The sequence below is a fragment of the Balaenoptera borealis genome (genome assembly GCF_965194805.1).
Source record: "Balaenoptera borealis genome assembly, chromosome: 13".
NCBI classification, from domain to species: Eukaryota; Metazoa; Chordata; class Mammalia; order Artiodactyla; family Balaenopteridae; genus Balaenoptera; species Balaenoptera borealis.
Window position 1 is genome coordinate 75,301,670 of NC_138870.1, and position 72,089 is coordinate 75,373,758.

The 72,089-nt window shown below is 38.0% G+C and overlaps 1 long non-coding RNA gene across 1 annotated transcript; it reads right to left on the bottom strand.

Moving 5' to 3' along the window:
- Positions 1-20,027: 20,027 nt before the first annotated feature.
- Positions 20,028-53,555, bottom strand: LOC309609854. The gene is made up of 2 exons (XR_014233624.1): positions 28,084-53,555; positions 20,028-27,217 (listed from the first exon to the last, which is right to left on the bottom strand). It is a non-coding gene; the product is annotated as an uncharacterized lncRNA (long non-coding RNA).
- Positions 53,556-72,089: the final 18,534 nt, after the last annotated feature.

The window sequence follows — 72,089 nt, forward strand, 5'->3', positions numbered from 1 at the left end:
TACCTTTAAACAACAGCTCCCTAATTCTCCACCCACCCCCACTCCCCCAGGCCTCTGGTAACCACCACTACACCCTTAAAAAAAAAAAAAAAAGAGTGGAACATAGCCTTAACCCTAAAGTATCCAGTTTAGGTAGGAAGATAAACATGTAGATAAATAATGTAATGCGTACATTAATATTATTCTTAGTTGCACTCTATTTCTTTTTGTCCTTCAAATGTGGCAACCTTGATCCCACAAAATGTCTTTTGTGCTTATCGGTCCTTCTGTTTGAAGTGTTCTCCACAATTAACTTTACGTAGCTGGCTACTTCCTACTATCCAAGTCTCATCTCCAACCCACCTCACTGAAGCAGCGCCCCCAATCCCACTCTACACGCACCCATTTTATCTTATCCGAAAGTCCATGTTCAATGTCAGAAATTATCTTAATTTTTTATTTTCCCACAGGTTCAAAATCTATCATCCTGTACTAGGACGTAAGCTCCTTGAGGAAGGAAACTCAATGGTAAGTCACTGATGAACTCATAAATATTTTTTGACTATTTGACTCACAGATTGACATATTATAAAAGATAAGCATATTATCAAAGAGATAAGCATAGGATTCTGTGGTGCCAGAAGATGCAAAAAACTCCATTATGAGAACATTAAGGAAGGCTTCTCAGACGGGGTGATTTTGTTGTCGTTGTTGAATATGTATGCTTGAATACGTGTGCAAAAAGTGGGCAAGGGTAGCAGAGCATTCCAAGCCAAGAGCGCATGTGATGAGTCATAAAAGAGCCCTACTCCTTCTGGGAACTGCCTTTCACTTAGTGTGTCTAGAGTACATACAGATGGTGCTGGAAGAATGTGAAAGCCAAGATGGAGTACAGTCGTCCCTCAATGTCCATGGGGGAATTAGTTCCAGAACCACTGCACAGATGGTCAAGTCTTCTATAAAAAATGGCCTTGTACAGTTGGCCCTCGGTATCCGCAGGTTCTACGCAAATTCCGTTAGCAGTTGGTTGAATCCATGAATGTCTATTAACAGGATTTAACTGTAGTTAAAAGTACAAGGTTTGAAGCTAGACTTTCTGTAAGGACAGGAATACCTCATTTTATTGTGTTTCACTTTATTATGCTATGCAAATATTGCTTTTTTTTTTACAAATTGATGATTTGTGGCAACCGTGCATTGAGCAAGTCTATCGGCACCATTTTTCCAGCAGCATTATTTTTTAAGGTATGTGCATTGTTTTTGGAGACAACATGCTATTGCACACTTAATAGCCTACAGGACAGTGTAAACATAACTTTTATATGCACTGGGTAACCAAAAGATTTGTGTGCCTCATTTTATTGTGATACTCACTTTATTGCAGTCATCTGGATCTGAACCTGCAGTATCTCCAAGGGATGCCTGTAAATCCTGGTTTTTCTACTTGTAATTAGGGGATGTTAGGCAAGTTATCAGTCTTCTCTGTTCTTCAGTTGCCTTATCTGTAAAATGGGAATTTATTTGATTTATGTCATGTCTACCTCAAGGGATTCCTGGGAGAATTAAGTCAGTTAATATATGTAAAATATTTAGAAGAGGGTAAGTGCTTGAAAATGTTATTACTGGCAGGGGGTGATGAGAAAAAGTAATTATGACTATTGACAGTCTTATTTTATTCTAAGCACTTTATGCAGGTTAACTAATTTAATCTATATACACTTATAAAGAAGATACTATTATCGCCATCTTACACATAAGGAAACTTGAGAGACAGAGAGGTTCAGTAATTTGTCCAAAGTCACACAGCAGTTAATAGCAGGGCTGAGGTCTAAATCTAGCGGGTCAGGTTTTTGAATCTTGCCTTTCACTATTATACTGTGCCACCTCTTTGGAAGCTTAGTTCGTAGGGATCCTGTGAGGAAAAATGAAATAAAGTATATAAGTGGCTCATCATAGGGCCTGGCGTATATTAAGCATTCAATGTGATATGTATTTTTTAAAAATGCTGACAGGACAATAGAGCTATAATTAGGATAAGTCAATATTCAGAAAATATAGTTATCTGTGGATTTATTGGGAGACTCAACAGAACCTGGAGAAGACAATTAGGGAGCATCTCAGCAATAACCTACTGGTTGGATTACTGCTGAACAGGCGGTTGAAAGGTCGAAGAGCCATAATCACTTGCTTGACCTTGATTTCTGATGGGAGTACCAAAGCCTTCTTGTGTATCAATCTTTGCCCAGCTGTACTTCTTCACTAATTAATTTTAAAAAGATCTAAGTCAATTAATTATAAAGTAATGGGTTGTCACTTCCAGCTGCCAAATTATCTACATTGCAGCTATATCTAATTAGCTTATTCTGTTTCTTGGAAACATTTTATGTTAATTTATGTACATAAGTTCTGTGAATAACAAGTTGTACATTATTCTGTAATAAATTGTGAAACTAGTCCTTTTGTGGACATTCACAATAAAATAAAATAAAATAATATAAAATAGTATAAAAACACCAGAATGACAAAGGGAAAGCACCTTTAACATACCTAATTAAAGTTAATAAGTAATCAAGCAAGCAAATTAAACAAGAATTTCATAATGGAACATAATAAATGCCTCTAAAATGCTAAATGCTTTAAAATGTGTAAAGCTAGCCAAAAAATCTGGTGATTTGGTGTTGTCAACAGACTCTTGACGTTGAAGAGGATGGAACAAAGGCAGAATTAAAGGTGTAGTTTCATTTATTACACATAGAGTTGGGCAGCCGTAACATAAATGTGAAGAGATATATTTTCTTTTACAAAGAACCTATAGATGCCCTTTATCTATTCTTCCTTTCTTTCCTTCTGTCTTAGAAGAAAAGGTGTCCCTCTTATCCAAGGCTGAAACCTCCATCAAAGCTCTAAGTCTCATTCCCTCCCACCTCTCCTGAGACTCTGCTGCATAAACAACTCCCTGTTTTCCTTTGCATTATCAATTGCTGCCTCTCTTTGCCCCTTCTCAGCCCACAAACAGGCGTATATCCTTCTGCTACTGAAAGCAGCTTCCCAAGGCCGAGCACTGCACCACCGCTGTAAACTATGTCCCTCACCTTATTTCACTCCCAGGGGAGTCTCAGCTCTTGTGTTTACTTCTGTATCTGTGTAAAGCCTTTCTAAGAAGCTAAGCTGCTATGCTCTGCACAGATTTAGCACTTTGCTCATAATCCACATAAAGCCCTTTGCATAGTAAGTACCCAACAAGATTTAGCTTTTGTGGTGTTGTCACTATCATTTTGAGCAATGGCATATCATACTTGCTTCAGAGAGCAGGTTCCAAAATCAGACATTGCAGCTCAAATCCTGGTTCCACTTCCTTGTAACTGTATGACCTAAGGCAGATTACTTAATTTTTGAAACTTTGACTTCTTAAATATAAAATGTAGATAGTAGTTGTAACCACCCCATAGAGTTTATGGTAGAAACAGATTAAATGAGGTGAAGCATTAAGTGCTTAGCTGTAGATCCAGAACATACTAAATACTCACATATGCCTTTTTAAAACACCCAGTGTAATACTGTAAGTGTATTTTTTTATTCATCCCTCTCTCTTCTGTTAAGTACTATGAATTTCCTTTGGCGAATAACTTTCCTCAATGCTCAGTCCAAGAGGTTGGTCTCTATCCCTGACTTCAGAGGTGAAACATGTGGCTCAGGTCTGGTGAATCCAAACACTGAATTCCCTTCCTGGGAGTGTTACCCAGGCCTGATTAACCAATACTGAATTCACCTTCTGGGCAAATATCTTAGGCTTGGCCAATCAGACCAATTAATCCTCTTTCTGGTCATATGACCCAGGTCTGACCAATCAGAGCACTGAATTCCCTTCCTAGGTCATGTGACCCAACTTCACCAGTCCACATAATCCTACTACTTTGGTCTCCTTGTTCAGTTTACAAAAGACACTTGGCGGAGATGTTTCCATCAGAAGGAACTCTCAGATTTTTGTAGAAATTATTAATAAGAGATATTATCTCTTTCCCACCCAAGAGGAAATGATATGGAGAACTTCTGGAACCATCTTGCCATCATATCAGTTGGGGAAGGAAGTCAACCCACAGAGGGGAGCAGAGCTAATCCAACAGACCTGACGTTGTTTGAGCCCCTAAATCCAGCCATGATTGATGCCAGCCCTGCCCATGTGCTTTTCATTCATTTATCAAAACAGTTATTTCTGATGTAAGCTACTTTGCACTTTTCTGCTACTTGCAACGGAAACCAATATAAATGCTTAACATGTTTTAGCATAGCCAGTTGTTGAAGGTAAGGACTCCTTCTGCATATTATTCTGGAGCCTTAGAACAATTCAGTCAATGTTCAGTAAATAGCTGTTGCACAGACGTGAAAATACTCTGATGGTGGTGATGGAGGGGTACATTCTGCACCCAGGCCTCATTATTTAGTTCACCCTTTAGGCAAAGCATGGATTACATGACTGCACAGATTATATATTTCAAGGCCAGCCTAAAATGGTAGTGGTCACAAAAGTCATGAGAAAAAATATTCCTTCATAAGTCCATAACTTCCCTGGGGCCTAGAAAATTGTTTGCATTTGAAATGCTATCTCTTCCAGCTGCTATAGAAGGAAACAAATAGTCGGTTTAGGGAAGTACTTAATTGAGCAGACTAGATGAATATGTCAATAAGAATTTCCAAACAAGATAGAGTCCTCCCTTGGTATCCATGGAGAATTGGTTCCAAGACCCTGTCCCCCTCCCAACACCCTTGGAAACCAAAATCCACGGAGGCTCAAGTCTCTTACATAAAATTGCAGAGTATTTGCATATACCCTATGCACATCCTATCACATATTTGAAATCATCTCTGATTACTTACAATACCCAATACAATGTAAATGCTATGTAAATAGTTGCTGGCATGCAGCAAATTCATGTTTTGTTTTTTGAAACTTTCTGAAATTTTTTTTTCCTGAATATTGTCAGAACCCACGGATATGAAGGGCCAACTGTAATACCGGCCCTAACAACGGAGAATTGCACGTTTCTGATTTTTAAATTACTTATTGTGTGACTTTTTAAAACTATCTTTCAGGACTGATTATCTTCTCCAAAAGCAACATTTTCCCAAGTTTATAATGGGTAAAGGGAATAAAAAAAAAATTCCCTTTCATCCAACCTTTCAAATTTCATAGTTCTGGAAATTATCTAGCTTAACTGTGCCTAAAAATAATTTAACAATTCAATAGTTTCGCAAAAATATTTCTATTCCCTCTGCTGGACATAAGGATGAGGAAGGAAGGAATCAGGCACATGGGTAAGTCAAAAGAACACAGGATTCAAAGAGAAGATATATTTAGTTGAGAAACATGGGCAGCAAGGGAGAGGTGAAAAAAAGACATTAAATAATTTATGCAAATTGTTTATGTGAATTGAAGGCACTCTAATTGAATGTAAAAAAAAAATGTTACTTTGATACAGATGGCAACAGAAATACACTCTGAGAAAAAAAATTCTGTGCATGACATCAAAAGCCCCAGGCATAGTCCCTTCCTTCTGTTGCTTTGCAGCATGGAAACACAACAAAGAAAACTGGAACCAGTCAGAAAATCCTGGTAACCATTATAACTGCCTTGGAAGGGCCCTTCCTATCTTTGGCACACTTTACGGCCTAAAGGGGTTTTCATTTGTGAAAGGGCTGCTGTCAAACAATAAGCCCGCTCCTCAAGGGTGAGGAAGGTTGTTGTCTTTTCAAAGTGGCATCTGCAGCTGCTGGTCCTTCAGGTCTTTGCTAGTCAGCGCCCCTCCTCTTTCTTGTAAAAGCTGGCTCCCTTTCAATTATTTTTGTAAATGTTGCCCTCCATTAGCTCCACCAGTGCTGGGATGTAAATGAAAAAAATCTCCAATTTGAGGATTCATTAAGCAGCTGTTGTTACCTATGTGGTGCAACAGATGCCTGAAATTTGCTGGTTTGCTGCACTGGGATAAGAAACTATAATATCCTAGCCAGACTGGTTTGTATTTGTTTCGCTCTGAGGTCATGACACTAGGGAGCACAGACATCCAGCTTGAAAATACGTCAATATTTGTTTCTCTTCTTAGAAGGGTGTTCATTCATTCAACTAATATTATTGATCATCTACTTCCCCCACCCCCTTATTGAAGGGCAAGAGAATTCTGCAGCCAAAACCATCATCAAAAAATCTTTACTGTTCTACCCTTGCTCAATCTCTCCAAGTCAAGAAAGTGTTGAGAAGTAGTCTCTCTGGTCAGTTTTTTAATGGATAAATGTAAGATTTTGTTAAAAAGAAATAAAGCTCCTTTCTGATTTTTAAATATATAAAAAGAGTCTTCATACTGTATTTGACCTCTAAATGTCAGCTTTCTAAAATAATACAAGTTAGATTCATTTATGAAGAAAAAAAAAAATGGCATTAGGGAGCTCCCGGGGGAAGACTGAACACCACCCAGGGCAAAACATTTTCTCCAAACATCAAGTGGTCATCCCCACAAAAGTTGCTGAAATGAGGACTCAACCAGAGAGTTAGAATTATCTCCAACTGGAGAGAAATTGGCACGAACTACAAGCTGAAAAAAGAATCCTTCTATACAGTTTCTGTCCCCAAAGGTCATTTCTGGCCACATTTTGTCTCTGAAGATAGAGAACTGAAATATTATTTGTTCTCGTGAATTATTTTTTGTTCCTTTATGAAATTCAATAGAATAAAAATAACCACTGCCCATTATCCCTTGCCTGTTGGCTCTACCTGGGCTGAGGTGATGGGAAAGGACAGGAAATGCTGTTACAGATGTTTAATAGAAGAAAGCCCTTTTTGGAATGTGTTTGCATGACTCATAAAGAACAGTTATTCTTAGCTTTCCTGTCACAAGAGATAAAGCTCTTTGTCCTATAATACAGACTTCTATTTAAAAGGAAAGCCCAAGGTCCGTTCAAAGCTAGAGCCGAATAATAAGCTCTCTTTACAGTACCTGCCCTAAACCCCTAGAGTTATATTATATCACTCTTTGCAAGCCTAGAATATGATGCAAAATTTTATTCTGTTTGGCTTTTTCATTTGTCAGGGTTGTGTTATCTGGAATGCTAAGAACTACTTAATGTAGTAGCAATGACTTTAATTCAGTTATAGGAATCATTAATTTAGCAGCACAATTTAATACAATTAAATATGCTATGCTAAAAAAAAAATATGCTATGCTATATAGAAAATTCATCACCTTTTGGGGTCACCTCTGAAGTTTCAGATCTCATAATCAAACTTTAATCTAATATTGATTATATTTTAGATAAGCCTGTCGATTCCCAGAACCTATAAACCAATAATATTTTGAAGCAATTTACTAAAGGATAGCAACACTCTTTGATGGATTATATGGCACAAAGTCAGTAGAGACTGAAAGGACTTTGTTGGAATTAAAACATATCTTCTCTCTAACTTGCTTCTGAACTGGTTTCTTACACATTCATAGATTTCTTTCCTTTGGGATATATTCAGCTCACCAATCACCTTTTCCCCTTTATCATTCTATCCTGTTTTTTATTCTTTCAACATTCGTCAAACATTTTTAACACTTCTTTGTACCAAACTCTATGTTGGTCTTTATGGATAAAGTGATGGAAGTCCTCAAGGAGTTCTTAGTCTGGAAGGGAGGACAAATAAGGAACATGTTATAAGACATAATGATAAGAACTATGAGGCCGGGAAGCTCTCAGGGCTGTGTGAGACTAGAGAATAGGTGCCCATAGCTCTCTTGGGCCAGAATATGCCTTTGGTAAAGGGTTGCCATTTCAGTTCATAGAGAAGTAGGTTACCACAGATATCTATCAATTATTCCCAGGGTTAGTGGAATAATTATATGTGCTCCTTCTTCTGACTGGAAAACTTCCTTTACTGAATCTTCCTCATCTCTTAGGTCTCACTTTGTCAACTCTCTCAGGAAGCCTTCTCTGACCCAAGTCTGGTTTGGGGACAGTTTCCTAATGTGCTACAATGTCACCTTGAGTTTATCCCTGTCGTACGTCTCATGGAGTTGAAACTGATTGAAAATGACTTAGACGTCCCCATAGTTTTATTTTATATTACTGACCTCTGGTGTCCCTATTCTCATTGATGATGGTCAGAGGAGAGGAAATTTGTCAACTGAATAAAATTCAACCTCTTTCAGATTAAACAATTTTCTTTGTGAAAACTGCTTTGTCAATTCAAAGCTCAAATTCTTTATTAGGGCTGTCTCTGCCTTTTTAAAAAGAGGAGTCTTGCTTGATGCCTTCTTCTCCCAGATGGCATCTAAAGGAAGGGGAAGCCTATTCTTTTCATAGTGTCAGGGCAGAGCTCTTGCCCACATGTTGTCCTCTGCATCTTCATTAGTCTAAAAGAGATGACTTTCACCCCATCAGGTCATGCGTGTGGGTGATCCCAGAGGTATGATTGTTCCTTCTGTGTCTTGCATTCATCATTATTGTTTTATAATGGAAAATTAAGTAGATATGAAATATTTACATATACATAAATATAAAAAAGTATACAGCCTCTATTTACCCACCACCTGGTTTAACAAAAAGAACTTTTTCTTAGCTTTGCCATTATCCCATGCACCTTTCATTTTACCCAATGCTCTCGTTGTTCAGGGGAAGCATGACACTGCATTTTGTTTTTATCACTCCCCTGTTTTCCTTTACAGTTTTACCACATATGTTTGCATTTTTTAATTTTTTTTTTTCACTGAACATCATGTTCTTGAATTCATCCAGATTGTTGGGGTACAAATCTTTTATTAATTTTTCTCAAATACATAGTATTTTTTACATAAAATTAATAGGATTTGTTTATCAGTTTTACTGATAATGGGCATTTAGTTTCTAGATTTGTGGGTTTTGTTTGTTTGGTTGGTTTTTGGTATTTATACATAGTATCTCCTAGAGAATATGTGCAAGAATTTTTCTAGAATATCCAACAAAGACTGAAATTGCTATATCATATGTTATGAAAGTATTCAATTTCTTCCAAAGTTGTTATACCCATTAAAACTCCCACTGTCAGTACATAAGTGTTCTGGTTGTTCCACAGCTCCACCAATACTTGAAGTCAGACTAGTTAGTAGACATGAAATGATATCTCATTATGGATTTAATTTGCATTCCCCTGGTTGCTAATGGGACTGAACAATATTTAAGTTAATGGTCATTCATGATTCGTCTCCTACAAAGTCTTTTCTTTGGATTGTTTTTTTAGGATGGGGGGTAAGTAGGAGTTCTTTGTATTTTTTGTGTACATCTATTTTGCATTTTATGTTTTGCAACTACATTTTCAAATCTGTGGTTTTCCAGTCCCCTTATGGTATGTTTTAATGAATATAACTTCTAATTATAACATAGTCAACTTTGCAGACAGTCTAGTAGGGACAATTTTAACGCCATTTAATATATATTTTTTGACAGAGTATGTTTTACGATTTTCTCAATGTTTTATCATTTTGACTTTTACATTTAAGTTCTTAATTCACCTAGAATCAAGTGAATTCACCTAATTCACTTAATACCTATTTGGGGGGAAATAATGTTTTGGAAGCTGTGGGATAAGGAGCCCAATTAATTTTTTTCTATAGAAAAAAACAATTGTCCAGCTCTACTTAATTTTAAAAAAATCCTTTCTCCTCAGATCTCAGTTCTATCCCTGTTATAAATCAATTTTCCATACTGTCAGGAGTATATTTCTGGACACCTTTTTCTGTTCCAATGGCCCATTTGTCTGCATCTACACCAATATCACACCATTTTAATTATTAAATGGTTTTCAGTCTTTAGATCTGATAATGGAGGTTCGATCATTGATCTTTTTCTCCAGGAGTGTTCTACCTACTTTCAGGCTTTTCTTTTCACTATAAGATTTAAAATTAACTTGACAAGTTTTACAAAATTACCTGTTGGGATTTTGAAATTCATATATTTCTAATATTGAGGAATTGTATTCACAAAAGTGATGTATCTCTTTATGCAAGTCTCTTTAATATCTTTTAATAAAATTGTCATGTTTTTTTCTATTATGATCTTACACATCCTATGTTACAACTATTCTTAGGTACTTAATATTTCTTGGGGATATTATAATTGACATATTACTATTATTATTACATTTTCTTCTTCCTTGTTGCTTGTGCTTAGAAAAGTAATTGATTTTTTTTTTTTTAACTTTGGGTTTATTTATTTATTTATTTATTTATGGCTGTGTTGTGTCTTCGTTTCTGTGCGAGGGCTTTCTCCAGTTGCGGCAAGTGGGGGCCACTCTTCATCGCGGTGCACGGGCCTCTCACTATCGCGGCCTCTCTTGTTGCGGAGCACGGGCTCCAGACGCGCAGGCTCAGTAATTGTGGCTCACGGGCCTAGTTGCTCTGTGGCATGTGAGATCCTCCCAGACCAGGGCTCGAACCTATGTCCCCTGCATTGGCAGGCAGATTCTCAACCACTGCACCACCAGGGAAGCCCCAGTAATTGATTTTTATATTTGACTTTGTATCTAGAATCATCACTAAACTTTATGTTGTAAATAATAATTTTTTTCTTTCTTTGTAATCCTTATGCTTCTCACTTCTTTTTCTTGCCTTATTGCGTTAGATACAAAACTGAGGTGCTAGAATGCATCCTTATCTTTATGATCTGAAAGGTCTGAAGATTTTTAATATTCCATTATTAAAATATTTCCTGAGTATTTTTCTGGATCCTGTTTATTAGTTAAGGAGTTCTTTTTTTTTTTTTTTTAATCAATTTTTTTTTTTTTTAAATTACACTATACTAGGTGTGCTTTATTTATTTATGGCTGTGTTGGATCTTCATTTCTGTGAGAGGGCCTTCTCTAGCTGCGGCAAGCGGGGGCCACCCTTCATCATGATGCGCGGGCCTCTCACCACCGCGGCCTCTCCCACTGCGGAGCACAGGCTCCAGACGCGCAGGCTCAGCAATTGTGGCTCACGGGCCCATTTGCTCCGCGGCATGTGGGATCCTCCCAGACCAGGGCTCAAACCCGCGTCCCCTGCATTGGCAGGCAGACTCTCAACCACTGCGCCACCAGGGAAGCCCCAAGGAGTTCTTTTTTGTTCTTAACTTACTAGGTGTTTTTATTAGCCAGTATTGAATTTCATCAAAAGCTTTTTATGATTCTACTGAGATAGTAACCTAATTTTTCTCATTTAAACTTTGTTTTTATTAAAGTATAGTTGATTTACAATGTTGTGTTAGTTTCAGGTGTACAGCAAAGTGATTCAAGTATATAGATATATATATTTCAGATTATTTTCCATTGTAGGTTATTATAAGATATTGAATGTAGTTCCCTGTGCTATACAATAAGTCCTAGTTGCTTATCTATTTTATGTATAATAGTTTGTATCTGTTAATCCCAATCATTTAAACTTTTTATATCAAAAATTACAATAACTGACTTTCTAAGGTTAAACAAAACTTGCATTACTGGAATAAACCCAAATTGTTTAAGATATATTAACCTTTTAATATATTCCTGGTATTGTTTGCTAATATTATATATAAAACTTTTGCATTCATGTTCATGGTTAGGATGGTTCTATAAATTTTCTTTCTCTTCCTGTTCTTGTCAGGTTTTGCTACCAAGGTTAACTTTGCCTTCTAGAATTATTTAGTGGGAGATAGTTTCTCCTTTTTATTTTGTATTCTCTACAATATTTTGTGTAAGGTCAAAACATTTGTTCCTTCAATGTTTGATAAAACTTGCCACTAAGACAATCTGGATCTGGTGTTTTAACTTAGGGGAGATTTTGAATCACTGATTCAATTTCTTTATGGTGTTGTTCAGGTATTTACTGATACGTTCTGTATGAAGAGTTGTGTTAGTGACAGAGTTCTACAAGTTTGTCTGTGTTATCCAACTTTTCCAAATTGTTCATATGATTCTCTTATTTCTTTGTAATCTTTGCTACATCTCTGGTTATAGCACCCTTTTCATATTTTGGCCTCTTTCATTTGACCAAGCTTGTTAGAGGTTTCTCAGTTTTGTTAGGTTTTTTTTTTTTAGGAATTTGGTTTAGTTAATAACTTTTTTAATGTTTTCTATTAATTTTTTCTTTTTTTTCTGTTTCTTTCCATTTTTATGGGGATAGTTTATTCTGTGCTCTCTTTCAAGTCATTTAAGATGAGATCATGGTTATATTTGGTTAATATTTGCATCATTCATGTCCTCCTCCTCTATACTTCTTTGTATTTCTGTATATATTTCTGTATTTCTTTGCCCACTGATTGGGGTCTAAACTCTGTAATTTGCTTTGGAAAATGGAATGTGAGAAGTAGAGACAGGATGCCAGTTCTTTTACTTCCAATTCTGAGTGGAAGCATTGAGGCATTGTGAATTGCTGCCACAGAAGCTGGACTTTCAGTCACAGAATGGGAGGACAGCAGAGCAGAGCCCATCCTATTTAAAGCATCTAGCTGAATGGCAACTGACCCAGGACTCTGTATAACATGAGCAAGAAATTAATTTTTGTTGTTAGCACTAAGCTTTTGAGCTCATTTGTTATTATAGCAAGTTGACTGAAACAGATATTGGTATCTTAAAGTGAAGTGCTCCTATAACAAAAAGTTGAAAATCTGTATATTGACCTTGGGTCCAAGAGACAACTTATAAATAGTTATTAGAGTCTGGAAAAATGGTGACCCACAGTATGCAGTGGCAAAACATTTAAGCAAACTGTCACCTGCAACAACTTAGAAAGCAGATAATCTACTTAATGAATGAGTGGCTTTGGAGAAAGAGGTTTCAAAACAGAATGTTACTAGTATGCCTTGGTTATTTTTTCCCCAGAATTATCAGGCAAACTCAGAAAAGAATTGGACTGATTTGTAAGCAGGGAAGAAAGAGAAACGAGAGCAACCAGGAATTATAGGGATTGTAGAGTTGGAAAACGGAACTGTTTCCAATTAGTAAAAGATAAATGGAAGTGCTTTGAGCAAAGAGGCACAATTAAGATTCAGATGAAAATACATGCCCAAATAAAGGGCATTGCCATTTGTAGCCTTTGTTTAAAACTCTGGTTTAAGGTAACCCCTAGAAAATCAGGTTAATTGGATAAAATGCCTTAGCAAAAAAGAGATGCCCAAAGTCTCCTTGAAGCTGATAGCCCAAGTTTTCTGTAAATCTAGAGAGAAAGGCACATCTCAAAAGAACAGGAGTGTGTCTATCTGCACCAGTTGCTGATTGAAATCAAATAGCTTTTTTTTTTTTTTTTTAAATCTGGTTACTCTTTTTTTTTTTTTTTTAATTTATTTATTTATTTATTTATGGCTGTGTTGGGTCTTCGCTTCTGTGCGAGGGCTTTCTCTAGTTGCGGCAAGTGGGGGCCACTCTTCATCACGGTGCGCGGGCCTCTCATTATCGCGGCCTCTCTTGTTGCGGAGCACAGGCTCCAGACGCGCAGGCTCAGTAATTGTGGCTCACGGGCCTAGTTGCTCCGCGGCATGTGGGATCTTCCCAGACCAGGGCTCGAACCCGTGTCCCCTGCATTGGCAGGCAGATTCTCAACCACTGCGCCACCAGGGAATCCCCAAATAGCTTTTTAAAACCCACATTTTTGAGAGATTTTCTGCAAAAGTTTCAATAACCAGGATTAAAAGAGACTATTGATATTAAGGCATGAAACAACTTTGGGGCCCCCAGTGTTCTACAAGGAGGGAGCAGGCTTAGCAAGCTGATCTGCCCCCAAAGATGCATGTTGTCCAATGATCTTATGAGATGTGGTGAGGTGTATAACAGAAATGAACGTTCTTCCAGAGAGATGATTCTACCACCCAGAAAAACAATGGATTGGAAAAAATAGAGGCTAATCAAGTAATATTTCTTATCTTCTTTCCATTGAGTGTTTGTTGCAATTATTATTCACTGTCCCACGATTGTATTTTGAGGGAAGTGCACCTTTATTTGATAGATCTTCAGATCTTCACACTACGAAAGGACTATCGTGAGACCCTAAACTTTGCACTTTGTGCCCGGATTGGATGAGATATTCAGGATTTCTTCCTTAGAGGTGGGGGGGAATATATTTTGATTGCAGAAGGAAGGAAACAATGTATTTGATCAAGACAGCAGACAGTAGTTATTTCATTGTAATACACATCAACCCATTGTCTTTGGGCTTAGGCATGACTCGCTTTGACAGTGTTTCAGTTCTGAGTAGAAGCTTTGAGGTAAAAATGAGTTTCCACCAGCTCTATGATTCTTCACCTCAGCTGTAAAAATAAGAGCAGACTGATCCCCACAGAGGGTCCTTCTGTCTGCATCTTAGAAGCAGAAGACACATGGAGCAGAGGCACATGCAAGAGAAGCACTGGGGTTGAGCAGTAGCTGACTCCTAGTTATAAGGAAAATACATGTGACAAGGAAATACATTTTTATCATTAGAAAACTCTAAGATTCATGGTTGTGTGTTACCATAGAAACACTAACTGAAAGAGATGCTTAGTTCATTATTTTTTCATACTTTCTTTACTTGTCCTAATAAAAGAAATTCAGGTTATAATATTTTTTCTAAGTACTACTTTGACTGTATTCTGTAAGTTTGGGCATGTAATAGGTTTATAATCATTCAGTTTTAAATATTTTCTAGTTTCCATTTTAATTTTTTTCACATGTGTAATTTATAGTGAGTTTCCCAATGTTCAAGTTTTTGGAAGAGTTCTAATTATTTTTTATTGATTTCTAATTTAATTGCCTTTTGTAAGACAAGGTGGCCCATAGTATATCAATCCTTTGAAATTTCTTGAAGCTTTCATCAGGGCCCAGTCAGAGTCAATTTTAATAAATGTCAAAAGTGCAATAGGAAAGAATGTATGCTAGAACAGAGGTCAAAACCAAACAAGCATACAAAACAACAACAACAACCAGAAAAACCATTTGCATCCTCAAAGTGATTGATAAATGTGCTTCATTTAGTTACATTTACACAGGTGCACCTAGGAAAGTTTCATCTGGAACCAGTATCTAGAAAACCCTCTGCCAGGAGAGGAGTTTAGTGATACATTTTTTTGAAACATTCACTTACTTAAATAAGGGGTAGGGTGGACTGCTCTCGGTGAGAGCAACCACTGGCCTGGGTAAAGGCCATGGGCATACTGGAACAGAATAGGTATCTGGAGACGGTCCCATAACCTCACCGTCATCCACCACACCTCTCACCCCTCCCCCGCCCACCAACTGAAGTGCTGCCAGTCAGAGGCAGGAAGGACTTGTGCTTTTCTTCCCACCCCTCCTTCCTTTCTTCTCTTTCTTTCTCAAGAAAGAAAGAGAAGTACCAGGCACTATGGTGGATATGAAGACGAATGACTCATAACCTCTGTCTTCAAACTGGTACACACTCATAAAGACGCCAGTAACACTAACCAAAGGTACACTAATGAAAGGCACGATGTGTTAGGGCAATGATCCCCATACGTTTTGGCACCAGGGACCGGTTTCGTGGAAGACGATTTTTCCACGGAAGGGCGAGGAGGGTGGTTCAGGCAGTAAAGCAAGCGATGGTTCAGGCGGTAACGCGAGCGACAGGGAGCGATGGGCAGCGGCAGATGAAGCTTCAGCTCACTCGCCCGCCGCTCACCTCCTGCTGTGCGGCCCAGTTCCCAACAGGCCACGGGCTGGCACCAGTCCATGGCCCTGGCGTTAGGGACCCCTGTGTTAGTGAATAAATGAGAAACCGGCCAGAAGGCCCAGTTGAAGGAAGGATGGTAAGTACCCCCAAGTCTGGGATAAGAATTTGTCTGGGCCCTTAAGAAAATGATCGCTCTGGCTTCCCTGACTGGAATGTGTATAACATCAGGAATGCAACTAAGATGACCATGGGTGCATCTGTCTCCTGAGAGAAAGAAAGGATAGGCGAATACTTACAGTGTTTTACACCTGCCAATGATGTAAGGTTTCCTCTACATGATTACACAAGTTTTTCTCTTTTGTTCGTTGACTCCCTACACCAGATATGGTATATCATTAATAATGATCTAAATTGTTTATAGAAGTCCTTTCCAATAGAAATATGTGAGCCACGTATATTTAACTTAAATGTTCTAGAGGTAATATGTAAAGAAATAAAAAGAAACAAACTAAATTTAATGATGTATGTTATTTAACTCAACATATATCACAAATATTATCATTTAAATATATAATTAATATAAAAAGATTAATGAGTTATTTTATGGGTTTATCTTTTTCTTCTACATCTAAAATTCAGTATGTATTATACACTTACAGTACATATCAATTTGTACTAGCCACATTTCAAGTATTCAGTAGACACATTAGCTAATGGCTAGCATATTGCATAATTCAGATCAAAACATAGATGAATTGTTAAATATTTATATTGTTTATAACACAGGTAGGAAGAAAGAAAATATAGCGATCAGTATAACAGTTTATGAAAGTCAGAGAAGTTTATACATTAAACATCTAAATAAACTTGAGGACAACAACAATGGAAGTAAAGGTTATGTATAAAATTCAAGTTCAGATTCACAAATAAACAGAGATCCCTTTAAGAAATTGTCTGATAAATGATTGTTTCTCCTATTTACATGGGATTACCTTTGTTTTTAATTTACGTCAATGTGTTTTAAATTGTTTTGTTTACAGGGTGGAGAGTTCTTAATATGTCATCACAATATCAAATGCAATGACTTTTTGGCCTTGCAGAGAGGAAATCTTACACTATATGGGGCTGCTGGACTTCAGGGTGGGGCCTTGTTATTCTGCAGAACAAGCCACTCAAATTAGTCGAGGCTTAATTCAGAGCCAAAACAAAAATAAGGATTTCTTGGGAAGAACTTCATGTGTTCTGAGAACAGGACATGTATTTGATCAAATCACAAACTATATTTCTTAAGCACCTGACATATTCAATGCACTTTGTTATTCCCTGGGATTAGTAGTTTCATAAACCAGTTACACAAACCAGTATCTAATCCACAACTAATCGAAGTATTCCAGAATGTTGTCAGGTTTTTTTTTTAGGGAGAACTCAAGAATAAATCAAGTCTCTCTGTGGCAATAAGCACATCAGCCTTCAAAGAAGGCAGAGTTACTGGGAAAGGAGTAGATAGAGGGGAAGGAAACATAATTCTGTGATCTCTGTGCTGTGAAGGAAAGTCAGACTGTTAACAAAAGATAAGAGACAATACTGGAAAGTTTGAGAGGAGGGTAGACTCGGGGACATAGATTTTTGTGAGTCATGTGACAAAGGAAGATTTAAATTTAGATTGTTTGAGCTTTGAATAGTCCCTGCCTACCCTTGGACATTCTTATTCACATCTCAAACCTTACCTGGTGCCGTAATTTTCATGCTCAAAATACCATCATCCTTACTTTGTTATTATTATTCTATACTTGCATTGAGAATAAGATTTAATATTCAATCTTATAAAACAAAACAAAAAACAGTGCCCAAAGTACAGCTAGGTATTTTGAAACACAATCTAAAAATCCATTTGCCAACCACACTTCTGGGGCTAGCTGGCTCATAGATTCAAGATTGGCCCTTGGAGATCAACGGTTCCAATTTATCCTCATTTTGTAATAAAAATAAGTCATGGTCCTTGACAGATCTTGATACAACATTACCAAATTCTTCTTCATCCAGAATAATCTCCAGCATGACCCAAATGGTCCTCCCTGAGTCCTAATCAAATTACAAAACATAGAGGTCATATGCAGAGCAGAAAAAGATAAATGTCATCACCTCATCCAGGCAGTAGTCTGCCAGGCTTCCATGACATATTAGCAGTATTTGAATTGCTGTCATTAATGATATGAAAAAAAAAAAAAAAAAGTTACGCAGTACATGGTGTCCTTCTAACTTCCATGCAGTATGCAGTTTGCAAAGTGAGCCCAGCCTTACGTATACCCCCAGCCCCTCTCCCTAATTATTCATTAAGCTTATTCCCCAGCTGACTTCTCATTTCCATAACCTATTTTCCTCTTCACCTTTCTACCTCTCTGCTCTAGTTTTAATTTTTTTTTCCTTTTTTACTCTCTCATGCAAAAGTACGTTATATCCCTAGATAGCACATTTTTAATATTAAGGTTAATATTATTAGACTAAAACATTCCTCTCTACCACCTTTGGTCCCTGAAGCAATCCTGAAATGGCAATCCATTTAAAGCAGAGCTCCAGTCTAGGTGCAAAGGCACAGATCTCTCAGCTATAAATGAGGTATAGATATCATTGTATTTCCTATTCGTGTTATTTATTCTAGAGGCTATAGAGCCTCTTGCCTAACTATATTTATAGTGTCAGGGAACATGCAACCAAAAAGGTAATCTCTTTGGTTACCTTTTACAATTATTTCCTTAAGTACTTGAGGAAGGTAAAAGCCCTAGACAGGGAATCTTGTTCTTAGGTACAAGCTTCCAGCTTCATATTGGCTGTGGAATGATGAGCAATTCATTTAATTTCTCTAAGACTCTGTTTCCTCATCTGTAATATGGAAATAATAAAGTACTTACAGTAGTGTTACTGGGTAAGTAAATGAAATAACACACAGTTCCTCACACATAAGGAGGACTCAAGTAATTAGTTATTATAATTATCATCATCATTATTATTAATAATACATTAGCATGATCATAATGAGGTCTTCACCAGCTGGAGAACAGATCTCCATAGAGTCCATTCAATGTCCAAAATACAGATTGAAAAAGGATGATCAGAAGGCAGGAACTGTGGCTGGGGTCTGCTCTTTGTGTTATCCCAGTTTTGATATGAAACACAAGAAGAATGCTTGACTCTTTCCCTTATTTATCAGTTTAGCACATTAAATTTTTTTTTAAATATCTTTATTGGAGTATAATTGCTTTACAATGTTGTGTTAATTTTTGAAACACAATCTAAAAATCCATTTGCCAACCACCACTTTGTTCTGCTGTACAACAAAGTGAATCAGCTATATGTATACATGTATCCCCATATCCCCTCCCTCTTGTGCCTCCCTCCCACCCTCCCTATCCCACCCCTCTAGGTGGTCACAAAGCATTGAGCTGATCTCCCTGTGCTATGCGGCAGCTTCCCACTGGCCATCCATTTTACAGTTGGTAGTGTATATATGTCAACGCTACTCTCTCACTTCGTTCCAGTTTCCCCTTCCCCTTCTGTGTCCTCAAGTCCATTCTCTACATCTGCATCTTTATTCCTGCCCTGCCACTAGATTCATCAGTACCGTTTTTTTAGATTCCATATATGTAGCACATTAAATTTGGTTGATGAATCTCTTAAGTCTATTTTAATCAATAGTCTCGTCCGTTTTATTCTCTTGATATTTATTTGTTGAAAATACTGAGTCATTTGATCTTCAGAGATCTTTAGAGTTTCCCTCAGTCTGGATTTTGTTAATTGTATCCCTATGGAGCAGTTAGTAGTTTCCTGTGTTCTCTATTTTTCCTGTCAGTTGTCTGATCTAAGGCTTGATCAGATTCAGATTTGATTTTTTACAAGATTTCTCTATAGATGATGTAGTATTGTTCATCTCTTTTAATTTTATAAGCTACCATTGATGGTCAGTGTCTTGACCCCTAATGGGGATCAATGAGAGGCAAGGAGCAGTGAAAAGATAATACTGCAATGCTATTATTCCTTCATTTATTTCCCAAAATATTTCTATAAAGGGAAACTTCCCCTCATTACCCAATAGTTACCCAATAGTACAATATAGGAAGGGCATCTACCCAGTGGTTATCCAGTAGTACAATATAGGGAAGGTAGGGTAAATGTTTGATTCCTCCTTATTTTTTACTAGTTTTAAAAATTATAAATTAGTTCCCTAGAATTCTGGAACCAATTCATTTGGTTGTAGTGGTGATTTTTTTATAAGTATTATTATGAACCAATTGATTAAAACATATTTTTTATTAAAGCCACTGTAATTGGCATCCTTACTGATGATCAAATTGATCCATATTTTTTCTGATAAAGTTGATTTTACTGTAATGTATGAATACTTGCCCAGTAATTGAAAGGATAATCAGACCCAAATCAGTAAACATGAAGAAACTTTAAAAATGGCTAACAGAGTTTACATAGTTGTATACATAAAACATTGCTGAAACAACTATAGAACATGTTTTTCTCTAGTACAATTGGAATTGTTCCATCTTTTGCCAGTGGGATCCTTTTAAGTTTGATTCCTGAATCCTTTTAACATGATCTTAGTAATGTTTGATAGCTTCCTTGCTAACTAGTATGGTAACATGTTTCAAACTCATCTGCATATTTCCTATCCCAACACTTTGGTTTGTTTTAGTGGAAAACAGTACAATAAGGCCAAACTCTGAGTGCACGGTGGCTTATTGCTCTTCGGTAAGTCATAGTTTTTAGGCCTTTTCATTAGACTAAAAGTTCTGCACCCAGTTCCACAGTTGGGGATGGGGTGTTCCCCTGCACCTCCAACAAGCAATTCTCAGACCCCATCTGGGTGTCCTGCAATTCAACTAAATTCTGACACTATCTACTCAGAGAAAGCATCAGATTCCACAGGTTAATGGTTCAGCCCTACAAGACTGCCCCCAACATATACAATTCAGATGCCACTTGCAAGCCCATGTTGTCCTTTGTGCTTTTGACTGAACTGCTACATATTGAAGGTTCCAACAACCCCCTCCTTGGGTTCTATTAGTTTTTTAGAGTGACTCACAAAACTTGATAAATATTTTAGTTACTAGGTCACTGGTTTATTATAAAAGGGTATAACTCAGGAATAGCCAGATGGAAGAAACGCACAGGGCAAGGTGCAGGGAAAGGACATGGAGCTTCCATGCCTCTCCAAGCACGCCACTCTCCACAAACTTCCACGTGTTCACCAACCCAGAAGTTCTTTGAACCCTGTCTTTTTGGGTTTTTATGGAGGCTTCATTACATAGGCATAATTGATTAAATCATTAGCCATTGGTAATCAATTCAACCTCCAACTCATCTCCCCTCCCCTGAGGTCAGGGGGTTAGGACTGAAAGCTTTAACGCTCTAGTCATAAGTTTGGTTCTCCTGGCAATCAGCCCCCACCCTTAGGTGAGGTCCAAAAGTCACCTCATTAACATAACAAATGACACCTTTATTGCTCTTAGCATTTTGGAAATGCCAAGGGCTTTAAGGACCTCTGTGCCAGAAACAGCAGACAGAGACAAAATTCATATTTATTATTATAAATCACAATATCATCCTAAGCTAGTATTTATATTTAAGATAAATTACATCAAAATAAAGTATATTTAAAGAAACTTTCCTGTTCTCTCTATTCTCTCCCTCTCCCTAGAGGTAACCATTTTTTTTAATGTTATGTATTTTTCTTCATTGTTTTATTTTTATATGTATACCATACTTGGAAAATATAGTAAACTATACACATTTTCCCCACCTTGCTTTTTTCACTTCACAATATATCCTGGGCATATCCATAGTAGCACATGGAGATTTTCCCCATTCTTTTTTATAGCTGCATAGTACCTCCATTGGATGGTAATGTCAGTCTACTTATTGCATGAAGGGGGACCCCTTCCAGGGCCTGAGTGGACTCTTGTCTAACACTCAGAAATGAATTGTGGAGATACATGTGCTGACAGAGCAAGAGACTTTATTAGGGAGGGGCGCCCGGGAGGAGAGCAGCAGGTTAAGGGAACCCACAACTGCTCTGCCACGTGGCTAGCAGTCTAAGGTTTTATGGTAATGGGGTTAGTTTCTGGGTTGTCTCTGGCCAATCACTCTGACTCAGGGTCCTTCCTGGTGGCACTCGCATCGTTCAGCCAAGATGGATTCCAGCAAGAAGGATTCTGGGAGGTTGGTAGGACATATGGACTGGAGTCTCCTCTCTCCTTTTGACTTTTCCCGAATTCTTCCAGTTGGTGGTAGCTTGTTAGTTCTGTGTTCCTTACCAGGACCTCCTGTTGTAAGATAACTCATGCAAGTGGTTACTATGGTGCCAGGCCAGGGCTGGTGGTTTCAGTCGTTCCCCTAATATACTCAACCACTCCCTTATTGATGTACCTTCAGGGTGGTTCCAGGATTTTGATAGGATAAAAAGTCCTTCAATAAATAGTCTTGAGCAAATGTGTTTTTGAATCTGTGCTAGTGTAACTCTGGGATTAATTCCTAGAAGTGGAATTGCTGGGTCAATGGGTAAATGTATATGTAATTTGTAGATTTTTCCAAACTACCTCCATAGACATTGTACCATTTTGCATTCACATTGGCAGTGCATAAGAGAGCCTGTTTTTCCATAGCCATGCCAACAGGGCATGTTGCCAAACTTTTGGATTTTTGTTCATTAAATAGCCAAAAATTTTACCTTGGTGAGTTTTAATTAGCTTTTCTCTTATATAAGCAATTTTAATCATCATTCCATGTTTTTAAAGCCATTTGCATTTCTTTTTTTTTGGAACTATTCATTTTTCCAGCTCAACTTTCTATAGAGTTACTAGTCTTTCTCTTCTCTAGTTATTCAAGTATTAGAAACGTTTGTGAGATAAACTGAAAATATGTTCCTAAGTTTGTCATTTTTCTTGCCTTGAAAAAATTTCATAAATATGTATATAGACATACATACAGGCATCTACCCTTATTGCTTTTGGATTTAGAGTCAGATTCAAGGAAGCTTTATCTACTTCTATTTATAAAGGAATTCACCCATATTTCCTCTGTTACTTGTATGGTTTCATAATTTTACATCTAAATCTCTTGTGAAGTTGACGCTTGAACAACGCGAAGGGTTAGGGATGCTGACCCTCCAGGCAGTTGATATTCCGAGTATAACTAATAGTCAGCCCTCCATAGCTGAGATTTCGTATCCTCAGGTTCAGCCAACCCCAGATAGTACAGTACTGTAATACGTAGTTATTGAAAAAATTCCCATATAAGTGGACCTGTGCAATTCAAACCCATGTTGTTCAAGGGTCAACTGTACATGTGAAATTTATCCTAGTGTATGGTGAGAAGAGTGAATCCACTTTTATCTTTTTCCATAAACTATTTCTTTTGACATCATTTATTTTATAAATTCACCTTTTCCCTCGTTTGAGATGCCATCTGTGGTAGGTAGAATAATGCACTCTCCCCCACAAAGATATTCAAGTCCTAATCCCTGGAACTTGTGAATATTTTTACATGGCAAGGGGGAATTATGGCAGCAAATAGAATTAAGTTTGCTAATTAGCTGACCTTAAAATAAGGAGATTACTTTTATCCAGGCAGGCTCAGTGTGATCACAGGTCCTTTAAAGTGGAAGAGGGAGGCAGAAAAGGACGTCAGAGTCAGAGAAAGATTTGAATGCTACACTGCTGTCTTTGAAGGGGAAGAAAGGAGCTATGAGCCTGTTGGAGCCCAGGGGAGGCCACCCCAAAGCACACCTCAAAGGCATATTGATGATTTTGAATTAAAGTTACTTAAGAAACAGCCAATGCAAGAAGGGTACTCTGACCCTCCTTTCTGTCTCCCTAAAAGCAGGAAATAAATCTCCCATGAAAGGTGCCCTCCCTGCATCTGGAGGTAGAAGGACACCCTTTTGCCAGAAACAGGGAATTGGGGCAGAGAAGCCAATAAAAACAAACCTTGTTACTTCCTTAATTATTACCCCAAACCAAATTCTGTCTAGATTCTTCACTAATTGAGCACCCAAAACCTAAGTTTCTTTGTCCTGTCAATTCCTCACAAATTTATTACTTCTTTTTCTAAAAATGTACAAAAGCTGCCTGCTCAGGCCACTTCTTAGGTCCCATTTCTATGAGATTTCCATGCCCATCATTTAAAATTTCTTTGTTTTTCTCCTGCTAATCTGTCTTGTGTCAGTTTTATTATTAGTCCAGCCACAAGTACTCAAGAGGGGTAGAGGGATAGATTTCTCCTTCCCTGACAAGCCATAAGCCATAAAATGCAGGAAGCCTGTTGAAGCTGGAGAAAGCAAGGAAATGGCTCTCTCCTAAAGCCTAGCTAAGGAATGCATCCCTGCAGACACCTTGATTTTAACCCACTGAGAACCATTTCAGATTTCTGATCTACAGAACTGAAAGATTACTAAATCTGTGTTGTCGCTAAGTTTATGGTAATAGCAATAAGAAACTAGTACATTATCTTTATCATAAACTAAATTTAAGAATTAATTTGGGTTTATTTCTGCATTTTCTGTCCCAGTCCATCAGTCTGTCTTTCCGTGTGCCAATATAATACAGTTTTAATTATAGAGAGTATACAGTAAGTTTAATATATCTGCTAGAGACACCCCCTCCCATTTCTACCCCAAGGCTTTCCTGGCTATTCTCACTTGTTTCTTTTTACAAATAAATTTTATAATCAATTTAACTCTGGGGGCGAGGGTGTGAAGAACTCGAAGATATCCTTAGTACCAATAGTCTTTTAACTTTGGGAAGTCACATATTTACTTTGTGATGGAGGCTCAGTGATTCATACAATGAAAGATGAGACAAGAGTACCTGGTATAATACACCAGCCAGAAACTACAGTGGAAAAAATAAGAAAAGTGTTATTAAAAGTTACTTGGAAATCAGTTATGTAAACAAACAATTCCTTTATTATCAAGACTTTTTAAACACCAAGCGACAGAAACCACATTCCACCTAACTTAAGGGGAAGAAAAGACATTAATTGGCTCACACAATTGAAAATCCCAAGTAAGGTTCAGTGCAGGTACTCGAATGATGTCACAAACAGGTCTCCCTTTTTTCAACCCTTTGTTTCTCACTGTGGTCTTTCCTGCTCAAGCACACCCTCTTCGTGTACTGGCTCCCTCTAGCTACAGACATGGACTTGACCAACTTAGTCACTGCTGAGGGAAAAGGGTGCCTCTTCCTCAATAGCTCCAGCAAAAGTTGAAAAATTAAGTCTCATTAGTCTAGCTTGCTTCATTACTCACCCCTAAGCCAATCACGATGACCAGAGGAATAAAATACTCTGAATTGTTGTGGGTGGGTCATGAAGCTACTCTTGAGGATGGCATGGGGTCAGCTCCCCCTAACTGCAAAGGTGAGAGTAAAGGAAAAGGCAGAGAGAACACTGTGAGCAGAAAAAGATTTAATGGATAGAAGACAGGCAAAAGGAACATAGGACGCTTCAATTGATTTGTTCCATGTAAATAAATATCGGTGTGAAGTGTCACTGGGTGGTGTAGAGATGAGGAAAAAGGAGTAATTAAACTTGCCTAGGAGCGGATCAACTGTCAATGTTTAAGGAATGCACAAAATCCCAGTTCTGAACTCAGAAAGAGTCACTGCCAGACTTGCCAAACACTTGCTTTGGTTTCGCCAAGCACCAACTGCAGAGTATCTGACTCCTCTGAGAGACTTGGTGCCTTCCCAGCTGTGCTCCTGAGCCAGATGGGCTTGCCAACCAGATTCACTGGAAAGAGTTTCAACCCAGTGCAGTTAAAATGAAAAACAAGTTTGGAGGATTTGAACCTAAAGTCTATTGAGCAGAAAAATCTGTCTGGCAAGGCAATGCCAAAAGATTTCATACAGTTATATTTAAGAAGAATCCTAAAAGCCAAGGTAAGAAAAGAGAGAAGGACTTTTCAGGAAAAAAAAACATGGCAGGGTGAAAGAACATGCTAGGTTTGAGGGGCTCTGGAAATCCCCTGCGGCTGCTGCAGAGCTTGGGTGTGAAGATATCAGGATGCAAGAAGTGGCACAAGGATCTTTCATGCCATGCTGAAGATTTCACAACTGATTCTGAGTGTCGTCAGGTGGTTCTAAAAAGGAGAGGAGGAGGGTCAGATTTTGTTTTAGGAGGACAGCCATGTTGATCATGTAAAACTGGGTTGGGCGGGAGGAATAAAGCAGATGACCCAAGAGAAGGCTACTATGGCGGTCTTCAGCAACATAATGAGAACAACAGGCATTGAGAGAAGAAGGATTAGGTCATCAGTTTTTCTGAAGAATTTTTCAAGGAACACTAATTCAGCTTGTTATTAAGGTATTATGTGAAAATTAAAAAAAAAGATTCTCTAGCCAAATAAATTGAGGTCACTTTGTTTACTGCAGGGCTTTTCAGAACATTTAATATACTAATGTGTAGGTTTAGCTATCTCAAAGCAGTAACTTTGCCAATTCCATTCATATGGTCTTCATGCTAACCAGGTATTTTTTTGACCACTCTTTTGAAAATATTGGATTAGAGAGTTTTAAAAAAAAGTGATAAGATATTATAAAACACATATGATAAAAAATATAAGAAATAATATTAAAATAAGAAATAATACAAATAGAATATATAATTTATAATCTATTAAATAGAGAGAAAATATTTCAATATGGCTCTCCACCAAGATGTTTAATGGGGTAATCTGTTGCAAGTGTGTCAAAGAGAGCCTAAAAGCCAGATCACAATAATTTAAAGTTGTAGCTCTTGACAGACTTCTTTTTAACCTTCAGGCACTAGTGTCCTGATACCTCACCAAAAGCTATTATTTTTAATAGCATTTACAACAGAGATTTTTAAGAAAAGCAATGTGGTATGTTACTACTGGCCACTTCACCAACATAAGTAGTTAAGTAAGACTCCTGAGTTTGCATTTCCATGCCCCCAGTGGTAACCAGCCTCCAAGAGGGGCCTCCTGACAATGATCTTCAAGCAATGTAGCCAGTGAGGAACTGCCTCTTGCCAGTAGTCAGAGAGTGAGCTTAGAAGGAGAACCTTAAGCCTCAGCCAAGTTTTCGGAGTCTGCAGCCATGATTGACATCTTGATAGCAACCTCATGAAAGACCCTGAGCCAGACCATCCAGCTAAGCTGCTCCTGGATTCCTTACCTTCCAAAACCATGTGAAGTAACAAATACTTATTATTTAAGTAACCCCCTAAGTTTTGGGATAAGTTATTACACAGCCAGAGATAATAAGATACCATCTTATAATATTTTATCATGCTGGAAACATATAATATTTCTCCTATTGTAGCCCATTCAGGCCCACACCCTCTGGGAACACCTCAGGCCCTGAAACTGCTCTTGCCAGTGACTCTGACCACTATTCCAAAGTGAGCAGATACTTTTCAGTCTCTCTCTTTCTTGTTATCTCTATAGCATTTAATAGAATTGAATATTTTCTTCAAATAACATTCTCCTCTGGTCTTCTTGGTATTATACTTTCCTGGTTTTCATTCTAACGTTCTGTTGATCTTTCTGCATCTCCTTTTGAGTAAAGCTGCTATCACGGAAACTTCAGGAAATGAGTCTGGAGAGAGAGAAAAATGGTTATAAAGGATCTTTTATATCAGACTAAAGAGTTTGGACTTTATTCCTTCAGCTGTTCTTTGAATGTGGGTGTTATTCTTGTTTCTGTCCTCAGCCCTTATCTTTCCTCCCTCCTTATCTTCCCTCTGGGTTATCTCAGCCACTCCCACTAGAATGCACACTGTATGAGGGCTGAGATTTTTAGGCTGTTTTTCCCTGCTGAATCCCCAGTGCCTAGAACAGAGCTCATCACATAGTAGGCACTCCAATACTGATTGAGTGAAAGAATGGATCCACTTACCATCTCCATGCTGATGACTCTCTAATCTAACCTCCAGCTTAAAGCACTCATTGAGCTCCAGATCGATCGGTATATTCTGCTTCCCACAATATACCTCCATTTGGATGGTCTGTAGGAACTCCTCATCTCCTCACTCTCCTCCTCCTCCTCCTGTGTCTCTTTCTCAACAATTGATACCACCGTCCACCTCCCAAACAAGAAACTTGGTCATCCTTGCGTCTTCTTTCTCCCTCACCTCTCATATACGACTAATCACCAAACCTTGTTGATTCAGCTTCCAAAAACATCTTTCAAACTGTCTTTTTCTCTTCACATTCCCACCAATTATGGCCCTATTTTTCCTGGATGCTTACAAGAATCTTCTAACACCTAACCACTTTGTATCCCTCCAATCCATTCTCCAGGCTATAGTTAAAATAATAATAAAAATGCAAATCTGACCATGTCGCTTTTCTACTTAAAAACCATTAAGGGCTTTATAGCAGTCAGGATAGAATAGAATAGGCTAATGCTTCTCTATCAAAGCCAAAATCTCAGTGGTTTAAGGCAGAAAGTTTCTCTCTCACCTATGCCTAGATCAGGGACTCTCCCAGGCAGCTCTCTTTATCATCAATCCAGATTGGACCCATCACATAGCTCTGCCATCACAGGGCTTCCATGTTCAATCCTGGGAGATGGAGAGGGATGTAGAATCCTTCAGAGATATTCATTACCTCAGGACATGTGATAGTTTCCTATTCTACTAATAACAAATTACCACAAGTGTAGTAGCTTAGAACAACACAAAGTTTTATCTAACAGCTCTGAAGGTCAGGAGGCTCAACTGGTTCTCACTGGGCTAAAGTCTAGGTGTCAGCTGGTTCTTTCTGGAGGCTCTAAGAGAGAATAAACTTCCTTGCCTTTCTAGAGGCTGCCTACATTCCTCAGCTCAGGACCCATTCCTCCATCTCCAAAGCCAGCAGTATAACATTTTCAAATCTCTCTCTCTCTGTCTCTCTCTCTCTGTCTCTCTCTCTCTCTCTCCTTCCCTCCCTCCCTCCTCTCTGCTTCCGTTAACACATCTCTTTGGGACCTTTAAAATTACATTGGCCCATTGGATCATCCAGGATAGCTACCCCATCACAAGATCCTTACCTTAAACACAAGTGCAAAATTACTTTAGCCATGTAACGTAACATATTCACAGGTTCTGGGAATTAGGACATGGATATCTTTGGGGATGGGCATTATTTACCACAGTCCAATTGCTGCATACATTCTATTGCCAGAACTAGTTACATCCTCCCAGCTGCAAGTGTTCTGAGAAGCAGGGTCTCAAATGTGACCAGAAAGAAGAAGAGAACCAGATATTGGTGAGCACTAGTAATGTCTACCCTAGGTTCCCTCTGTAGTTATACAATCTAAACAGTTAACCTGGCTCACTAGGCTTTGGGATCTGCTCCACCCCCACCTACCTGCACTCTGGTCAGAACGAGTTACCGTTCCCCAGATGTGCTCCCTTTTCCTTATCACGTCAGGATATTCACACAAGCTATTCCTTCCTCCTGGAACATTTTCTCTCATCTAACTTTTATCTTTCCTTCAAGTTTTTGATCTAAATTTTCATGTATTGTCATAAGCACTTATTTCACTAATTTTTAAATATAATTATCAATTTATTTTTGTATTAAAAGTGTATAAATCTTTTCTAATTGTATATGGAAAAAATATTCCTGGAGTAGTGTGACCTCAGTATTCCAAGATTAGCTTTGGATTTCAGAAACGTTTTTCTACTAAGATGAACTTAGTTCTCTCACCAATAATAATTTGAATTATCTCATGGTAGAACAGGCTGTGTGGCAAACTAAAGAGATCTCTATCCTTCCAGGTGTTTAAGTAGAGGCTAGATCTATAATCTGTCCAAATCAGCATTGTCTTGAGTTGTTCCATTTTTCTTAGTCATTCTAGTCACTGAGTTTCAAAATATTAGAGTCAACTTTAGCTGTTTCCAATCTCTACTGCCCATGTCAGACATAAGGTACATCTTTCTGCTGTTTCTCCCTTTGTAAACTAGCAGCCTCTGCTCTAGCAAAGTAGAGGTCCTCTTAGTCTACTACAGTAACTCCCCAACTCCTCTCTCTATCTCTCATGGCCCTTCATTAGCCCTTTTCCCCCAATCTCTTTTGCACACAAATCCCAGATTAGTTATATTAATTTGGGCCAGTTCAACATTTGAGGCCATGCATACTCTTGCCCCAGCTAAGTTCTCCAGATTTGGCAATGACAACAGCTAGCTTTTCAGGGCTCTTATGCATACTTATTCATTAGCCCTTGCCTGCAGCCAAGGGCTGATACTACTGCCCACTACTGCCAACATGCCACCTTAAATTTCATATACTAGGTAAAAAAGAGTACTCATTATGCAAATGAAACATCAAGGTAAGACCCTAAGCAACTCCTTCACCACCAGATTTCTACCCTAAACCCTTCTTCATATAGAAATTCTCTAGCTGTCTCTTCTTTCCATTACTTTTCTTTTTATATACTATGTTTTAACTAATCCGGACTCTTTAGTGTATAATGAGTTGAGTTCCACTTTCCTCAAACCTAGATACATTTCTCATGTTTTTCCATAAGCAGTGATGCGGTTAAGAGCGTGGGTGTGCTATTCACACTGCCTGGGATCAAAGGCCTGCTCCACCATTTACTTGCTTTGTGGCTGTGGGCAAGTTAATTAATATCTTTGTACCTCTGTTTCCCCATTTTTACAAAGGGGATCATAATAAACCTAATTTATAGAATTGTTGTGAGGACTAAATGAAAGAAACATGTGTGAAGCATTAGTACATGGGTTGTTACCAAGAAATTCCTAATTTCATTGGTTATTATTCTAAGGGATTTCTTTCCTCCTTCTTTGTCCCAAATTCCACCTTTTAAAAATCCTCCTTATCTTTTAACATTCGGTTTGAAAACCTACCATCTTGATGAAAATATAGTCCTCAACTAGATATTTCTCCTGCATATGCACATATCTACACATGCACACACACACACCATTGTCAGGGTTAACCAAATAAATGTAACAACCAAGTAGAGTCTAGAAAGGAATAAGGCAGTCACAGACCACAGGATAGGAATGACACCAAAGGCTAAAGGACCTGTCTCAAGATTTCTAATTGGCTAGAATTGATCCAGTGGGAATGCAGGATAGCAGAAGGAGATCTACCCCATGATGGCTGAGAAAGAAGTCATATAGTGTGTGCTTTGCACACTTTAATAGGCATATGAATCATCCCGGGATCTCGTTAAGGTGCAGATTCCAATACAGTGGATCTGAGAAGAGGCCTGAAATGCTGCATTTCTAACAAGTTCCAAGGCAATACCATGCTGCTGCTCCTCCAATCTCCTTTGAGTAGCAGGGCTTTAGGGAAGAGGATAAGGTGCAATTCAAGGAAGTCAAGAAAACCACTAAAACCTGTAGGTCAACAAGACAAAGAGTGGATGTATTTGAAGTGATGTCAGCATTATGACAAAGATGTCCCTCATACATGTTTACCCCCCCTCAACAACAACAATTTGGCATCCATCCCTGTATATCCATGCCTTGGTGGTTACTGTGGGATCCAGCACCATATGACAAGGGACCTGGAAGGAGTCTTGCCCACCTGTGCATCAGGTAATAGGCATATAGACCTTGGTCCTGGCTGTAGACCCTGCAGTAGACTGTGAACTGGCTCCAGCCTCTCTCAGCAATTATCCAGGAGCCCTGGAAAACACTCTCTTAGACAATCACTAATGGATGAGACAGCCTTTATGGAAGTCCCGGTTTCCATCAGAGAAGGTCCAGCATGGCATTGGAGCAAACAAATACAAGTTTGGATGCATTGGAGAGAGTAAGAAGGACAGTTTGACTTTACCCACATTATCCCTCCCCCAAGGTGGCAAACTTAGGGCCAAAGGAGATCTTCTTAGCTCATGTTTTCTCCTAGCAGGGAACGTGTGAGCATGTGAGTGAGCACCCAGTTTCCGTAACTGTGTGGGACGCTGCCAAAGAGGCTCATTTCTCTCTTACCCCTTCCATATTACTGAATCATGAGCTGCATGACTGGGGGGTGTGAAGAGTCTGGAAGAGAGGTAAAAAGGATTCTTGGAGGACATTAAAGGAATGCAGATCCTACTAACTGTATTGCAGACTCCATCAAGAAGCCTACCCATGAACTGCTGGGGACACCTCACCTGTAGATCTCCCCAACTAGCTCATGGGCACTCCCAGCACCTTGTGCACCTTACCCACACATGACCCTGTGGCCATCCCCATGTGTACTCCCAGTTGTGGCGGTGAGAGCGAGCTTTGGCAGATGGTTAGTGAGCAAGTATAGAAAGCCAGCCTGGATCTGTGAGCCAGGGAGAGACCACACACTTGAGATTTAGTGCCACCTTTGGGAAAATTAAAGGGAGGCTATCGTCTCTCAGCTTGATGTGTTGCAGGAATAAGAGAAGGCATAGACACTTAATATTTCTGGAGCAAGAAGCATGGAGCAGGTGTATCCATAGAAGATCTGAGAAAGCCTCAGAATCCTTAGCAGAGCTGATGGAAGGTATTTCTCTCTTGAAGGCATTAAAGACTAGAGGAGGTGACTGCTACTTCAAATGTAAAGACAGAAACACAAAACTCCAAGGAACATGAAAAAATCAAGGAAACATGACACCACCAAAAGATCACAATAATATTCCAGTAGATGATCCCAAAGATATGGAGATCTGGGATTTACCTAATAAAAAATTCAAAATAGCTATTTTAGGGAAACTCAATAAGCTACAAGAAAACTCAGAAAGACAATTCAGTAAAATCAGGAAAATAATACACAAACAAAATATGTGTAACAAAGAGATATAAATCATAAAAAATAACCAAACAGAAATTGTGGAGCTAAAGAGTACAATGAATGAAATTAAATTAAAAAATGCATAGAGAACATCAACATCAAAATGCATCAAGCAGAAAAAAGAATCTGTGAGTTAGAAGACAGGAACTTTAAATAATTCAGTCAGGAAAACAAAGAAAAAGAATAAAAATCAATGAAAAAAGCCTACATGATCTATTGGATACCATCAGAAGAAACATTTTCCAATTTTTGGAGTTCCAGAAGGAGAAGAGAGGGAGAAGTGGACAGAAAGCTTATTTAAGGAAATAATGGCTGACAGTTTTCCAAAGTTGGGGAGAGATTTAGATATCCAAGTTCATGAAGCTCTTAGGTCACCAAACAAACTCAATATATAGAGATTTTCTCCAAGACAAGGTATAGTAAAACTGTCAAAAATCAAAGAAAAAAAGAGAATCTTAAAAGCCAGAAGAGAAAAGAAGCTTATATACAAGGAAGCACCCATAAGGCTATCAGTGAATTTCTCAACAGAAACCTTACAGTCCAGGAGAAAGTGGGATAATATATTCAAAGTGCTGAATGAAAACAAACAAACAAACAAAAACCTGCCAACCAAGAATACTCTATCAGGCAAGGTTTTCCTTCAGAAATGAAGGAGAGATACAGACTTTCCCAGAGAAACAAAAGCTGAAGTAGTTCACCACCACTAGACCTGCCTTACAAGAAATGCTGAAAGGCATTCTCCAAGCTGAAATGAAAGGATGCAAATTAGTAACATGAAAACATATGAAAATATACAACACACTGGTAAAAGTAAGTATCTAGTCAAATTCATAATACCTTAATATTATAATATCATGTTACATTAACCACTTAACTCTAGCATGAAGTTTAAAGGACGAGAGTATTAAAAATAACTATAGCCACAATAATTTGTTAATAAATACACAATATAGAAAATAGGAAAAAGCAATTCTAAAATTCATACAGGATCACAAAAGACCCCACATAGCCAAAGAAATCCTGAGAAAGAAGAACAAAGTTGGAGGCATCATACTTCTTGATTTCAAACTATACCACAAAGATATAGTAATCAAAACAGTATGGCACTGGCATAAAAATAGATACGAAGCTAATGGAACAGAATTGAGAGTCCAGGAATAAACCCTCATATATATAGTCTACTAACATTTGACAAGGGAGACAAGAATATTGGATAATCACATGTAGGAGTATAAAATTGGATCCCTATTGTACATTATTCAGAAAAATTAACTTGAAAAGAATTAAAGACCTGATACTATAAAACTCCTAGAAGAAAACATAGGGAGGAACCTCCTTGACACTGGTCTTGGCAATAATTTTTAAAATATAACACCAAAAGCACAAACAACTAAAGCAAAAACAAATAAGTGGGACTATATCAAACTAAAAAGCTTCTGCACGGCAAAAGAAACAATCAACAAAATGAAAAGTCAGCCTGCAGAATGAGAGAAAATATTTGGAAAACTTATATCTGAGAAGTGGTTAATATCCAAAATATTTAAGAAACTCATAGAACTGAAGAGGAAAAAACCAAATAATCTGATTTTTAAATGTGCAGAGGAATTGAATAGACATTTCTCCAAAGAATATATACAAATGGCCAAAAGGTACATAAAAATATGCTCAATACTATTAATCATCAGAAAAATGCACATCAAAACTACAATGAACTATCACCTCTTGCCTGTTAGAATGGCCATCATCAAGATTACAAGAGATAACAAGTGCTGGCAAGTATGTGGAGAAAAGGGACTCCTCATGCACTGTTGGTGGTAATGTAAGTTGGTACAGTCACTATGGAAAACAGTATGAAGTTTCCTCAAAAATTAAAAATAGAATTACCATGTGATTTGGCAATTCCACTCCTGGGTATATAGCCAAAGGAAATGAAATCAGGATCTCAAAAGGATACCTACATTCTCATAGTCATTGCAGCATTATTCACAATAGCCAAGATATAGAAAAAACCTAAGTGTCTGTGTACAGATAAATGGATAAAGAAGATATTATTTATATATATAATATATATTATTAATATATAATGAACATTATTCAGCCATGAGAAAGAAGGAAGTCCTTCCATTTGTGACAACATGGATGGACCTTGAGAGCATTATGCTAAGTGAAATAAGCCAGACAGAGAAAGTAAATAGTGTATGATATCACTAATACGTGGACTCTAAAAAGCCAAACTCATAGAACAGAAAGTAGAATGGTTGTTGCCAGGGGCTGGGTTGGGGAGTGAGGGTAGAAATGGGAAGGTGTTGGTCAAAAGATACAATCTTCCAGTTATAAGTTGAATAAATTCTGGGGAATATAGTACACAGTATGGTGATTATAGTTAACAATACTATATTATATACTTGAAAGTTGTTAAGAGAGTAGATCTTAAATGTTCTCACCACAAAAAACAAACGGTAATTACGTAAGGTGCTGGAGGTGTTAACTAATGCTACTGTGGTAATCATTTTGTGATATATAAGTGTATCAAATGAACATATTGTACCTCTTAAACCTACACAATGTTACATGTCAGTTATATCTCAATAAAGCTGGAAAAAATTAATTAAAAATCTATATTGAATAAAAAAATACCTGAAGAAAAAAATAAGACATAGTGTGAACAAACTGAAGAATAACAGTAGCAAGAAAGGAACATGAGCCAGGAGACCACAATCTAAATCAAAAGCAGGCACATTACATCATTCTTGAACCAGTGACGCAGAAGGTCCAGAAGGATACCTGGAGTCAAAGTCTAGGACAGGGATGCAGAGCCCAGAGAACTGAGCAGAGATCCATATTGGCTGTTGCCAGACTCTCACACTGGCTACACACACAGCCTGCTATCATGTAGGGAAGCAGTGTGGTGGAAAGAGCTCTAGACTTGGAACAAATTCCAGTGAGATACTAGATTCTACCACTTACTGGCTGTATGATCTCTCTGAGGACCCATGTCCTCACCCAAGAAGTTTGGGAGGGGGCGGTTAATACCTTCTTCAAAAGTCTGTAAAATTAAATAAAGTAATTCTTCCACTGAAAGAAAGGCTACCCAGATGATCTCTAAATTACTTTCTAAGATTCAGATTACACACCTATGATTACCATAGCCCTGTTATTTTAAAATCACCATCTCCTTGCCTGTAAGAAAAGTCAGAAGTCTCGTCTAAGTCACTCTCACCAAATCCATTATTATGTAAGTGATGACAGAGAGGTTGCAAAGTGCAGGCAGATAACCTCCAAGAGTGTCATGAATTGGGTGGGAATTGGAGACCCCTAGAGGGTGCTGCCCTTTCACAGGATTATTGCCAAGGGAGAAAATCAGCCTGATTTCAACACGAAAAGAAATATTTACTTGAAAACCTCTTAATTGTTTAAATGTTGGCAATAATTCAAATATTTAAACACTTGTTTAAGCCACGCAAAGCCTATTTGCAGGGCCAATTCTTGCCCCCGGCCAGGCCAACTGTTTTACCCTTCCATCTTTGCCTTAATCCTTCTAGGAATTCATGCATTTTAAAAGAGGATGAATACATGGTAGATTTTAAAAAGACTTGGTATGGTAGATTTTTCAGGCAACCCTACGGTAAAAGCAGGAGACATTTACAGCACAACACATTTTCAGCTCCCTTAACTCGGTCATCAGACTTCTTTTCCTTGGCCTCTTTGCATATATGGAGGATCTATTTTAAACTGGGTGGTCAAGAAGGCCTTTCTGAGGAGGTCACATTTAAACTGAGACTGAAGGATATGGAGAAACTATCATGTAAAGATCTGGAGGAAGACCATTGCAAGAAGCAGGACCCTAAGGTGGAGGAAACGTGGATTATTCTAGGAAGAGGAGGAAGGCTGGTGAGCCTAGAGTACAGAGAGTGAGAAGGAGGGGACTACTGATCTGAAGAGGGAGGGGCAGGCAGCAGGTACCTCATGTAGGGCCTGGCAGGGAAGAAGCTTTAATTCTAGTTTGAGTGCAGTGGGAACCCAGTGGGAAGTTTTTAAAAGGTGAAAACACGATATAATTTTATTTTTGAAAGATCACTTAGGCCACTGTATGAAAAATGGGTTGGAGAGTAGCAGCATAGAACAGAGGACCTATGTTTCAGATTAATGCTAAATGCAGGCAAGAGATAATAATGACTCAAACTAGAATGGTGTCAGCAGAGGTGGAGAGAGTCAGCATGCATTTTGGAGGAAAAGCCAATATGATGTAACATATACATAATAACAAAAAGGGGAGAAAAAAAGAAAGGCAAGGGCTGCCAGGTTCAAGTACATTTAGGAAATGCAGGGCTAAAGGGAAGAGTGTGTGTGTGTGTGTGTGTGTGTGTGTGTGTGTGTGTGTGTGTGTCTTCAGAGGCTGGTGGCAAGAGGGTGAATATGGAATCATTTTCTCCATAAAATATCTCTTGGGACTTGTATACCCCAGAATACACTTTGTAAAACATCTGTCAAAGTATAATTTCAAAAATTTAAAAACACAGTGTTTATAAATGTAACCATTAATTAGGGAACCAGCAGATGGTAAAAAAAGTGGGTATTTGAAGAAGTGGGTGTCTGTATGCATTTGAATACAACTGCTAAGTTAGAGGCAAAACTGATTAATGTCTTCCAGGGCAATAATCTTTGAGATTTTATATTCTGTGGCTCAGAAATTATTTGCTTCCCTACTGGACACTATTGTCCAAGTGTAATGATCAACAGCATCCTGGTTTTGAGGACAAATATACAGTTTTTCTATTTATTAAGTGAACAAGTAAACTCACAAAATCTGAACCTTTAATCAAGAGTGAATTACAAGTCCAAACAAAGGTACATTCCCCTAAATTAGGTAAAGGATTCTTGGGTAGGCCTATTAAACAATGTTCCCGTATAACATTAAAAAGACATGCTGCCCTCTATTTGTCTTATTTTCAAGTTTGGGATAATTTTTCTTAACAGACACCTTTACAATGATAAATAATCTCCAAAGTTTATTCATGATCACTCGTGACTACAACACACACACACACACACACACACACACACAAAATGATAGACTTGTGTTCTGGCTATTTTATTGGTATAGATGTAACGTAAGATGTTAACTTTCTTGAGGATATAGAGCCATACAGTGGCTCATAAGAAATTACGAATGCCAGAGAATCATCTTTCATGTGGAAATATGTAGAAGAAACCTAGGATTGTATTTTCAAAAGCCTCTCTGTTGTTTGCTCTTTGATCCAGAGGCTAAAAAACCAAACTCAAGAAATTTATTTCCCTGAGTTTCACCTGCAGTACTTATCAATGTGGAAGAATTCCTGTCTTGTCAAGGTCTCCATAATCTGAAGTTCCTGACCTGACAGAAAGAGACCTAGGGAAGGCTGAGCTCCTCTTTTGTATCAACAATTCTTTCCTCCTAAGACTTTAACAGTAATTGTCCCAGTAAGACAATTACAGATCTTACTATAGTGTTGAGCTATTTAAGAAATGCTGAACATACAAAACAAACCTAATCATTTATAGCATCCCTTTCTTTATAAGGTGAAAGAACAATTTTTGTGATTTCTCTCGTACTCTCTGGGAAATCTCAATAATAATTTCAGGTGTAAAAGATATATTGAATCCACCATCCCCACACCCCTGAATTTAGGGTCTGATCTTGGAAGCAAAAACAAAGGAGTTATCAAGTGGTCACTCGATTAAGATAGGATCATGCATACCTGAAAAGAATAAATCAAGGAACATTGCCTGTCTATCAGTCAGAATAACAATATTGTATTTTAATTGCACAATAGTAAGGAACTTTAGCTCAAGTAAGGAGCATTTTCTTTTTAATAATAGCAAGATACAGAGTAGCTGCTGTCTAAATAGACTGCATAAAAAGTAAAGGATAAACTTTTATTACATCTGTAAAGAGTAGAATGTGCCAAGACACACTTAGCATTTTCAAAGAGAGAAAACCAAATTCTAGTGTTGTGTGGATATATTCAGCAGTAAAGGATCCACAAGGTCCTTCTTTATAAATTACTTCTTGAATAACTGCCTCAAAACTGAATAAATTTTGCCGGAATTTAACATATTTTATTACTTCTTTTTAGATTCATTATTTTTAGAGATCATAAAGGAAGGAAGTAAAGTTTAATTTCTACAAGCCTACAATTTTCTATAACCATACAAATTTTGTCTCTTACTGTCTTTTTTCATATTCTGAAAATCCTGATACTTTACTTAGGGTCAAAACTACACTCTTTTACCCTTGATAAACTAAAGCACATTTCTTACATTGATACAGTTATACTCCTTTGTCATTATTGTTCCTAACATAGTCTCTATCACTGTGAAATAGCAGCATATATCGTATACATATAGGTGTATAATAGAATATATTTGTGTATGGTTCCTGGCACAGAGGTCCTAAAACCCTTGTAATTTTTTAAATGATAAGAGCTCTAGAAGCCCCTTTTCTTCTAATATTTGGTTTTGACCTTGGTTCCTGACACAGAGTTCCTAAATCCCTTGGAATTTCCTGGGTGATAGGTGTTCCTTTTATTTTAATGTTGACTCTTGGCGGGTCCCTGGAAGGGGGGCCCACCAGAAATACCAAGCCATGATTAGAAGCTTGGAACTTTCAGCCCCACCCCACCCCCCCCATTCTGCAGAGAGGGGCTAGAAATTGAGTTAATGGTTTATCATGCCTATGTGATAAAACCTCCATAAAAATCCCCAAAGCGGAGTTTGAGGAACTTCTAGGTTGGTGACCACATTCAAGTGCCAGATGGGTGAAACACCACAACTCCACAAGGACAGAAGCTCTTGCACTTGGGACCCCTTCAGACCTCATTCTGTGTATCTCTTCATCTGGTTGTTCATCTGTATCTTTTATTGTGTCCTTTATTGTATAATAAACTGGTAAACATAAGTAAGTGTTTCCTTAAGTTCCATGCTAGTTTGTTCTAGCAAATATTGATAACTGAATCTAAAGAGAAGGAAATCATGGGAACCTCTGATCTGTAACCAAGTCAGGCAGAAGTTGTGGGTAACCTGGGGACCTACCACTTGCAACAGGGGGGCAGTGTCCTGGGACCAATCCCTAACCTATGGGGTCCGTCCTAACTCAAGTTAGTGGCAGAACTGAACTGAACTGTAGGACACCTGGGTGTCACAGAGAATTACTTGGTGTCGGGGAGAATCTCCAGACGTCCGATGTCACAAGTGTCATGAGTGTGGTAGGTAGTATGAGAGTAAAGGAGAAACTCAGGAGGGAGGGTGAGGTTTACCTTTACAGTTGCCCATTTTAATTATAATTTTTAGCCAGATTAACTACTTTTCCACAGAGAGAACTGGGAGATAGGTAATTGATGACTGTGCATCATTAGCAAGCATTTTAGCATACTAACAAACCTCGTGAATGGAGAGACGTAAGAATTTCCATCCGGATAGCATAATTCCACTCACAGACACACCAATTTCTTTTACACCTTCTTAAAGTGGCAAAACATCATTTGCCACTATGCCAAAATAGTGCCAATATAATCCAGTGATAAGGCTACCCCCAAACATACAAAAATAAAGGCAAAATAATATATGTATTAAAACAATATTTGGTGACCAATGTTTTAGTGTTCTGCCTTACTGAAAATATATCTGTATATCCAAGATTAATTACCTGAGTATAATAATACTTCAAGAATTAAAAAATAATTTTTTTAATTAATTATAGATTTTGGAAACTTTCTTTACGCTGACACACTATAGAACATAATTACTATTTATATAAAAACATTTGTCAAATGTGTAGTTCAATTTGTTTGAACACATGATTTTACCCTTTTTCTTAATTTTAAATGTTATGTGGAAATAGCAGTAGGAAGTAGTGTTGGCTTATCTGATTGGTAAAACAGTATTAGAATGTTAATAAGTTCAGATTAACTAATTTCTTCAATTAAAAAAAAAAACTGCAAATGTTATATAAAATAGAATTGCATTCTACTTGTTTTCTCCTTGGATTCTACTCCACATTCATAAGGCCAGAAAAAGACATTGCTTTTTTAAAAGCAAAATGATTAAACCCAGCATATTTTGTCCTAAAATTTACCTTATTTATATGAATTTGGATTATTATTTAACATGTAAGATATGAGAATTTAAAAACATGGGAACTTGGAGAATATTAGATTTATGTAAGCGTTCATGAATCTCTTTTAAACAATCAGAACAGAGCTCTTTTATTTTGAGACTTTATTATTTAATTTATTACTATCCTCTTGAGATAGGAAGATACTCCACATTCATATGATGAGAGGGGTTTCAATTACCTATTGCTGCTCAACAACCCACTGCAAAACATAGTAGCTGGAGACAACAACTATCAGTTATCTGGATAACAAAGCCACAAATTGGACAGGACTTGGGGAAGGGTCCACACAGTGTCAGTGAGGGTGGCTTGCCTGGGGGATGAGGATCTAATTCCAAAATCCAATCCCACTTGGCTAGCAAGTGGGTTCTGACTGTTGGCTGTTAACTCAACAAGGGCTGAAGGCTGGGGCCTCTGTTCCTCTCCATGTGGGTCTTTCTACACGCATGGCTTGGGCTTCCTCACTGCATGGTGGTGGGTCCCAAGCATAGGAACAAACTGTATCACCTATTATGATTTAGCTTCAGAAGTTACATAGTGTCACACCATAGTGCAAAACCTGCTTATGATCGTACAGAAAATACATCCTGCCTCTCAATAGGAGGAGTGTCAAAGTCATGTTGTAATAACATGTTGGATGGAAGAACGTGTTGTGGCCATTTGGGGAAAATACAATCTGTCAAAAGAAGTAAAGACTATTCTCAAATACAGTCACAGAGACACACAGAGAGCTTATTTCACAACCTCAGCCATGGGTCAAAAGTAAAAACAAAATGCAGAAAACACACTTGTCCAGATCTCAGTGCCTTCTTCTCCTTTCCAAGGGGACTGAAATAGTTTCTTAAATAATTTAAGAAAAATATTTAAAAAATAATTTTACCAAAAAAAAAAAAAAAGTTCAATAAACCAGATCCTCTGTCCTTTCTTACCATCTGAATGATTAAACAAACCCAGATTCCCCATCATTGCTCCCATCAGGGGAAAATAACCTATTGGCCCTGTGCCTCTCTCTGACCTACAAAAAGTCATTGTTAGCTTGCATGAGTAAAAGTTGCCTTTAGTGCATACTCAGGAAAATAGAGTGTGTTTAAATTTCACAATTTAGCCTTATTTTCACAAATGATATTTTCTAACAAGAATTTAATCTCAACAAATATGATTTTTAAGCTAAAACTTGTAATCAGTGTGATACATCTGGCCAATAAAAAGCTAAACAGAAATAATATTGATTCATTTTTAATTATTCTTCCATCTTTATGGCCAGTGATAAACCTTTGGCCTTTAGTAGCAGAGTGCAGTAGTTGGAATTTGGATATGGGCACAGGTACTGGCTCTACTACATACTAGTTATGTGTTCTTGGGCTTCTCACTAGTCCTTGGTTTCCTCATAGGCAAAGAGGGTCACATGAGTGTTAAATAAATAAATATAGGTAAACACTTAACATGGTGCCTGGCACAGAGTAATCCCAGTAAATGCAAGATATTATTATAACAATTACTACATAATAGTAATATAATGTAATATATTATATAGACTATATAATATAGTATGTATATTACTATATATTATATATAATATAGTATATATAATTAATTATTTTATTATACCTATGGTAATATAATTATAACTATAACCCCCCTTCTTCATACCCCAATATATATAAGCTAATGTGATATCAAGAGGGCTGTTAATTTGACTCTATTTTTATTTGGATGGTCCAAAAATTAAAGTGATAATAATCAGTCTCCACAAACGTTCAATATTTCAACCATAAACTGTAGAGGAAAACACATTGTCATCCAACACCTTTCTTTTAATCCTAGGATTTATGTGATACATTTCACTGTGTTTTTGCATGAATTTGAATTGCTTTTGGTTCGAAACTACTTCAGAAAGAACGAATTATTTTTGTTGCTGGGAGCTGAGGAATACTTACTGTCTGAAAACAGACACCCAAATACAGGCCCTTATTAGACATGTCTTTCATTCATTCCAGGAGCCACTTGGGGGTGTCGAGATCTGGAGTCACATAAATGCAAGGCTGATCCCCTGCCCCTACCGTCAGCTACACATGCAAATAAATTCTAGTCCTTTCTCCCTGAGGTTTCCTCTTGTGCTTATGCCCAGAAAGCAGACACATGCATTCCCAAGCAAATGCAGAATTTTCCAAAGTCCTCTCTTTAGAAACCAGAGACTCTCATGTATCCAATTCTTATCCAGGTTCGCAAAGCCATTCAGATGGAGACTAATAAAAACTCTTTCCTGTGAGAAAACAGTTAATAGCTGAATATACTGCAACACCGTCACTAGCTTATCTCATATATCACCATCTTTATAACACAGAGCTCCAGATCTGCATACAAAGAACTCCTAGAAGAAACATAATGGTAATAGGAAAACAAAAACCAAGCATTTTGATGGCACATCTTCTACTTCTGATAAATAACCAGCTAAACTAAAGGCACCTCAATCCAGCATCCTCATTTTGTGTGCAAGAAGGACGACTAGTGGTAAGAAGATGTACTTTTCACAATTTCTCATGCCTTGAATTCATAGAATCAAATATTTAAAATTAAATTTACAGATCATTTAGTTTAGGTTTATCACTGAGGAAAAATGAGGCCATGAAAAGGAGAAGTGAATTAACTACTCAAGATTTCCTATTTATTTAGTGCCAGATCCAGGTCTTTTTCTAATATGTAGCGTCTCTTAGGTTCAACTTTCTTTGGCTTGGAATATGCAGTATAAAATAATTAGCTCAGACTCCTTTGGTGTCATTTAGAAGAATTTGGTTCTTTGTGCAAAGGCAAGCTGAAACTGGTATGCTCAAAACTGGGAACCTTATACCTTAGTCTTCCTGAAGAATTTTGGTAGAGGTTTGTCTTAATTTCTGATTGGTTTTGAACTTTCTGAAAAGGAGTAGGTGTTATGTATTTATTTTGGTCCATATGTGTGCACTGGAACTTTTTCAATGGAGGGATTGTTGAACAAGTAGATGGAAACTTGGGATGTTCTACCAGGACTAAGCTCCCCAGTCCTCTATCCACATACCTAAACACCTCAAGAACCCAATCACCAGAGCCCTGCATTCCTCAGACCATGACTAAATGTTGACACTCTTGCCTGAATGTGTGTCTAGGAATAACTGTGTACCAACAAGTTCATAATTTTTAACTAAATTTAATTTTGCTTTGGAAACTTGGAACAGTAATTAGGTAATGAGTGTGTCTGGAAGTAATTGTTTTCAATTCAAAGCTTGAACAAAGATCTCTGCAAATCATCTAGGTGTTTGCTTTTCATCACTTACTCAAAGTATTTCTGAATTTTAACATAAAACTGTCCTCTGGGCAGAGACTCCCACACAAGAGAAAAAAGAAAATCTTCTTACAGGTGGCTAAGATAAAAACAAAACAGAAAGAAAAAAAGAAGGAGAACTAAGAAATATACTCTTGAAAGTCACCTGACTGTCCTGAATTGGTAGCCAAAAAATGAGTGGGGATGAAGTAACTCCGGCCTTTCTGATCTCCTACTCAAATTAAAGATGTTCCACATTTCACATGTTTTTTTTGTGCATAAACTCTATCTCAGCACTGCTCCCCACAATGACCACATTCGCTGGCATGAGGAACAGCACAGAAGTTCCTCTTCTATGAAGTATTTATGATGGACTTTGAAGATTGGGGGAGATCACAAAGGTTAAAGTAGACAAGAGGAAAAAGAACCTTCTCAGAAAAGACAATCATGAGTAAATGTTAATGGTAGAAAATACCATGGTGCATACTACCTCTTCTATGAAAGTATTTTCTTGTACATACTACTGAAAGTGCTCTTTTTTAAAAAGTTGAATCATCCATCTCTTACCAATTCTCTCCAGTACATAAAGGGTGAATGCTCTTTTCGAAGTGGTAGGTGATAGCATGTCCTTATTCATTTATTCAACAACATGCAGCACTTACAGCCCCCATGAACTGTACTGGGGGCTGATGTCATTAAGTAACTAAAAGTAAGGAAGCCAGACTTTTTTTTTAATTCCAGTGCAATGATATATAAACACTCTGATAATGTATACATACCAATTTGATGGTATGTATATATTAACCAAACATTTATTGATGGGAAGATCATATGTTCCAGCTTGCCCACTTTACATCCATTGTCTCCATGGAATGATTAAAAGCATCCTAGTTTGGAAGGCAAATTATATGGTTGCCCTATTTATGAAACAACTCATGCATGCTGAGCACTAGAGATACAAGAAAATCTCTACCCTTAAGGAGTTCAGTATAGTAGAAGAGAAAGAGAATTAAATAAACAATTTTAATACATGTGGTAAGTGTTATATATTATAGATATATACACAGAGTGTCTTCAAAGTTTATTTATAGCATACCTGGTCCAGACCTAAGGTAAGGAATACTTTATAAAGTCCAAGGGGCATAGAGCAGGTAGTCTCAAAGAAAAAATAAGAGTTAGCTAAGTGAAAGAAGAATGTTCCAAGCAGAAGGAGGTATAGTTGCCAAGGCAGAGGAACAAGAGAGAGCAGAGCAGCTTTCAGAAACTAAAAGCATTTGATTTGTCTGGAGCATCACATGCAAGCATGGAGAGACAGGAGATAGAGCTGGTGAGGTTAATAGCTGGATTATGAAGACACTCACATGCAGATTTAAGGTCTGAACAGAATCCCAAGGATTGGGAAGTTATTGATGCCTAAAATACAAGATTGCTTTGGCACAGCATGGAGTATAAAATGGAGGGGACGAGACTACAGAGAGAGGTAAGCAGAAGATTTCGGGGTGAGATTTACATGAAGTCTCATTAAGTGAGCTTATTTGGTATGATGCTTTTTTTTCTTTCCCCTCTTTTTTATTGCTTTCTGCTTGGAATAAGAATGTGATGGCTGGATTCCAGCAAACATATTGAGACCTTGAGGAAGGAAGGGACACATGTGAATGAGCAAAGCAGAAATGATGATTCTGGATTCCTATGACATTGTGGATTCATCTTACTAATTATAGATCACCTCCTAAGCACCACTCCATCCATTCTCATTTCTCCTCCCCAGAGTTAACCATTATCCTGAAGTTGATGTGTATCATCTCACAAATATTTTATATTTTATGGTATAAATATTTAAAACTAAATGTATCATTTTGTATTACATTAATTAGGGTACATATTGAGCTGCTATAACAAAGAAACCTCAAAATACAGTGACTCAGAAATACCGTGGCTCAATCGAGGAGTCCAGTGATAGACTAGCAATCCAGGCCAGATGACCACAAGGCCATCTGGAACCTAGGCTCCTTCTCTTGGTGTTGCATCATCATTGTGGGTGTTCTAATAGTTGAAGCTGGTATTTCTGCATACCAGCTATCAGAAGGGGAAGGAGAGGTAGTGGTGGGCATGCAGCCTCCTTTACACATTTAAGGATGTAACAGTGAAATTACACACATAATTCTGCTTACATCACACTGGGTAGAATCTGGCTCATGGCTACACTGAGCTTCAAGGAAGCCTAGAAATTATCTAGCAATATAGCCCCATACTCATATACTCTGCTGAATCTTGGGTGAGTGGCTATTCTATTACTGGAAGAAAGAAGAGTAAATTTGATCCTGAGTAACAGTTAGTCACTCATATGTTTTTAACATTTATATAAGTTGATTTCATTGTGTTTATCCTTTTATAATTAATTTCTTACATCAATGTTGCATTTTTGAGATTTATCCTTATTGTTACATATAAATAAATTTTAGTTATTTTAATAACGGCACAGATCCCATTGTGGCTATAAATCACCCTTTATCCACCCATTTACTGGTGGATATTGAGGTATAAAAATCTAGTAAATAACCCGCATCTTCCCTGAGTGTTGAACTAATTGAGAATCAATTTTACCATGTGGGAAATTACCTTCATACAATGGTGGCCTCCAAGTACAGCACCAGGAAAGCTCTCCTAGAGGCCATGGAACAGAAACGTTCACAGACCATGTTAAAATGCTCAAATCACATAGTTTATTAAATCAATATAAAGTACACAGTGAGGAGCAAGAGCAAAGAGATGGGGTAGGTTAATATAGTTATGAAAGAATACAAGCAGGGCGGAAGGACCACAGAACCTGAATCCTGTCTCTGTCTGATCATCTGCCTTCTCTGCTGATGATGTGATTGTGAAGATCAGAGTCGAGTTTTGAAGCAAGAGGTCCACAGACAGAAGATGACTAAGCTAACACAAGTCTTGCTTCATTTAAGAGACTTAGGGGCAATTAAGCTGATGAGCAAGCATGAATTTTGTCTGCATTTTCTGGACAGAGAACTTGTGGTGCCAGAATGGGTGTTACCAGTAGGTGACTTATTTAAATCTTCATGAATATTGAGTGCTACTTCATATGTGCATATTTAATGACTTATAATTATCTGTATCCTCTTGGTGCTTCTTTCCTTCTTGTCTGTTTCTAGCACTCATATGCTCTATTTACTTCATCCATATCTATCATATCTTATAGATTACTGACTTGTCTACACTTAAACACATTCTATGAGTTTCATCATCCCATTTGTTTCTCTTGTGCTCTATAGCAGAGTTGAATATTCTCAAATAATATAGAAACACATAGTACAAGTTGAAGCAAGACAGCTGCAGGCTTTTCTGGTAAGAGTGGAGCCTTTACCACTGAGTTCATGATATGGCCAAGAACAATTGGCAGACTTATTCTGAAATGGAGGAAAAGATGAAGGCATGCTCAGTTGTTTTTCCCCCCAAACTACCAAAAATATAAATTGCTTTACTTCTCCAAGTGGTAAGTGGGGATATAGAGAGGCCAGGAATGTTATACAAGTGTAGGTCCTTCCACATGGAAGAAAATATCTGGAGTGTGTGTTATTTCCCCTCTAAAGTAAGAATAGAATTGTCAGATGAAGAACCAAAAGGACACCATTATAATACATAAATAAGATACCAGGAAATACAGCTTACATCTGTAGAGAAGTTGTTTTCATAATATTGAACCTCAGAATTAGACTGACTTACCCACAATCAACCACCCACAGTCAGTGCTGGACCAACACAAGCTTCACGCATGGAACAAGACCTTCACCACTAAGATGACAGCATGACTGAGAGCAATTGGAAGCAATGCCAGCCCCCAAGATGTGCACGTGCAATCTTGTATCCCAAATCACCAATGAGATATTTCACTCCTCACAAGGGGGGGAGTGAGGGAGGATGGGTGGAAAAAATGTTCATCCTAAAAATTTCCAGTGTTTCTCTTAACCTATTAAATCTAACCAATAAATGTATAATCAAACAGGGAAGAACCCTTCATCCTTTTAGGGTGGTCCTGTTCCTACCTTTACAAAGCTGCTCCCCTGATACCAACCATAAGTCTATGGGTTCTTCCTAGAATGACTGCCAGTGAAGAAAGCAGCCTCAAAAGTCAAGTGTAAAATATCTTCTCAAAATGTTCTATGTCAGAGCAGCAAATTAGTTACATTAACTCTGACACCACTTCATTCCAAGGCTGAAATTCACTCTTCATCCTATTTCTCATTACAAATTTTGTCCAGCATCATTGTTCACTATGGCTCATGAGAAAATCCAATTCAAAGATTAAGTTCCTCAAATGTTCAAGGTCAATGATATCAAGGCCAAAAATCAAATTGTTTTTCCACTGTAATTTGAAGTTGAAATAAATGAGAAAAGAGAGTCTAAAATTTATCTTCTCCAATTTCTTATTCTGCTCAGTCTAGCTAGAGGGGATCTAGTGGCTACAGAGAACCCAGAGGGTTTCAGCAGTGGCATCCTGGGTTGAACTCACAAGAACTAATTTAGCGCCTTCATCTCAAAATTTAGGTAATTTCAACAATGCACCTCAGTTATTAAATGGTCCAAAGGATGAGTAGGATACAGAATATTATCCCAGCACCAATACCACACCTATAAGATGCAGAGGGAAAAAAGTAACTCATAAAGTAGTTATCCCAGGCAAAATTTAAGTTCCTGAAACATATTAGTTAGTGATGTCAAAGATCACAGCAAAACCTCACTGATATCTGAGGTAAGGAAAGTAGAGAGAAAAACTTGGTTTGAACCTCATCAGAATGCTGATAAATCTATTCCAGATGTTCAGTGTCTACAAATCGTCAATTTAAATTAACATGGGAAAGATCTCCCAGCAAGTGGTTAATGCATGGCCATGCATTTGCTGTTTTGAGCGTCTGGGGGTGGGTGGAGTTGGGGCTTGTTATAGGAAATCTATTCATGCTTATAGTCTTGTCTCTCTGACTGTGGCATTTTAGATATTGTGGTCTTCTTGCAATGCTTAGAAACTCTACTGGTGGCAGCCTACAAGTCTAACTCAAAATGCCTTCTCGTCCAGACTATCCAATGAATTTCCATTTCCCCTTTGTGCTTGTTGTTTCTGGCTTTGTGGTGCTACTTTCCGGTAGGACTCTGCCTTGTGAAAGATGCACCCACCCGTGTGAGCAGACACATTCATTCCAGTGTCTTCATGGCTTTTGCCATCAGCACTTGCAATAGAATTGCTTGAGATTGTGATATGAACCTCCTAAGGAAGATTTTCCCCAACTCTCTGAATTTATCCACCTAGGGAATCTGCCCTCAGCAGGTTATTTTGTTTGTTTATTATTTATAAAATAAAAATTGTATATATGTAAGGTGTACAATATGATGATTTGATATACATATGCATAGTGGAATGAAATATTTACTACAGTCAAACCAATGACATACCTTCTCACGTAATTACTTCTTTCGTGTGTGAGAGTACCCGAAATCTACTCTCTTAGCAAATTTCCTGTATTCAATATAGTTTTTTAAAAATTATTTATTTATTTATTTGGCTGTGCCTGGTCTTAGTTGCAGCACGCGGGGTCTTCATTGTGGCATGCGGGCTCTTTTAGTTGCGGCATGCAGGATCTAGTACCCCAACCAGGGGTCAAACCCAGTCCCCCTGCATTGGGAGCTCAGAGTCTTAACCACTGCACCACCAGGGAAGTCCCTCAATATAGTTTTATAGTAGTCCCCCCTTATCTGAAGGGGATATGTTCTAAGACCCCCCAGTGGATGCCCGAAACCGTGGATAGTACCAAACTCTATATGCACTATGCTTTTTTTCAATATATACATGCCTGTGATAAAGTTTAATTTATAAATTAGGCACAGTAAGAGATTAACAGTAACTAACAGTAAAGTAGAATAATTATAACAATATACTGTAATAAAAGTTATATGAATGTGGTCCCTCTCTCTCAAAATATTGTACATATTTAATACCTTTTCCATCTTATCTAAGCACTTATTGTGCAGTGTGGCCATAACATTGCAGTTTGAGATGCAACAGCAACACTAGCATGAATTTCTTTTTCTTCTTCACAATTTCATTAGTAGAAGATTCATTCTTACCACAGATCTTAGCAATCTCAGCGTACGACTTTTTTCTTTCCTTATTAAGTCGAGAACTTTCACCTTTTTACTTCAAAGTAGCAGTTTACAGCTTCTCTTTGGCATATCCAAATTGCCAGCATCACTCCTCTTGTGCCCCGGGGCCATTATTAAGTAAAAGAAGGGCTACTTGAACACAAGCACTGTGATAGCACGACAGTAGATCTGATGGCTGCGAAGGCTACTAAGTGACTAACAGGCAGGACTTGCTAGACAAAAGGATGATTCATGTCCCAGGCAGGACAGAGAGGGAGGGTGTGGGACTTCATCACGGTACTCAGAACGGTGCTGCAATTTAAAATTTATGAATCATTTATTTGTGGAATTTCCTGTTTAATATTTTCCGACCACAGTTGACCACAGGTAACTGAAACCATGGAAAGCGCAACCACAGATAAGGGGGGATTACTGTATTCACTAGTCATCATGCTCTACATTAGATCTCTAGAACTAATCATTTTACAGGATGTGACTGTGTACCTTTTGATGGACATCTCTTCATTTCTCCCACTTCTCCATCCCTACTAACCTTCGTTCTACTCTCCACTTATATATATTCGGCTTTTTAAGATCCTACGTTAAGCGAGATCATGTAGCTTTTTTTCTTTCTTAGCAGGTTCTTAAAATGAAGCTGTAGTCTTAAAATGAAGTCTGAAGTCTGTGCCCCTAGTGACATAGCAAGGTCCAGTAACTCAGATGCTCCTCAAGGGACTGTCAATTCTGTTTTTAAATGTTCTAGCCTTGTGTAGCATTCTTTCCATTAAGTGCGTGTGTGTAGTGTGTGTATTGCAATAGCAGGATGATCCTCTAGTGCTTTATATCACTCTACTCTTCCCCTACATCTTTGAGAATGATTCTACAGGGTTTGTAAACAGTTTATCCTGCTTCCTAAATTACTCCTTTTCCTTCTGTACCTCACAAAGGACTATGATTTTTGTCCTGAATGTCTTCTTTCCTTAAACTTACAGTTTGATTTCTGACCCAGACATTTAGTTTTCTAACTTATTTCTCCAGGGTTTGTATTGTATTTCTTTCTTAACAAGAGATATGAAATTAGTTTGTTCTGAACCTGCCAGAATTAGCCACTGCTCAACAAAGCCTCTCCGCTGTCACCTTTCTTGGTTGAAGGCTCAGCTGGAAGGCATCTCCTGTAGCTCAGCCTTCAACCAGGCCTGGACTTGACCTACTATTGCACTGTGTGCTCCTTTAATATTTTCTCTCTGCTGGGCCTTCCTTTAGAGCTTTAATTTCCTAATTTTCTCAGACATGTTCCCTTTCAGAACAAGCAATTCCTATGTTCCCACATACAGAAACTGGTGCCTTGAAACTCCCTCAATAATTCTTCGAGTCTGATACTGACCTTCCTCATTTTCTCCTCTGAAATCTATCTAGATTTCCTGCCGCCACTCTGAAGAGTTGTTTTAAATTTTAGGGGGATCCAGTCTTTAAAGTTCCCAAGACAATGTCTCAAATGCCTCCATCTAAGGGACAAGAGCTTAGCAAGTTGCTTTTCTTAAACAACATTAGAAAAGTTGCCTCTTAATAGTGCCCTAAATCCTGGCCTTCCCTGGGGCAACCATTCCGGTTTGCTCCCTAGGATTTTGCCTTTCTTCATTGGGCCCCAGTCAATGTTCTGACAGGACAAAACTAAGGCAGTGCCTCCCCTCCCCTTCTAATGACCCCAAGAGACTTAGTTTAACGTGCATCTCCATTTTTCTTTAATATTTTTTATATGCTCCATCCTTAAAATTTTCATCTCCCTTTTATAAAAGTCTTGCTTCTTCTATAGGATCTCCACTGTTTTCCTTAAGAAATTCCTTCTCTCCTAGTTTAATCAGCCTGTCTCTGTTTATTATTGTGTTTTAATTTTTATTATGCCATGTGTTTCAAACCTCTACAGTTTATCTTTGAATTCCTACACAGACCAGACTATGTGAGACAGATTATTCCAGGCACAGAATTCTTTTATTGTCTTTCTAATTATTGAGTCTGCAATAATTTCATTGAGTGCTCTACTGCAATCTCCCCAGAATGGTATGTCTCATTATAATTGGTGCTCTGGTCCTTTTTTGTTTGTTTGTTTTCTTGAAAATAATAACATCTACCACAGATTGGATCTCAATTCAGGTCTGAACTCATGTAATTTTCAAGTCCAAAGTGCATAGGAAAGCACATGATAGGAAAAGTTTAACAACTAGCTGGGAGTTAGGATAGGGAAAAACCCTGATGTGTAGGGTTTACCGATTTCAAAAGCATAAATGCTCCCATCATGGCCAATTTCAAGCTACCAATGTGATATCAACCACTTCACAAAATTACTGAAAATTTAACAGTCAGCTCTCATGAGTTAATACAAACTAGCTTTTGCATACCACTGGGTGACCCCTTGGCCTGTGAGTAAGCCACATAAATCCAAGATGTCTAAGATTTGTTCCTTTGAAGTTCTCTATAATCTTGGTAGCAAAATGGAATTTGAAACACCAATCTAAGGCTACCTAGCTAGGCCTATTTCTAAATGTTTAAACCTGGAACCTCTGCTAGTGCTCTGTAATTCATGTGGAATTCACTTCTGCCTTCAGCTTAAAATCAGCAAATACTGTTCTGTTCAAGAATGGCTCAGAAGATTTAATCCTGCCTCTGCCTGATACCTGGTCCAGGTGTAGATCCAGATCGACTTGGTGATCTGCATTTTCAAGTCCCCACCACTTGATTCAGATGTCACCTTGGCCTGGGCCTCTGCTGAAGCTTACAGCCTGCTGAGCAGTTGCTTTTGCTAAATGCAGAGCAGGGCTAGATGATGTTTGCTTATGGCCTCATGTGTGTAGGCCTTGCCTTTCTGAAAACGGTCACACACACATGTGTACAAAGCCCCTATAAGCTGAAGAAACTCACTAAGGTGAACATCTCCTATGGCCACAGCCTAGCATAGTAACCCCAAAGCATAGATTTATCCACCTTGGGCATCTAAGAGCCTCTTTATTCATATGTTCTTTTCTCCTAAATTATATTTCTTACTTGTTTCTTAATGTTGGGATTCAAGGGGTTCAATAAATAGCATACCTCTATACTGACCCATTCAATAAATGAGATAAGAGGATGGCTGATGGAGATCAAATGTCACCTTTTTACTGGTAAAATTGAACTGGAGAATATGGCTTATATCTGTGGGCAAATGGGTTTCGTAATTCTGAACCCCAGAACCTAAGGCATAGGCAGCGGTCACCCAGGGCCATCCTCCCCATACCAACAGGGCAGGACTATAAAACCTGTAGAATGAAGTAGAGTAAAATGTGCACTTTTTGCCTGGAGTCACTCTCCCAAGAAAGGAGAGAAAGGAGCCAAGCCATGCAGCTTCGTTTCCTTATGTAAGCCTCACCAATAATTTGCTCCTCTTCCTGTGGCAAGAACATGAGAGGTTGTGCTAAACATCATTATAAGGGTATAAGCGTTTTGACTTATAATAAACCATGTATTGCTTCCCGGTTTTCTTGCTATTAACAACAATGCTGCAGTGCAAATCTTTATCCCTATATCCGTATGCAATGTGCAAGAATGTATCCCCAGATTTGCTGGGTCATATCATGTTATGTGATACATACGGTTAAATTGCTCTCCACAATGGTTGAACCAGTTTATATTTTCACCATTAAAATATGAGTTCCCATTGATCTATGTCCATGCCAAGGCTTGAAATTGTTAAACACACACACACAAGCCCATCTACTGGGTATAAAAAAGATATCTCAATATAAAAGCGGTATCTCAATATGGCTTTAATTTGTACTTCCATTTTCCTGGCGAAACTGAATTTCATTCATATTTACTTGCCATTCATATTTCCTTTTATATGATTTGCTCATTCATATTTTTTGCTTATACTTCCTTATTTTGTTTGACTTCTTACTGATTTTTAAAGGGCTTTTTTTCTTTCTTTTAAAAGTCTGAATACAAATCTAAGGTCCGTTATACATGTTGTAAATCTCTCTCTTTTTTGTATTTTCTAACTGTCTCCCTGTACTGCATTTTAGGGGTTTTGTTCTGGGGGGAGGGGGCACAGGGCTCTATTTTCCTGTTGACTCATTCTCTTTTCTCCTGAATCTAATCTTCTGTTTAACCCATCAATCAAAATTTAAATATCAGCCAGAATGGGAAGAAGAAAAAGAAACTTTATATCAAATGCACTGCATAGCAAACAACTTTATAAACATCCTGTTTGACTTAAGTTCTTCAACTTCCTTTCTTGGCCACAAGCCTTTGAGTCTACTCCTTTCTTTAAATTCTTCTCTCGTTTAACCTCTCCTAATTGCCTTTAATTCCCCAAGGAATTCATCTCAGCCCCTAAGTCACACTGTCTGCTCTGAAAGGCAAAAGTCTTGAAGTTAACTAAACCCAAATGCCTTAGAAGGCAATTTGATGACATATTTTCCATATTTTTAAGCAGCATCTCAAAATATTCACTGAGCAAAAGGGAGGGTTCTGCTGTATTGTGGTTACCAGTAAGGTAGTCAGGACTTGCTCAGCACTGAGGTAATTACAGTGCTTAGAAAGGGGAAGGCCCCAGCAAGTCAGGATGGGTTGGTCACCCTATTCTGCTGTCAAGAAAAATTATACATATTTTTCTCCATAACAATTTCACTTGTTATTTTTCTAGGATAAATTTCTGCATATGGAAAAAGTAGGCAAAATTGCATTCATTGCTTAAGGATTTTCACCAGTGTTGAAAAAAGTATCCTTCTAATATAACTGAACCTGGTTTCAATCCCATAGGCAGGAACAATCATTTCTAGAATTTTTTGATGGGCCAGAATAGAATCCTCAGCATTGGAGAGCCACAGTACTTTCGAGACTATTCATCTGAACAGATGAGGAAACTGAACAACACTGTCCCCCACTTTTGTAGGACATTTAAGCATCTCTGGCCCGTGCACAGAACCCCTCTCCTCCACTCACAAACACACATCATTGGGAAAAACTCCATGTCTATAGTACCATCTCCAGCAGTCCAAAGCCATTTACTTAATAGTTACCCTGGGCTGGTTATTCTATACCAGGTATCGTGTAAGATACTATAGCTGTCAAATGAATTAGAAAAACTCACTGCCTTCAAACCTCATCTATTTACTGGAGACAAGCATAGAAACAATACTTAAAATATCTGTAGTCTAAACTTTAACTTTTCTAGAACTATTACATATTTCTGGTGCACTGAGGAAGTAAATAATAATAGTTATTTTTCCTTAATAATTAGAATATTATGTGTATTTCTATTTTAACTCTAACTTGTAAATTTCTTAAGTTCCTGGAATATGAGGTTTGTACTCCTGGCAATTATTATATCCATTGTGAATCCATTTTCCAATACACTCAAATTCAAAAAGGAAACTGGATTTTAAAATGTACTCTTGGGCTTCCCTGGTGGCGCAGTGGTTGAGAGTCTGCCTGCCAATGCAGGGGACACGGGTTCGAGCCCTGGTCTGGGAAGATCCCACATGCCGCGGAGCAACTAGGCCCGTGAGCCACAATTACTGAGCCTGCGCGCCTGGAGCCTGTGCTTCGCAACAAGAGAGGCCGCGATAGTGAGAGGCCCGCGCACCGCGATGAAGAGTGGCCCCCGCTTGCCACAACTGGAGAAAGCCCTCGCACAGAAACGAAGACCCAACACAGCCATAAATAAATAAATAAATAAATAATTTTTAAAAAATTAAAAAAAAAATAAAAATAAAACCTAAAATTTCTTTTAAAAAAATAAATAAATAAAATATACTCTCCATTTTATAAAAAATTATCTTTGTGGTGATACTGATAATGATTCTAATGGTGGACCATAGACTTTTTATTAAGTAAGTGGCTTTTGTACTAATGAAAGTTTGTTATAAACTTAGAGGAAGCCGATGTAAGTACATTTCACTTTTTAACTGGCCAGAGAACAGGGCTCCTGATGAGCATCTTCGTAGGTCTCATATATTTACACAGAAATTGCCAACATAGATTTAAAAAAGAAAAAATGATAGCCCCACAAAGGAGTAAAAACACAAACAAATTGTGTGGTTAAATGGGGGGAAAAAACCCAAACCAATATGTGTCAGTGATGCACACCTTCACATTATTTGAGCTTTTGACTTTTATATATTTTTCGTACCATCTGTTCTTCTTTTCCCCCTAGACAAGAACCTCTGAGAAGGCAGTTTCCTCAACTGCCCTGGAGCACCTGGCACCCCAGATCTCTGACCACTGGAGGGCTAGAGGTCACTGGAATATTCCAACTCAGAGTCTCTGATATTTTTGTCTCAACCTTGCAGTTGGCAATAATTCTAAAACATGCTACTCCCTTTCCTGTGAGGAAAGGCAGCCTTTCTGAACACAATTGAACCTTTCTTTGGGGATTCTGAAGATCGGTGCCCCAGGGACATCCTCTGGAACAGCAGTTTCCTTTGTCCAAAACCATAACTGTAGAAGGTGTGGGAGGTTGACCTTCTTAAACTGAATCCTTTATACCATATGGTTTTCATAAGTTTCCTTTCTTCCAAAAGAGGAGCACAAAAAAACAATCTAGAGACATTAAACCCTGATCAATTTAAACAAACATTTTGTAGGACCTCAAATTGTAAATGCTTATCACCTGCTCGTTCTGGGTTCTATTTTTCAGCCTCCATTGGAGAATTAGTCACAGGCATCACCTTTGTTAAAGGATTTGCGTAGCTCTTCTCAGCCACCAACTTCTCTCCTAATATGGCCAGTTGCTTTGCAAGAGCATGAACTAGACTCAGCTATGGATGGATTCACACACATCCATCTTTGCTGAAAAAACTAACAGCTCAATGAGCTTGGACTTCTATTGCTTTTTCAACATATGAAAGATTCCACTAAATATTTTGCCATCTACTTGGCACTGAGCCCTTAGGTAAACAGTTCAGTTCAGCCAACATTTCTCAAATGCTAACCTACCACAGCAAGTGCCTACCATTTGGTCTCAGTGTGTTAGAGGAAACTGAGAAATTAGATCACAAACCAGCTCTACAGCCCTAACTAGCAGGACACCTTGAGCAGGAGGAGGGCACTGAGCTAGAGCCACTGTTGGAGAGCAGGGCCAGCCTCCGTTTGGTGTTCTGAGAGATGCTCCAAGGTCTCTCCAGAGCCGTCTTCTCCTTAACCTGGTATAAAATTCCTACTAATAAAGTCCACTCCCCTGGGACATCAATAAACACGTCCCTATTCAACTGATTTGTTTGTCTTCCTCTAGGTACTTGTAAGCTGCTTAAGAGCTGCATAAAAATATTCATTAATGTTTGCTTAATTAATTAATTGAATGTATTTGAATCAAATTATCTCTAGAAGCCCTCCTTAAAATGTTACCTGGAGAAGGAGGAAAATTTCAAGATTCATAGTCTTTCTTTCTCCTACTGCATCTCTTGAACTTTTGACACTTCATAGCCTGAGAGTCTCAGGGCATCTGTTGTTTGAATTGTCATCTTCCCTGAGCCTCCAGAACTAACAGATCAACTATTTCCAAAAGCAGCGATGGCCATAGGCAAAAACTGTGATGTACATAATGTGCATCTATGGCAACAATTTGCTTCTTTTCTCCTCACCTTCTAGACTCCCACCAAATGTTTCCAGAATTATTTAAAATTATGAACAGACAGCCAACCTATATGGGCAAAAAAATCATTGGGAGAGTAACTCTGTGACAAGTGTTCTATTTATTTCATCATTAATCTTAACAACAATTTAGGAAGAAGATGTTGTTAACCTCATCCTGCTCATGAGAAATGTGGAGGCTCAGAGAGAGGTTGACTTGCTCACCCAAGGCCACAGAGCAGGCAAGTGACAGTCAGGCTTTGCATCTAAGACTGACTTCAAAGTCTTCATACTTTTGTTTTCAGTCAATGCCAGTTTTATCTTGAGGGTTTTAGATTAGGTGACCTTGAGTTTTCTTTCTGGGTGGACCTTTCAGGACTTGTGTTTCATTATCTCATTTGTCAGTATTTTAACATCTACTTGGCCCATGAGTAAACTGAGATCCAGAGAGGTGAAGTGACTTGCCTCAGGCCAGCAGGAGACTCCTTGTAGCCTCAGGACTAGAGCCCAGTTTCTAATATCCTTCCCCAGTGTAGTTAACATCCAACATTCTTTTTTGTTTGTTTGTTTCTCCATTCACTCTTTTTCTTTTAATTGAAGTATAGTTGATTTACAATGCTGTGCCAATCTCTGCTGTACAGCAAAGTGACTCAGTTATACACATATAGACATTCTTTTTTTATGTTATTTTCCATTATGGTTTATCACAGGATATTGAATATAGTTCCCTGTGCTATACAGCAGGACCTTGTTGTTTATCCATTCTAAATGTAATAGTTTGCATCTACCAACCCCAAGTTCCCAGTCCATCCGTCTGCCTTCTCCCCACCTCCTTGGCAACCTCAAGTCTGTTCTCTATAACATCCAACATTCTTAACCTAGCCTGCTAATCCCTGATCTTTCTGGCTTCTTCTCTCTTTCCAACATCAATAAATGCCATTTCCCCCCACGATTCCTTACATTATGCCCATGATGACTACAATTACCAGATCCTTTCCCACTTCAGTACATGTGTTATTCCTTCTGTCTGTCTGACTTGCCTGTGCCCTCTCTTGCCAATTACCCTTTAGGGCTAAGTTCAGATATCACTTCCTAAAAGTAGCCTTCCTTAACTATTCCCTCCCCCACCCCACACATAGGATTGCCAGATGAAATACAGAAAACTGTTAAATTTGAATTTCAGGTAAACAAGAAATAAGCTTTTAGTATATCTCAGATACTGTATAAAGTATGCTAATACTAAAAGATTTGTTGTCTATCTGAAATTCAAATTTAGCTGGATGTCCTGTAGTTTTATCTTCTCAGTCTGGCCACACTACATACATTTCCAGATGTCCCCCTTGTTATACACTCTTGAGAGTATGACTGAAAAATAGGCAAAGGACTTCTTCCAAAGAAGACATACAAATGGCCAACAGATGAAGGAAATGATGTTCAACATCACTAATCTTGAGGGAAATGCAAATCAAAACCATAATAAGATATTGTCTTACACCTCCTATCAAAAAACAAAAGATAAGTATTGGCAAGGATATAGAGAAAAGTGAACACTTGTAACACTGTTGGTGGGAATTAAAATGGTGCAGTTGCTATGCAAAACAGTATGGATGGTCCTCCAAAAGTTAAAATTAGAACTACCATATGATCCAGTAAGCCCACTTCTGAGTATATATCCAAAATATTTGAAATTAGGATCTTGAAGAGATATCTGTACTCTCGTATTCATTGTAGCATTATTTACAATAACTAAGATATGGGAAAAAAACTAAATGTCCATTGACACATGAATGAATAAAGAAAATTTGGTATATACATACAATGGAATATTAATCAGTCTTAAAAAACAGGCAGTCCTGCTGTACGTGACAACATGGCTAAACCCAGAGGACATTATGCTGTGAAATAAGGCAGTCACAGGATAAATACTGCGTGATTCTACTCATATGAGGTATCTAAAATAGTAAAATAGTCAAACTCACAGAAACAGAGAGTAGAATGTTAGTTGCGAGGGGTTGAGAGAGGGCAAAATGGGGAGCTGCTGTTTAACAAGTGTAAAGTTTCAGTTATACAAGATGAATAAGTTCTAAAGGTATGCGGTAAGCATTGTGCCTATAGTCAACAAAATTGTGTTGTGTACTTAAAAAATAGTTAAAAGGGTAGATTTCATGTTAAGTGTTCTTACCACACACACACACACAAAGTACCATAAGCTTCTCCTTCACAGTACTTAACAAAATTATACTTAATGAATTTTTTTATGATGCCTTGTTTACAAATGGTCTCTATGCCACCCTAGACTCTAGGCTCCTTGAGAGACAAGACTGTGTCTATTTTGTTAATTACTATTTCCCCTGCCCTTAGCACAGTGTCCTTCACATAGTCAATGCTCAATAAATACTTGTTGCATGAAAGAACAATTGAGGAAGTTGGAAGGAAGGAAGGAAGGGGAGGGAAAGAAAGAAAGAAAGAAAGAAAGAAAGAAAGAAAGAAAGAAAGAAAGAAAGAAAGAAAGAAAGAAAAGAAAGAAAAGAAAGAGAGAGAGAGAGGGAGAAAGAAAGGAAGAAAGAAAGAAGAAGGAAGGAAGGGGAAAGAAAAAAAGAAAGAAAGAGGAAGAAAGGAAGAAGGAAGGAAGAAAGGAAGGAAAGAAGGAAGGGAAGGAAAGAAAAGAAAGAAGAAAGGAAGAAAAAGAAAGAAATAAGAGTTATCTTAGTTTTCTCCTATCTCTGATAGGGAGAGTTCACATTAATATGTGTGTAGCATCATGACTGCAGCAAATTATTACAACTGTCATTTAAGGCTGATAGACCTAGGGCCCAGGCACAGCGCATATATACAACATCTTCATTTCTTCCTCGCTCTCTCCTTCCCTGCCTTCCTTACCTTACCACAGCGTCTATTTGCATGTGTTGATGTGCTTGGAAATTTCTTTCGAATAGGAAAATTTTGGCACATCAAGTTATAGCCATTTTTAAAAGTCATCTCCACTCAGCTTCAAGGGCAGAGGATGTGGAGAAGTGGGAGCCAGATCAGGAAGAACTAAAAAGGCAGATGAGGTGACTGCAGCTGACCAATTCACTTGCGGGCTCATGAGAGGCACCCATTTGGTACACACAGAAATACTGAGAACTCTTTGAGTGGCCCTAATGTAAGGCAAGCAAGTTTGAAATTTTTAAGAGGGCTCTGAAACAATGTGATTCGATTTTACAAAAAAAAAAGTAACCCTTTGTAGCCACAGGCTAATGAGGAATCCTTCCAATTGAGCTATTGGTAGAAATAATATTTATAACATTTTCTAGGTTTTTCTTCTAACCGTTTTCAACCTTATTCTGCTAAAGTTGCCTAATTACTAAGAATAGTTCTCTTTGCACCTCAAGATGTCCAGGAGGTTGGGTCATATAGTGTGTTCCCTGTATAGCTTCTAAAGTTTGCAAAACTTCCTAAACCCCACTAAACCAGATCCTGCAAATCTATTCACTTCTCTCTCATACTCTCATATTTTAAATACCTCCCCCGCCTAGACTCCACCCCAGAACATTTTTGTCAGCCAAGTTTAATCTATATGATACCTAATCCTTTGTTTCCTGATTTCCCTCCACCTTGCCTCAGGCATAAATGATGACAGGTTTGCCTAAACAAATGCAGTTAAGAATATTTCTTACAGAACCAAACCAAACCAAACTGCATCATGATGCACTGGGCTCTGACTTACATTGGGAAAGACAGATTCCAAGAGGTTGAAACAGAAAGACTCAGCGCAGAGGGAGGAGGAGCCCGCCAAAAATGAACGTTAATGTTCCAAATTACACGTTGGTCTGCCAGTTCCCTTCTGTCCCTGGAGAACAAGCGCAGTCACTTAATTCCTCATTAGTTTCCTCAGGCCCAGCCCCAAGTTGCCTTTAGAAGTGAACTGGCTCCATGGCAACCAGGAAAACAAAGCCTGAGGAAGATTTTGCAAAGCTAAACCCGAGAGAAGCTGTGCCAAGTAAACATTAGATATTTGTAGAAGTATTTTGTTCTGACCCATGGCAGTTTCCTGTGTACATATTGCAGGAACAATGCCCTCTACAACTCTTCCAAATACCCTCAACTTGTGTTTCATTACAGAAGAGTCTTAAGTCTTTTTTTCTTTTAATTTAATTTTATTTATTTTTTATACAGCAGGTTCTTATTAGTTATCCATTTTACACATATTAGTGTATACATGTCAATCCCAATCCCCCAATTCATCCCACCACCACCACCCCCCCCACCGCTTTCCCCCCGTGGTGTCCATACGTTTGTTCTCTACATCTGTGTCTCTATTTCTGCCCTGCAAACCAGTTCATCTGTACCATTTTTCTAGGTTCCACATATATGCGTTAATATACGATATTTGTTTTTCTCTTTCTGACTTACTTCACTCTGTATGACAGTCTCTAGATCCGTCCACGTCTCTACAAATGACCCATTTTCGTTCCTTTTTATGGCTGAGTAATATTCCATTGTATATATGTACCACATCTTCTTTATCCACTCATCTATTGACAGGCATTTAGGTTGCTTCCATGACCTGGCTATTGTAAATAGTGCTGCAATGAACATTGGGGTGCATGTGTCTTTTTGAATTATAGTTTTCTCTGGGTATATGCCCAGTAGTGGGATTGCTGGGTCATATGGTAGTTCTATTTTTACTTTTTTAAGGAACCTGCATACAGTTCTCCATAGTGGCTGTATCAATTTACATTCCCACCAACAGTGCAAGAGGGTTCCCTTTTCTCCACACCCTCTACAGCATTTGTTGTTTGTAGATTTTCTGATGATGGCCATTCTAACTGATGTGGAGCCTGAAGTCTTATAGGCTCAAAACTCTGCTCTATAGAACATTAACATCTACAGAAAGATGTTAATATATAGTCCATGAAAAAAGGATCCCGTGATAAAAGATGCTAAGAAATGTTACAGTGTAGACGATAGATAGATAGATAGATAGATAGATAGATAGATAGATAGATAGATAGATGATAGATAGATAGATATCTTTGAGATTCACAAAACTCCTTAGCTCACTAAAGGATCTGAAAAAAAACTTTCAGGAAAAAAACTTGTATAACTTTTCATAGTGTTCTCTATGTTATTAGATCCAAAAATTATTTTCAACTTCAAGGGAACATATTTAAAAAAATCTTACCACAAAATACTGTATTAGTTTCCTAGTGCTGCTTTGACAAATTATCACAAACTGGGTGACTTAAAATAATAGACATTTATTCTCTCACAGTTCTGGAGGCCAGAAGTCCAAATTAAGGTGTTCTCAGGTCCCTGCTCCCTCCCGAAGCCCTTGGGTGCACCTGGCTTGTGGCTGCATCTCTCCAGTTGCTGCCTTCATGGGCACAGGGCCTCCTTCTCTTTTCTGTGTGTCTCTCCCCACTTATCAGGACATACATGATTGCATTTAGGGCACTCCCTCACAATTCTGGATAAACTCCTCCTCTCAGTATCCATGCAGGTTAATATTAACTCTTGCCACATAAAGTAATATTCAAAGGTCCTGGGGATTAGGATGTGGACATATCTTTGGGGGACCACCGTTCAACCTACTACAGATGTTAACTGATAAATGCTGATAAATGTAAAATTGTTATCTTTAACTCAATTCAACTTAATTCTACTCAGCAATCATCTAATGATGGAATAATACTTATGCATAGTGATAATAAATCTCACAGCACTTATCACTATGCATAGTATTATTCCACTGCCATGTTAATCTACTCCACCAGGCTGTGAATTGATTAAGGTGGTGACCAGGACCTGAATCATTTTATGATCAGGCCTAGGACAGTGCCTGGCTCGTACTAAAAGCTCATTAGATGAGTAGACTTGAGCTGAATTGAGTATGTGAGTTAAAATCAGAGCAGAACTGAGGAAGTGATTAGCTCTTTCTGGGGAAGTTAGGAGGGCTTCTCAAAGGAGGAGATTCTTCAGCTGAGATTTGAAGGATGAGATGCAATTTGCCAGCCAAAGCAGGAAGGGAATTCCAGGTGAAGGGAACACCATGGTCAAACACACAGAGGTATGAAATCGCATGACGATTTAGAAAACTGTCGTGAAGACTAATTGAAAAAATGCACGTAAAACTATTTGCACAGTACCCGATACTTAGTAGTGTGACTGTTTTTCCTGGAGTGAGGAGAGTGGACTCAGGAGAAGACACTAAAGACATAGGCAGAGACCAGACTGCACTGGACTTACTGTGCCATTCTGCTCATCTTAGACTTCACCTTAAAGACAATAGAGAAGCACTGGAGTAATGTGGGAGTAATGTGATCAGATTTTTGTAAGGGTTTTCATGCTTTATTATATATATATAGAAGTGGAAAGTCTTAAAATACATGTTATAAAAATATATCTAAAATTTATATTTTAATGACAAGATTTAAGATTACAAGTGGAAGGCAGGAAAAGAAAGAGAATATTTGCAGAACATCCTCCACAAAGACAGCCATGCATCTGGCTACTTAGAAAAATTGCCCTGCGTGTACGATATTCCCAAGCATCAGGAGCTCTGGTCGCCACCCTCCACAAATTCTCTCCTTCAAGAACCTGAGGCCCACATTTCCTTTGGGTCCATATGCCTTAGGTGAAATTACCCAGTAACCTTGCCTTTGTGTTAATACATATGCAAGTCATCTATTTGAGAAAATACCAGATAACTATCGATATATTGAAGTTATATATGTACTAGCATACATTTTTCATCAGGTGCTCTTCTTTTTAAGGCATGTATGTTTGTGTTATGTGCATCCACATGAACATGGAACATGGCTAGCATAGAGGAAACCCAGGAAGGTTCTAGAAGAATGGTCTTTAGGAGATTATGTACACAAATAAATAGAAATAAACCTGTTAACAGTCAAATAGGTAGTTGTTTTGGAGAAAAAGAATGAAATTAGTCAATAGCTAGATGGCTGGTTGGCTGACTTTGTTCATTAAAACAAACATACACAAAATATTGAGTAGAGTTCCTGTGCTATACAGTAGGTCCTTGTTGATTATCTATTTTATATATAGTAGTGTGTATATGCTACTCCCAAAGTCCTCACTTATGCCTCCCCCCACATTTCCCCATTGGTAACCATAAGTTTTTTTCTATGTCTGTGATTCTGTTTCTGTTTTGTAAATAACCTATATGGGAAAAGAGTCTGAAAAAGAATATATATGTGTAACTGATTCACTTCTCTGTACACCTGGAACTAACACAATATTGTAAATCAACTATACTTCAATAAAAAATAAATTAATTTAAAAAAACATACACAATAGTTAGTCTGCAGAGACTCCCGTGATCATTGGGAAGCAACTGCACCGTTTAAATGGGACTGAATTTTTTGGATATGCCTCCGTACATGCCTTCCAAAGCCTCATTGAGTGTAATTCCCAGTTTTGAGCATCTGGCACTGGAAATAGCACCCTAGAACATTTGTTTCTCATAATAGCCTCCTCCTGAAAAATGGCCTTGTTTTAATGATACTGGCATGTTGTCTGGAGCTGAACCTAGGCTTGGCTGTCCAACCCCTCTTGCCAGTGAAACATTTTCACGTGGTAACCTTCATTTGCAAGGGCTTACAGTTCACAAAGCTGAATTTTGATGGAAATGATTGAGTTTTCACATGGTTCCTTTAGATCTCAGGTTGAATTTCATTTCCTCATAGAGGTCTTCCCCAACCACTTCATCTGAAATAGCGCCCCCCACACCCCAGTGCATCTTTATCACTACTGCACTCTGTGCCTTGACCAGACACCTCTTATCACAGTCTCTAATGTTGTGTTCGTTTTTGTGTCCATGCGTACATAAATTCCTTGAGGTCAGCACCTTCTCTGTCTTGTTCAACTTTGTATTCCCAACACATTGAATAGTAACTGGCATAGTTGTTGATCAATAAATATTTCTTAAATGAATGAATGAATGAAGAGTGGAGTGACAGAATAACTAAACTGATAAAAGGGCCAGAATTGATGCTACCAGGAAAGAGTTAAAATATTACCTTTTGGGAAATGGGTCAATCAGAATAGTAATTTACCACAGGAAAATATCAGGCTTAAATGGACACTTGTAGAATGAGTTCTCATTTGGACTCTTTGAAGGAGTTCCTCCAATAACTTTTACTTTTGACACTTAACAAATGTCCATATACTGTCACAAAGAAAGTTCTATACAAGGAAGAACCAGATTGGATCTCCCAAGACCTGATCTTCATAATGCAAATGAACTTTGGGGACTGGGGCACTTTTCTAAAGAAAAGAGAAGTTCTCTTACTTGCAAATGACAGAGATCAAACAGAATTAACACCCATAAATATATGTGATATTGTCATATGTGATATTGTGATTTACAATAAGAAATACATATTCGGTCTTTGTCCAGTTTCTGGCACAGAGCTCCTAAAACCCTTGGAATTTCCTAAGTGATGAGAACAATGAAGGTGTTTTTGTTATGTTAATGAGGTGGCTTTGGGGCCCACCTAAGGATGGGGGCTGGTTACCAGGAGAACCAACCAATATTTTTTTTTTTTTTTTATACAACAGATCCAACCAATATTTTTAATGACTATTTAAACAAAGACAAAGAAGGTATGCTTACCAATTTTTCAGATACCAGAAAATTGCAGTGATTTCTTTGATGATAATCAGAATTCAAAAAGTAGACAAAAAGGTCAAAACTGAAAAATCCAACACTTCAGCCCAGAGGAAAAGTTTAACTGCCAGATTAAAGAATGACTATGCAATGGTTGTTGTAAAAAGATGAAGAATTTTAATCACCTGCAAATTTGATATGAACTAGCCCCAGTGGAATTTCCAGAAAACATCACAGATTCACAGCTATCTAGGACTGTAATTTCAAAGCTGAATCAGACAAAGGCTGGCTTAATTAATATTTTTGAATGACTGAAAAAAGGAACAATTTAATGAATGAAACAACTAACCAACATGATTTTGAGGCTCTACTGGGCAAAACTGGTCATTCAAAGAATTATATAAAGTATTTCCTCACAATCCTAAGTGCAAATATATGATAGGTTGCTTTATGAAGTAAACTCCCCAAATCTGTCCTTATTAAAGAGAGTGGCAGCCTCCCTTACAAAGAAACCTTGAATTGCATGAGAGGATTGAGCCAGAAAACTTCCAAGGCTCCCTCCACCTCTAGGAGGCTCTAGAACAAATTTTTCATGGAGGAAGAATAGATATCATAACCACAAGAGGGATCCTTTTCCCAGACCAGAAGGGAGACTGATGAGCTCTTTCCTTCTCCCTAGGTCAAAAAAAGAATATATTAGTTAAGAATCAAAATGTCCTTGATAAAATGCCAGCTCTTCCACCAAAAAATTGTAGACTTTGGGCAATTAATCTCTCTAAGCCCCAGTTTTCTCATCTGTAAATTGGGAATAATATTATCTACTTGACAAGGTGGTGTCCTTACTAAAGAAGATAAAGAATATGGTGGCCAGCATTCACCAGAAGTGCAGTACACTGAGTTCAAGGTGGAGCCTGTGTGTTCAAGCACATGCCAAGGCTGTGTCCCTGGGGGCAGTCCCTTATCTGTTACCCTGCCCTTCTAAAAAAAATACATCAAATTGCATTTAATTATTCTACCTTCTTTATGGTCTCTTATATATACATCTTTCTTTCTCTCTAAACTAATGGTTTAGCTTTTTTTATTTACCACTAGTAAAGTCACTGATCTTTAAGATACATAGAGAACCATACACACATGCACATGCACACGCACACACTGATATATATTTTTATGAAACCCTGAATAATTCTGTTTTGGAAATGTGTGTTCACCAAGTCAAGCCAGTTACAGATAAGCATTTCCCTCAATTATTTACAACTAAAATTTTCTCACACCCAGAATTCAGACCACATTTGCAAGTCTATGATAGTACGATTTCTCTTGGGCACACAGATTTTGTAATACAGTAAGAATTCACAGGAATATCTAAAAGTTAAAAACATCTCGAGTACAATTTTGCATTTTGTTTGTGGGAACATTATATGTTTAAAAACAGGGATTTGCAAGTTTGCTATGTAAAAGACAAACCAATATTTGTGGTTCTTTCATAGTTTCTGTCAAATGTCTCATAGGAGCTTCTGAGATCACCTTTAGAGTGATGGGGAACTCCTCCTGGGGCAGAAAGTATAGTTGTCTTTCTGGGTCGGGGGGCGGGGACTAAATTCCCTGCACCTCACTGTTGAGAGCCACGGAGGGGAGCTTGTACCACACTGTCATCATGCCAAGCAACTCCGTAGATCAACACTCCATTCACCTGCCCTCTTGGTATTGAGACCATTTTTGCTGTGAAAGTGCACACAGTTCTGAAATGCCAGGTGAATGGAATCACCTCTCCTGAAAGGAACAAAGGAGAAGTTTGACGTTTATTAAGCACCTGACATTTGTTGGCACTGTGCAAACCACTGTTTCTAAATTAATTCTCAAGGTGTTGCCCCATAGTAAAGATAAGTTACCTGACGCTTATTCAGGTTAACTGATTTCGCCGAAGCTGTGCAGCTAGAGAGTGGTGAACCAGTGTTTCTCAAAGTGTGGTTCCAGGGACCTCACATGGGATGATAGAGAGCTTCTAAAATAGCAGATTCTTCCCACACCCAAACCTGCTAAATCAGAATGGGGGCTGGCAGGGAGCAGAAGCGGCATTCTAAAACAAGCACCTCAGGTAATTCTGACACTTTTTAATGAATCACTATGGCGGATAAGATCTCTGAAAAACACACATGAGAAAATGTCCATTCTTAGATCCATTAATGATTTGTTTTCTTCTGTTGAAATAATTTGTTTTACTTTTCATCAAACAACTTTAATTCCATCTTCAGATACTTCTCATCCATGTCTTCATGTTAAAATCAAGGCTAATGCAATTCCATTCCTAGGTATTTACCCAAAAGTATTGACAAGTACTCAGACCGCACATGGACACTCTTGTTCACAGCAGCATGATTCACAATTGCCAAAGGGTGGAAACAGCCCAAATGTACATCATTGGATGACTGGATAAACAAATTGTGATATATACATAGAATGGAATATCATTCAGTCATAAAAGGAAATGTAATATTGATACATGCTACAAGGTGGATGAACCTCCAAAATATTATGCTAAGTGAAAGAAGCCAGTTGCGAAACGTCACGTACTCTGTGATTCCATGTATATGAAATATCCGGAATAGATAAATCCATAGAGGCAGAATGCAGGTTGGTAGTTTCCGAGGGCCGTCGGGGAGGGGGTATCAGGGAAAACTGCTGAATGAGTAATGGGTTTTACTTAGGAGTAATGGAAATGATTTGGAACTAGATAGAAGTGGTGGTTGCACAACACTGTGAATGTTCAAAATGCCTCTGAATTATTCACTTTAAAATGGTAATTTTATGTTATGTGAATTTCACCTCAATAAATTATTTTTTAAAAATAGGAGCTAGTACTATTAGCTCCTAACTTCCCCTTACATTTGGTCCAAGATTGCTGCTAAGAATATTTTCTTTGTTGAGGAAAGCAATGGTGATGATATATTTCTTAATTTTCCTGAATCAAGTGCCTAGAACTCTGTAGCCAACAGATGGCGCTCTAGTTTCAGTTATCGCAGTTCTCATTCCATACAACCGGCTCAGTTTCCATTAATGAAAAGAGAATAAACACGTGTGCATAAACTCTGTTATGTATCGATAGTTACAAAAATATGACAAATATTCCTTAATTTCCTTTAGAAATCACTTTCAATCTAATCACGAACTGAATGTAAAGCAGGGACTTTGAGTACAGAAGCCGCACATGAAAATGCTTTGCATGACCAAAACAGCAAGGATGGTAGAAAAGTAGCAGATTTACAGGCAGACAGACCTGGATTCTAATTCAAACCCCACCATTTGCTGGCCAAGTGCCCTTGAGCAAGGTTTTATTCTCTCTGAATCTGAGTTCTCTCTTCTGCAAAATGTTGATAATACCTACTTCCAAAGGTAGTTGTAATAGTTAAAAATAATATATTTGTCAAGGGCTTTGCAAAGTGTTTGGTATTTAGTAGGGACTCAATAAAATTTAGTATTCTAATTAGTGACATAAAATACAAACAGGAGGGCTTTCTCGGCCTTGGGTCATACACATTTAAGTGCAGTCCATTAATATTACTTGTATATTAAGGGCATGGATTTGAAGCACCTGAGATCTATTTGTAAATTCTCAGCCGAAAAGTCTTAATTGCTTATGCTTTCTCTTAAGTCAAACACTGAAGTGACACTATATTGATACGGCAGAAAGTTCATAATGTATTTTTAAGTTGGAGAGATGAAACAGATTGCAAAACAGTTATTATAGTGTAGTCCCAATCTTGTTTAAAAAAAATGTATATATCTGGTAAGATATGCACTAACATGTTAATTTGATTATCTCTGGGTCATTAAATGAGCCGATTTCAATGTTCTTAATACTTTTCTGCATTTTTTATATTTTCTATAATAAACATGTATTAATTTCTATACACACACAAGCAATCTATACACACACACACCCTTTTTCATGTACTACTATGAAGATAGGCATATATCAGAAATATACACTTCAAGACTCCCTCTGTGAACCAGTCAAATCCCTAGAGAGATTGTTCTCGGAGCTCAGACATAGTGCTCCAGGCTCTTCCTCCAACTTAGAATTCTCCATCGGGGGAAAAAAGAAAACGAAAGAAGCCCAGCTGTGCTTCTATTTGCCAGTTGTTCAGGCTAGCACATGAAAACAGTATCTACTAGGCGTTCAAACAATTGATGGGAAAGCAGTTGTCCTCATAATTTGGAATCATGTTAAACACCCTCTCAAAAATAAATCGACATAGCAATGTCAATATTTCTTACTGACCTTAACTCATGAGACAGGACCTTTGTGTTCATAACAAATTTGGGAATATTTATACAAAATTTTAAACACACGTATAATTTCGACCCAACACCACCATTTCTAGGACTCTGACCTATAGAAAGACATGTGCCAACATTCTTGGTCAAGGATTGAACAGGGCAGCATTGTTTGTAAGAAGGAAAATTTCCACTAATAGGGAAACGATTTTAACATTATAAGACATTCATACTATCGAGTGCTATGCAGCTGTTAAATAGAATGCTACTGAATTCTAAATATGGAAATAGAGTAATTCCCCACACACAGTAAGTGGGGGGGAAAAAGAGTAAGAGAACTATAACAAAAATAAAATCCCTTGTACATTTTTAAAACTACATATGTGTGTGCATATATATGTATGCATATTTATATATGTAAATACATTGAAATATTGAAAAGATCTAGAAAGATGAATACCTAATTATTTTTTTTAACATCTTTATTGGAGTATAATTGCTTTACAATGGTGTGTTAGTTTCTGCTTTATAACAAAGTGAATCAGTTATGCATATAAATATATCCCCATATCTCTTCCCTCTTGCATCTCCCTCCCTCCCACCCTCCCTATCCCACCCCTCTAGGTGGTCACAAAGCACCGAGCTGATCTCCCTGTGCTATGAGGCTGCTTCCCATTAGCTATCTGTTTTACATTTAGTAGTGTATATATGTCCATGCCACTCTCTCACTTTGTGCCAGCTTCCCCTTCCCCTTCCCCCTCCCCCTATCCTCAAGTCCATTCTCTAGTAGGTCTGCGTCTTTATTCCCGTCTTGCCCCTAGGTTCTTCATGACCATTTTTTTTTTTCTTTTCTGGATTCCATATATATGTGTTACCATATGGTATTTGTTTTTCTCTTTCTGACTTACTTCACTCTGTATGACAGACTCTAGGTCCATCCACCTAACTACAAATAACTCAATTTCATTTCTTTTTATGGCTGAGTAGTATTCCATTGTATATATGTGTCACATCTTCTTTATCCATTCATTTGTTGATGGACACGTAAGTTGCTTCCATGTCCTGGCTATTGTAAATAGAGCTGCAATGAACATTGTGGTACATGACTCTTTTTGAATTCTGGTTTTCTCAGGGTATATGCCCAGTAGTGGGATTGCTGGGCCGTATGGTAGTTCTATTTTTAGTTTTTTAAGGGACCTCCATACCTTTCTCCATAGTGGCTGTATCAATTTACATTCCCACCAACAGTGCAGGAGGGTGCCCTTTTCTCCACACCCTCTCCAGCATTTACTGTTTGTAGATTTTTTGATGATGGGCATTCTGACCAGTGTGAGATGATATCTCATTGTAGTTTTGATTTGCATTTCTCTAATGATTAATGATGTTGAGCATTCTTTCATATGTTTGTTGGCAATCTGTATATCTTCTTTGGAGAAATGTCTATTTAGGTCTCCTGCCCATTATTGGATTGGGTTGTTTGTTTTTTTGATATTGAGCTGCATGAGCTGCTTGTAAATTTTGGAGATTAATCCTTTGTCAGTTGCTTTGTTTGCAAATATTTTCTCCCATTCTGAGGGTTGTCTTTTCGTCTTGTTTATGGTTTCCTTTACTGTGCAAAA